The sequence below is a fragment of the Cornus florida genome, unplaced genomic scaffold (assembly GCF_030987335.1).
Source record: "Cornus florida cultivar Cherokee Brave unplaced genomic scaffold, ASM3098733v1 CherokeeBrave_3.0.0_Hap2_Chr07, whole genome shotgun sequence".
Classification (NCBI taxonomy): Eukaryota; Viridiplantae; Streptophyta; class Magnoliopsida; order Cornales; family Cornaceae; genus Cornus; species Cornus florida.
The window spans coordinates 21,958,949-22,031,037 of record NW_026775577.1 but is presented as its reverse complement, the minus strand read 5'-3'; the positions used below and the strand labels follow the sequence as shown (position 1 = coordinate 22,031,037).

General features: G+C 35.8%; 6 protein-coding genes and 5 pseudogenes across 6 annotated transcripts; 1 reads left to right on the top strand and 10 right to left on the bottom strand.

Annotated features, from left to right (window-relative positions):
- Positions 1 to 5,078: 5,078 nt before the first annotated feature.
- Positions 5,079 to 5,556, bottom strand: LOC132267567 (SKP1-like protein 1A; annotated as a pseudogene).
- Positions 5,557 to 10,656: 5,100 nt separating this feature from the next.
- On the bottom strand, positions 10,657 to 13,144 carry LOC132266783 (SKP1-like protein 1A). Its single transcript, XM_059767761.1, has 2 exons — positions 13,049 to 13,144; positions 10,657 to 11,308 (listed from the first exon to the last, which is right to left on the bottom strand). Exons 1-2 carry the CDS (start codon positions 13,142 to 13,144, stop codon positions 10,937 to 10,939), a joined length of 468 nt encoding a protein of 155 aa, XP_059623744.1. The 3' UTR covers positions 10,657 to 10,936.
- Positions 13,145 to 27,131: 13,987 nt separating this feature from the next.
- LOC132267566 (SKP1-like protein 1A) lies at positions 27,132 to 27,675 on the bottom strand (annotated as a pseudogene).
- A 5,596-nt stretch (positions 27,676 to 33,271) lies between these two features.
- Positions 33,272 to 34,394, bottom strand: LOC132266782 (SKP1-like protein 1A; annotated as a pseudogene).
- Positions 34,395 to 34,408: 14 nt separating this feature from the next.
- Positions 34,409 to 36,229, bottom strand: LOC132266781 (transcription repressor OFP8-like; annotated as a pseudogene).
- Positions 36,230 to 36,591: 362 nt separating this feature from the next.
- On the bottom strand, positions 36,592 to 37,484 carry LOC132267565 (SKP1-like protein 1A). Its single transcript, XM_059768710.1, has one exon. The coding sequence runs from the start codon at positions 37,482 to 37,484 to the stop codon at positions 37,017 to 37,019; it is 468 nt and encodes a 155-aa protein (XP_059624693.1). The 3' UTR covers positions 36,592 to 37,016.
- A 5,294-nt stretch (positions 37,485 to 42,778) lies between these two features.
- On the bottom strand, positions 42,779 to 43,584 carry LOC132267564 (SKP1-like protein 1A). Its single transcript, XM_059768709.1, has one exon. It carries the CDS (start codon positions 43,554 to 43,556, stop codon positions 43,098 to 43,100), a length of 459 nt encoding a protein of 152 aa, XP_059624692.1. The 5' UTR covers positions 43,557 to 43,584; the 3' UTR covers positions 42,779 to 43,097.
- Positions 43,585 to 44,491: 907 nt separating this feature from the next.
- On the bottom strand, positions 44,492 to 46,246 carry LOC132316412 (transcription repressor OFP8-like). The gene is made up of 2 exons (XM_059814891.1): positions 46,149 to 46,246; positions 44,492 to 44,888 (listed from the first exon to the last, which is right to left on the bottom strand). The coding sequence occupies exons 1-2, from the start codon at positions 46,244 to 46,246 to the stop codon at positions 44,492 to 44,494; spliced, it is 495 nt and encodes a 164-aa protein (XP_059670874.1).
- A 436-nt stretch (positions 46,247 to 46,682) lies between these two features.
- On the bottom strand, positions 46,683 to 47,561 carry LOC132267563 (SKP1-like protein 1A). The gene has a single exon (XM_059768708.1). The coding sequence runs from the start codon at positions 47,559 to 47,561 to the stop codon at positions 47,094 to 47,096; it is 468 nt and encodes a 155-aa protein (XP_059624691.1). The 3' UTR covers positions 46,683 to 47,093.
- A 10,984-nt stretch (positions 47,562 to 58,545) lies between these two features.
- Positions 58,546 to 59,254, bottom strand: LOC132267562 (SKP1-like protein 1B). The gene has a single exon (XM_059768707.1). The coding sequence runs from the start codon at positions 59,252 to 59,254 to the stop codon at positions 58,787 to 58,789; it is 468 nt and encodes a 155-aa protein (XP_059624690.1). The 3' UTR covers positions 58,546 to 58,786.
- A 5,008-nt stretch (positions 59,255 to 64,262) lies between these two features.
- On the top strand, positions 64,263 to 67,741 carry LOC132266780 (pentatricopeptide repeat-containing protein At5g66631-like; annotated as a pseudogene).
- Positions 67,742 to 72,089: the final 4,348 nt, after the last annotated feature.

The window sequence follows — 72,089 nt, the reverse complement described above, 5'->3', positions numbered from 1 at the left end:
AAGTTAGCAGAAGCTCTCGGAGTGCAACAATTGAAGGTGTTTATTGATTCTCAGTTGATTGCAGGACAAGTTTCTGAAGAATACGAAGCCAAAGATGACAAGATGAAATTGTACTTGCAAAAGGTGAGGGGCCTAATTGGTCACTTCAAGAAGTTTATAATAACACAAATACCCAGAATTGAAAACGAGAATGCAGATGCATTAGCTTGGCTAGCTACCGTGGTAGAGCTTGAGAGTACTAAGGCTATGCCACTTGAGTATTTGGAAGAGCCTAGTATATCCAAAGAGCACAATGAAATAAACCAGTTAGCACCGGGGTTAAAGTGGGCAGATTCAATAGTCAGGTACCTCAAGGATAGGTAGTTACCACAAAACCCGGTGGAAGCTCGGAAGGTATGGGTTCGAGCACCCAGGTACACGCTTGTCAATGGAGTTCTCTACAAAAGGGGTTTTTCTCTGCCTTTTTTACGTTGTGTCTCGGCAGAGGAAACTCACTACATCATGAAAGAGATACATGAAGGTGCTTGCGAAAATCATGCAGGGGGCAGATCTTTGGCTTATAAAGCAGTTCGTCAAGGCTAGTACTGGCCCACCATGTAGAAAGATGCATTGGAATTTGTAAGGAAGTGTGATAAATGTCAACGGTTTACCAATGTCCTCAGACAACCACCCGAGGAACTAGTGCCGATGTCAAGTCCATGGCCCTTTGCTCAATGGGGAATGGATCCATTGGCTACAGGGAAAGGCCAAACCAAATATGCTGTTGTGGCAATCGACTATTTCACCAAGTGGGTAGAAGCTCAACCATTAGCCACTATCACGGCAAATAATGTCAAAGATTTCACTTGGAAGTCTATAGTGTGCAGGTTTGGAGTTCCCCATGTCATTGTGTCAGACAACTGTTGTGCTATCTTCAAAGATTTTTGTTCCCAATTAGGAATAAGAAATCATTACTCATCGCTCGGGCATCCGCAAGCCAATGTGCAATCCAAAGTGGACAACAGGACAATACTCAGTTTAATTAAGAAGCGACTTGAGAAAACAAAAGGGGGGTGGCCGGAGGAGCTACCTGCTGTATTATGGGCTTACAGAACTACAACAAAAACCCCAACAGGTGAAACTTGTTTTCTTTTAGCCTTTGGGAGCGAAGCAGTAATTCCAGTGGAAACTAGTGTAATAAGTTTCAGAACCAAACACTATGATCCACCCAGATCGTGAAGGTCGGCATCTAAGGTTTGCTCAAATGAAGCTGATTCCAGATCATTGATATCATCTGCTAGAACAAAGTCATCCTTCCTGCGGGCAACAAAGGTAGTATCACGAAGGACCGATTGGCGTCCGGATGAAGTAACCTAAGGTATCCCTGTAGATTGGCCAGAAGAGCCCCAGAGAGGTCCTCCTTGGGGAAGCGATGGGGTGAGCGAGGGTTCAACGGATCTGCTGAAAGGGTTCTCACTAATAAGTATGTCCTGAAATAATGGTTGTGTAGGAACGTTAAAGGTTGTCAAAAAAGGATTTGGGTCAGGTAATGCCTCCTATAGCGAAGATGTCTCAGCAGGTGGATGAGTTACTTGGTTTGAACCGCTCCTTTTTCTCCTCCTGGCCGGTGGAGATGTGTTGTCATTATTACGAAGCTGTTCAATCACATCATGATCAAATGCCAATTGAGCAGCTGCCAGGGAGCTAACACAATCAATATAGACAATAAAAAGACTGCACAATTTGGCTAAAGAGATGAACTCACAATACCTTTAACTATGGTGAGGGGTAATGCAACAACCCTGATGCTAAGTTCAAATGAGGCAATGGTCTGTGGATTCACTATCTCAGCCCACACTTTCAACGGGTACGCACAGGCTTTTGCGACATTAGCATGCTCTTCATCGGTTAGGTCAGATATATTGTCAAAGCTGTTGAAGTAAGCAGTGTTAAATAAGTCAAAGAAGTCATCTAAGGAAAATAAATAAAATAAACTTTTAGTTACCAGTAAGATTCGGCTCATTCCATGATCGAGGCATAGAAAGGCTCTTGTCTTCGGGGCTGGCACCCACATCAAACTCCCAACCATCTCCTGACACAAAGAAGAAAGCCAATCTCCATTTTCGGGGGTAACCAGGAAGCTTTCCTAGCAAGGCGTCAGATGGGTGGGCAAAATTGAGCCAATCACCAGTTTTCATCTTGGGTTGAAAGTAGTGAAGGAACTTCTTCAATGTTAAAGGAGTATTACCACACAACTGCCACAAAATCATGCATCCCACAACTATTTTCCAAGCATTTGGAGAAAGCTGTGAGGGAACTAGATTAAAGAACCTGAGCAGCTCCCTAACAAATTTAGGTAAGGGAAACCGTAAGCCAGCATCGAAAGCCGTCTCAAAGAAACATGTATAACCTTCCGGAGGATCGTCACATACTCTTTCATGAGGAGAAGCACATCAGACCTCCACAGACTCCGGGAATGAAAACTTTAGCTTCAATTGGCCAAGGTGGTTGGCATTTAAGTACGAAGCTGCGTGTTGCGGTTTGATGGGAAACACCTTGTCGGCTGAATTATTACGCTCAATGACCTCCCCATGGGGCTGGGTTGAAGAAGCCATGGGAAAAAGAAAGGAGTGCAAGTGGTAAGAAGAACAAGAAGCAAGAGGAGAGGAAGTAGGCAAAAAAAGGTAATTGAGTATGTCAGGCACTCTCTTCTGCAACTTAAATAAGCAGAGAAGAGTTTAATCTGCTATAACGGTTATGAAAGTAGCCGTTAAAAAATGGACACTTACAATTTGAAATTGAAAATGCTAGGCCCCTTCCTCTGGTTGTCCACCAAATAGAGTCCCTTACAGGGGTCCTGCATTACTTGGTAACAACAAACAAGTGGCAACACTGCAAGGCCTACACTAAAGGCCATAATGCAAGGCCTATGCCGACCTCTACATTGTAAAGGAAAAGGGAATCCTTTGTAACTTTATGACAAGGGGATTCCTTGCACCTTTTTGACAAGGGGGTCCCTTGTACCTTTTTGACAAGGGAATCCCTTGCACCTTTATGACAAAAGGGTCCCTTACACCTTTTTGACAAAGGGTTCCTTGCATCTTTTTGACAAGGGAATCCCTTGCACCTTTATGACAAAAGGGTCCTTGCACCTTTTTGACAAAGGGTCCCTTGTACCTTTTTGACAAGGGGATCCTTGCAACTTTATGACAAAAGGGTCCCTTGCACTTTTTTGACAAGGGGATCCCTTGCACCTTTATGACTAGGGAATCCCTTGCACTTTTATGACAAAAAGATCCCTTGCACCTTTTTGACAAGGGGATCCCTTGCACCTTTATAACAAATGGGCCATTGCAATCTTTGACGAAAAGGTCCCCTGTATTTGCCATGGAGGCCCTAATAATGTAAATATATATATATATATATATATATATATATATATATATATTTATTTATTTATTTATTTATTTATTTATTAATCTCCTAGGGAATCAATACCTTACATTCTCTTAGTTTGCGATCCAAACATGAGAATGGGGGGCAACTGATGATACGATTTCTACAATCCAACACGAATACACAAGTTCTAACAGACACGGAAGCCAAGAAGTTAGATAAGCTACAATTATGAAGTGATATAGATAAGGATGAGTTCTTCAGATCTGTATTGCACTATGATAAGGAGATTAATTCCCTTATCAAATACTATGACTTATCCTATAAAAAAGGGTAGTCAGCCAATTCAAAAGGTACGCAAAAAATATCCTGAATAGAGTTCATTTATCTTCTTCGTCTTGTACTAATTTAACCGTCGGAGACTCTTGTGCTAGTACCACACCGGTGCCTTTCGACGACTCTTTCTCTTCTCTGCAGGTTACGACATCGTTTTGGGTCGTGATGGAATCTTGCTTCATCAATATATGTATATATGGTTTCGGTATTTAAAAAAATTAATTCCACCAATATATAAACTACCGACAATCAACTTAATTTGTAAGTTTTAATTAGCTAAGCATATGCACCCTAAATCTACTCATACATACCCACCTCAAGAAATTCAACTAATTAACACTTTATGTTTACATTAATTTAACATGTGCGTAATTGGTTACATAAATCACCTTTTTTATTTTTATTTTTTTAAATTAACTCAATAAACTAGGCTACTTTCTTACGAAATCTAGAAAAGTCAAATATATGTAATCCTATTATCTCGTAAGGTAAAGAAAGAGTTAGTCAAATGTACAAGGCTTCTCATGTATTCTTATTTTATTTTATTACTTTAAATTATATAAGTCATCTTTCTTATAGTATTTAATTATTTAATAAATTAATCTCATATTAATTTAGGCCATTCTCTCTCTCACACACACACAGTGATTCCCACATTATTTATCAAACAAAAAGAAAAATAAATTTGAAAGTTTCTTATCCAGGTTAGAAGAAAAATAAATACAGTAATTTTTTTATAAAAAGAAACCCTAGTCCATGGATAGTTGGATTCATCTGAAGCCCAGACGGTATGCTTGGGCCAAACCTACACGTATAAACCAGGCTTGCTTGACGTCTCAATTCTCAATTCTTTGAAGCCCAGCCCAAATCTATGTGTCTTTTCCTACTTCAATCATACGTAGTAGTACTCTGTCTAACCCAAAATTTCAACCGAAAAAATCGACCGACTTCTGCGATCTTTAGCGCAATTGAAGAATATCCGAAACCAAACCATGAATCCACCTGTCTGTCTGCATCTGCTTTGATGATCTGACAACTACATAAGCTTATTATTTGCTTTGCAAGTTATAGTCCCATATTGCACACCAGGTATTTGATGTTTTGTTCTATCCTTCATCTTTATCATCTTCTTTCTCTCCTTATTGAAGGACTAATACCAATTTTGAGTTTTAAGTTTATCATTTTTTTTTTGTTTGTTTGTTTGTTTGTTTTTGTATGTTGGTATTTAATAGATTTTAAGTTTTCACAAAGCGAAAAAATCCATGTATTTCACCAATGGAAAAAAGAAAAGAAAAAGGGTGCATAATAGCGCGCGCGCACATATATATAGCAATCCTGGTATGGGTTATCCATAGGGACTTCATGTTTCACTCAAACGCCCATGCATTAGACCTGCGGACCTCCTCTTCTTCTTCCGGAGTATAGTCATTCTTAATGTGAAAAGTCTTGCGAATCTCTTTCGGAGTCTTCCCTTTTATCATATTCGCCACTGTTTGACACATCAGATCTAACAAGCTCTTGATGTCCAAATAATTTGCTCCCAAGATGAGGTCGAAGAGGGTGGCCTGGTCGGCTTCTACCTCTTTGACAAAGTCAGCGTCAAAGGTTTTGAGAGCATCGTTAGAAGTCTTGTCTTCGGACTTAGGGGTCTCGATGTGCTTCTTGCAGTACTCGACGATCTTGGGCAAGATCTTGCTACTTACGTTCGGCAGAGGAATGATGGAATCGACACAATCATCTTCAATCATGTGCTTGATGGTCTGTGACTGCAACGCCACCGCCTCTTCCACCTCGAAGATCTGAGGTTCTCAACACCATAGTCTTTGAAGTCGACATGGTTGTGCCTGTCAAGCCAAAAACCAAATCCCTGAGAGAAAGAGTTTGTGAGATATAAGGAGCAAAAACTAAGAACGTATGACAACAATTTTGAATCCACTAGAAAATTGCAGACCAATAGAACTAATGAATAATCTCAGTACTGCATGTATTTATAATAAGGTGCCCTAACACCGTAAGGACAAAAGAATAAGGAAACCTAATACCATTAGGAAACTAACAGGATAAGGAAACTGGAAAATATAACAAATCCTATCAACAAAAGGAAACTAAAGTGAAATCTCTAAACACTTGGTAAATTGTAAAAAAGTATGTGTAATAAAAATAGCATATATGACTCGTGTTTGATATCTCACATTCCAACTTTCTAAAATTTTATTATCCCTAAAAATTAAAATGGCAAGTGTCTCAAAAAATTAACAATCATCCAAATGCCATTGGATATGCTGCATGGATTATTGTTTGAGTAGTTGTAGGTGAGAGGATATATGTTGAGAGAAACTTGATTAACAGGAATTTTCTATTAAATATAATGTAAAATGCCCAATAAAGGTTACTAGATACATTTTTTCTCTTCTTCCTCCTCCTTTTATTAATATTATTTTTTTACGAAAGGTTTTCGTTTTATTGGGGGCAGGGAGGAGGAGGTGGCATGGTGGTGGTGGTGCGAGTGTGAAAAGAAAAAGTAGTTTTACTTCACTTGCAGTGAAAGTAATACTTATAGAGGGGAAGAAAATCATGGTGAATGATTGATATAACCCTTTCTTTCTTTGTTGTTCAGATTCAGATCCTGATTCAGATCCTGCTAGCAAGCTTGGATCAAGGACTTGAATTCCACCCCTCATTTGCCTCACCCAATCCGCTAAATGTAGTCCATCCGGTATGGTTGGATCGATTGGTTGTTTCCCTGTCAAAACTTCCAATACAATCACACCATAGCTATAAACATTGCTCCTCTCTGTGATCTTCATCATGTAGCCATATTTTGAAAAGGAGAACTAGAATCAGAACTAGATTGCTAAATTGGGGTTGATTTACTTATGTGAGAAACTACTTGAGAAGCATGAAAATTAGGCCACCAGCCAAATCAAAATCTTTCTAAATCACTTGTAACATAGTTGTAAACAGAGTCAAGACCATGTGTTTTAACGTAAAGATTTTCAAAACATGCTAAAAAGTCAATATTATAATAAGTTCACATTCAAATATGACGAATATAAGAAGCATATGACTATTGAACTATTGTGTTGGAGGAAAATATATTTACCAGGAGCAATATATCCACAGGAACCTGCAACTGTGTAGGATCTGGCAAAATAATCATCATTGACGAGCTTGGCTAGCCCAAAATCAGCATTGTAAGGCTCGAATTCGAGACCAATGAAGGATGTTATTGGCCTTGATGTCTCTATGAACAATGGGAGGGACACAGTCATGGTGCAAATAAGCAAGGCCGTGTTTTATCTTTCTATTTTACAGCATTCTGTAGTCCCACATTCTGCTGTACAGAATCAGGACTAACATACAGATAGAAGACTACTCCATGACCTTCTAATCTATATTAACTTTCACTATGCACTATATTGTTTTAGTATATTATGAGAAATTTGGGATTAACTTTCACATGTATTTTGCCGGTACTTTAGTGTGTATTTGATTGAGGTCGCTGTGACAGGAATTGAACAAAGGTCAGATACTCTGCTTCTTTTTCATTGTTGCTTGATAGGAAATTAAGATTTATGCGTTTGTTCATTGTTTGTGAATTTACTAGATTACCCTTCACCAAAGAACACCACAATATGGCAACACCTATGTACTAGCTAAAATTTTTAATTCCCCATTAAAAAATTAGAGAAATAATAATAATTTTTAATAAATGAAAAAGAAGTTATCCGTAATATCTCTAATGCTTAAAAAAAACATTATGAGTTCTAACTTTCTAAAATTTAATTACTCCTAAAAGGTAAAATGGTAATTAGGTGTCTCAACAAAGTGTTTCCCTGAAAATTGCAGCCACTTATGTGTTGCCCTAATATGTCATATGGGCTTCTTAAAACAATTATTTTATTGTTATTATTATTTTCTCTCTTTCCGTGGCTAATTGGTTACATAAATCACCGTGGTTAATTGGTTACATAAATTTATTCTTACATAAATTTAACATAAGCGTAATTGGTTACATAAATCACCTTTTTAATTAAAAAAAAATATTAACTCAACTAGGCTCCTTTTTCATTACAAAATTTGAAAAAATCAGATATACATTATCTTATTTTCTCATAAAGAGGCAAATAGTTAGTCTAATGTAGAAGGCTGCCCATCTATTTTTATTTTATTTTATTGCTTTGTATTATAAGTCATATGTCTTATAGTATTTAATTATTTAATAAATTAATTCCATATTAGTTTAGGCCATTCTCTCTCTCACACACACACAGTGGTTCCCACATTATTTATCAAACAACTGTCACTCCTCTAATCTTCTAAATTTTCTAATTTGGTCAATTAGATTTAGCACAACTTTATTAAGAAAGAACCTAGATATGAACATACTTCTTAAATACTTTCACTACGTGATACTGCTGCAAAGGCAAATCAAATTGTATTGTAAATATGGCACCACTTTATCAAATAGTGAATCAACATTAATTAAATCTAGTTTTCAAGAAACATATTTCAAGTTTAAATTTAAAAAAAATTTAAATTGTAAAAAACATGAAGTATTAAATTTTAAAAAATGCATTATTAAATTAAATACCCAATTTGATAATATGGGTTATACTGTTATAGACTAGTGGTATTTTCTTATCAAAGGTAAAGTGAATTTGAAAGTTTCTTACCAAGGTCGGAAGGAAAATAAATAACTTTCCATGGATAGTTAGGCTCATCTGAAGGCCAGACGGTATGCTTGGGCCAAACCTACATATATAGCCAGGCTTGCTTGGAGTCTCAATTCTCAATTATCTGAAGCCCCAACCCAAATATATGTGTCTTTTTCTCCTTCGATAAATTATTAAATGGTCCTACAACATTAATACTTGGTGGATTAGTTAAATACAGTGTCGAATAGATCAGGACCATCTAATAATTTCCCCTTCAATCATACGTGGTAAAATAGACCGACTTCTGCGATCTTCAGCGCAATTGAAAAATATCCGAAACCAAACCATGAATCCAACTGTCTGTCTGCTTATTCTCCGATGATCGGACAAGTACATAAGCTTATTATTTGCCTTGCGAGTCCCATAATGCACACACACCAGGTATTTGATATTTTGTTTTTGTATTCAACTTTATAATGTTCTATCCTTTAGCTTTATCATCCTTTTTAATTAATAGATTTGAGTTGTTTTAACATGGCAATAAAGAAGATTCATATTTGTTGGAAAGGAAGTTGAAAGTTTTCACAAAGCAAAAAAATAAAGAGATAATCACACTGACCTTCCTTTAAATTTTGTCAACATACATTGACATCTCCTTTTATTTATCAAAATAACACTAACCTTCATTGTTAGACCTTTTAGGTAGATGGTGTTAAGGGTTCTATTGAAATTACTCTTCTAGCCTTATTATATCTATATTGTATTTATTACGAACACAATGAAAAGACAAAAAGCTCCTCTCTCTCACATTTCTTTCTCTTCTCCGGAAACCCATTTCCAATTCCTTAATTTCCAAACACCCCCATTTATTTCTCTCTCTAATTTTCTTCCATACCCATTTTCCATGGAAGAAGAACTCCAAGAATCCGAGGTGATTTTCCCGGAAAATGCAGAAACCACTAATGATGTACGCAACTTCTCAGTTCGCTATTCGAATACACGTGAACTGAGTAAGAACAAGCCGAAGAGAAAGAAGAAAAGAAGAAGAAGAAAATGAATTCAGTTCCCGTGAATATCCCCCAGACTTTTCGTGGAAATTCGTGGTTTCGGTGCTTGGAATCTGACTTCTTCCACGACCAGCTAATTCCACCTCACCTGATCCTCGGCCGGAGAATCGGCGGAAAAATGGCGTTCTCGGTTTACACCGGAGATGGGAGGACTCTGAAAGGAAGGGGCTTGAGCGAAACGTGACACCAATAATTTGTTTGGTAATGGACACACAAACCAGCAGAGGAAAATAAAATGTAACCGAAAACAAAATTGGAATTTGAAATTAATGTTTTTTTTTTTTTTTTTTTTTGATGAACATATTTAGCTGTATATAATTATATGTATAGTTGTATTTTATTTTTTTTAATTTATTCATTTGTATTTTTTTTTTTAATTTATAGTTTTGTTAATTGTTATTGTGGTGCAGCTTAATACAGGTTGGTGTTTTGGGTACCATGTGTTATTGCTTACACTCTGTTTCTTCATATTCTGTTTGGATTCGAAACATAACCAGCATGAACAGCTGGGTGCTAACTCATGTAATCACAAGCAACCATCTCACATTATTAATTTGAATTTTGACTTCTGCAAAACTGTACTAGAAATTTAGCACATATACAGAATGAGAGAGATCAGAACAATTAGCCATCAACTATTATTACCAATGCAAAAAATCTAGCACCAAGCTTACATGCCAGTAATCTAGACTTCAACATTGACTTGGCCAACCTTGGTGCCGGAGTTTATAGAGGTTTTCCGTCATCGAAAAATGTTCTTTGAGTTGTTCTCGCTGATTTTGGTGATGCGCTTTGAGGTTCTACTCCCGCCGACATCAATGGAGACTTCTAGCTCGCTATCGACAGTTCGCCGTCGTCGCGGGTGCGATTCAACAGGAACTGCAAGTCTGCAAGCTTAACCACCGGTAAGACGTCTTCCTTGCTGACTATCAGAGTTTTTGCGCGTCGTTCCTTGCCAAGCTAGCACTCACAGCCGTTCAGAGCACCGCAGTCCTCCAAACTTGCCGCCGATGTTCCACGTTTTTCTTCACCGCCGCTGGTTCTTGTTGCTCGCTTACGAGGAAGAGAGTGCAGAGAGAAAAATAGTGGAGAGAGAATCTGAGAGGAGAGAGGAGAAATTCATATGGGCTATTTTTGGTATTTCAATTGCTTTATTTACTTGGTTTTAGGGGTAGAATGGGAATTTGAAATTTAAAAATTGCTGGCATCATCCTTTTATGTTAGTAAACAGTGTTTTCATTAAGGGGGGAGTTCCATGTTAGCAGTATACATATTTCAAGGGAGGTCAGTGTTATTTGGCAAATATGAGGGGAGGTCACTGTATATTTACAAACCTTCAAGGGAGGTCAATGTAATTATCCCAAAAACAAAATCATGAATTTAAATAGCATATATATATATATATATATATATAGCAATCCTATCATGGGTATTAACAACCCAAAAAAAAATAAAAATAAAAATAAAAAATAAAAATTCATCCCATAACTGCTTCATGTTTCACTCAAACGCCCATAGATTCTCCTTGCGGACATCCTCTTCTTCCTTAGGAGTGTAGTCATTTTTGATGTTAAAAATATTACGAACTTCCTCTGGAGTCATTCCTTTGATTATATCCGCCACTGCTTGACATGTCAGATCTAACAAGTTCTTAATGTTCAAGTAGTTTGCACCCAAGATGAGATCGAAGAGAGTGGCCTGGTCGACGTCTTTGACGAAGTTTGCCTTAAAGGTTTCGAAAGCATCGGAAGTCTTGTCTTCGGACTTGGCAGTCTCGACGTGCTTCTTGCAATACTCGATGATCATGGGTAAGATCTTGCTGGCTATGTTTGGTAGAGGAATAACGGAATCGGCACAATCATCTTCAATCATGTTGTGATAATTCTAATTTTCAGCATTTTAGAATTTTCTGAAAATTCGTTAATGCAAGGGCATTTTCGTCTTTTCACTTTACCATCCTGGTTTGTGGTTGGGTCCAGTTACATTTCCTACATTTTAATTTATGTGGTGATGTAGCATTTGTATGGTGTAATTGTGTATTTGTGGTGTAATTAGAGACAAAAAAATAAAGAGAAAAGGAAAATAATTTCAAGTGGGGCCCACCACTAACTTATTTGGCCAAGAAATCTTCTTTTCTTTCTCTTTCCCGTGCTCTCTTTCCCTCTCGGTTCCTTCTCTTTTTCTTTCATTTTAGAGACAAAAACTTTGAGGTTTGATTACTCAATCATCTTTCATCGGATTTAGGAACCGTTTGAGGCGAAACGAAGCTTGTAGCGAGCTCTACGCATCCATACTATCAATTTCCAGATTTGAGTCTTCCTTGGAGCTCGAATTTGGAGGACCTATTCTAGGGATTTCGGCTTGGATTGTGAGGTAGGGACATCTTAAGCCATGGAATCTTGCTCTATAATGAATCATGCTCATCTATGTGTGTTATAGCATGTTTAATTGTTGTTGATTTTGATTAAAATGATTTAATTGACAACATGCTAGTTATGTAAATGTGTATAACATGGTTGAATGAAAAGTATGTCTATATGATGGTTGTTTACATTTTTTTTGAGGTTACTAACATGCTATAATGATGCCATGAAAACTTGCTTATTTATTATTGTGCTAAGTTCCCATTTGTCATTATATTAAGATCATGACATGAGCTTACATCTCATTGGGTTGCATGAAAAAGGGAAGTGGTTGTCTTGAAATGAAAATGGGGATTTGGGAATGAATGTTTTGGAAAAAAAAATTGGTTTTGACAAACCCGGTCGCTGCGGGGTTACCAACGGGCTGGAGGTTAATGTGGCCTAGGGAGGACTAGGGAGAGTAACCTAGCGTGGTTGAGCTATTCTGGCCCCTCGACGGCGCCACGGGGTCACCAAGGGCCTAGAGATGGTAGCCAATCCTCCTCTCGTCGTGGCGGGGTTACCAAAGGGGGTTACATTAACTTTGAACGTGATGGTTTTGAGAATGAAAACGGGGAGTGACTTTAGCATGCATTGCATCTCACTCCATTTGCATTTGTGTGTGATTGAATTTGACTTGTACTTGTAATTATTTTTCCCCTTCAATGCATGTCCCCAATCTCCCATTGGCCTATGCTTTATTTGGATTCACTAGGACACAAGAATTGTGTCTTAAGTGTCACCTGCTGAGCTATATGCTCACCCCTATATCTATATATATTTTTTTCAAGTCTTGGAAAGGAACTGGTGGATGACAACCCACCTCAAGCTTGAACGGCGTTAGAAGTCCACTTTTGTATCTTTGTATATTCCCCATTATTTTGTAAAACACTAGAAGTGCAAAGATGTATAATTATTTTGTGGAACTTTGTCATGTAATATAACTAAAGTATTGATGATGTTTTGGATGGGGATTTGATAGTATGCAACTTGTTGATGAATGGATGGATAATCATAGTTTGAAGCATTGTCTAGATTAGTTGGTTGTATCATTATCTTTTGTTGCCGTGAATTCGGAATTTGAGCCATGACAGGTTAAAAATGCAATTAAACATGTTGTGATAGGCCTATTTTTAGGGGAGGTCATGCCGATTTTTTTTTTTTTTTTTTTTTTTTTAAAAAAAAGTATTAGTTTTGAGTCGTTACACATGTGCTTGATGGTCTGCGACTCCAACGCCACAGCCTCTTCCACCTCGAAGGTCTCGCCATCTGAAGTTCTCAACACTACCGTCTTTGAAGCTAACATGGTTGTGCCTCTCAAAGCCAAAAACCAAATCCCTAACCCTAGAAAGTCTACGTTCACAGAGCAATATGAAATATGAACGACCTCCACCTGTATTTATAATAAAGAACCCTAACACCATAAGGACATAATAAGGAAACCTAATACCATTAGGATACTAAGAGAATAAGAAACCTAATCCTGTAACAAAACCTATCAACATAAAAGGAAACTATGTTGATAAGAGGTGAGAATAATGCTGAGGAGGTCTAGTTCTGTAAGGCGGTCAGCATCCAAAAAGAAGCCAAAGAGACGCAAAAGACCTTCTAGAATTATTGTTACAATGCTTTGACCTTCTACCTTAGAACGTTGAGAAAATACAACTAAGTTACAATGCTTTGTACAAATACATATTCATCCATTCAAGTCGATAATGTTTATTAACTATTTAGTCAGAGCTCAATAAATTTTTATTTTTTATTTTTTATTTTTCCAGCTCAATAAATTAATCGTAAACTGAGATATCAAGCAAAGATCTCAATTAAGTCCATATATGGTTTTCGCCTACTAGATGGTTCTCTAAATATATATGCCTTTGAATTTGTGAAGGAGGCTAATAGATGTTTGGGTCCAATGTGTGTCAATATGGTTCTCTGGTTATGACTTTGAATTTCTATTTATGGTTGCATGTGGTATAGGGCCAACTGATGCCAATGACAATGACGACACCGCCCAACTTCAGTGTCTGAACAAGGAAGGTCACTAATGGATGAAACAGTAGGTGATCCGTCTTTTTTTAATGATTCGTGTGTTAGTGACCAAATGCATCCTTCAATTTTAGTGTGTGATAGAGTAGTTTCATTCTGTTCTTTGCCCTATAATTAATCATCATGTCTTCCCTAGGATACTGTATATAATTATATAATCCAATCATTTTAACTAGTTGTGGACAAGACTCGGCGATTTCACTCGTTGGTTGATCCCTAGCATTTTCCCTTATGGCATCCTCCAGTGTCAACTCAGGTCCTTGCAGACTCAAGATAGTGTAAAGCCATTGATGATAAGCACAGGTTTTACGAGCTTAGTTCATGTCTTGGTTTATTGGATTTTGGTTCTTAGAGTTGGCTTTGGCAACAAAGGTGTTGCCCTGTCCAATGCCATCTCTTATTGCATCAATGTATTGATTTTGGCGATTTATATCAAGTTTTCGCCTTCATGTCAGAAGTCTTGGGCCGGATTTTCTAAGGAGGGTATGAAAAATATTGTCGGCTTTCTATCATTAGCTATTCCTTCAAATCTTATGGTCTGGTGAGTTTGAATCTTCCTACATATCCAACATTACAATTTCTAATGTTTTTACCAAAATGAGTAATTAATTATAAAGTACATCTTTTCCAAACTCCCCAACCCTGCAAAGTCTAATGTGATCCTGTGATATGATTCAGATTGGAAATGTGGTCATACGAATTTTTTGTTCTTATGTCTGGTTTTCTTCCAATCCAAAGCTAGAGACATGATGTCAATCAGGTTTGCGTCTTTATCTATACACTCAAAATTTTTGATAAAATATTCTCTGCTACATATTTCTGTGGAAGTGTTGCAACTCTTCGCTGCAGTTTGTCCGGGTGGAAGCACAACCTTGCTTTTTCTGGTAAGCCACCTTTACATGTGAGCTCTCTATGAGATTTGTTAGGGATAGATTTGTTGGGAAACGTGCAAGTTTTAAAAACTTTTCGAGGGATTTTGATTCATAGATCTTGATTCATCACATAGAGACAAGTTTTACGCAAAAATAAAAATATGATGTATCATTCAATTAACAGATTGAATACTTACATCAAAGGTCTGAGTAAACCTTTAAAACTTTCCTCTAAAGTGAATATTCTCACTTATTGTAGATCCCTTAGCAAGATGCCTTCTTCTTGGATCTCCATCTTCTTGGTAATTGTTTTGCCTTTAGGAATCACTCATAAGCCTCCATGAATGACCTTGAAAAATTAGGCTTGTGGGAGCCTCCATTAGATGAGAACATAAACCCTAATTTTCTAGAGAGAGAAAATAAATTCCTTTTTTCCTTTTCATTAAAAATCACACCCTAAAATATACATAGACCATGTATATTTATAGGCAACATAAAAATAAAGAAAAGGAAACAACAAATCCTTCTCCATGTCTAATTCATATGTCTCAAATCTAATATGATTCCAATATCAAGTTGGGCTATGAGTGAGAATCCATTGGGCCTATTATTTTATTCGTTACAATGAATTAATAATTGGCCCGGTCCATGGACCCAATTCAATTAATTCATAAATTAATTTCTACTCCACTAAAAGAAATTAATTGAACTCCAATTAAATAATAAATAACCACTAAGTCAATATTGCACTTTGACCCCTCTATGCATAATTAGTTATCGGATAAATAATGCCATCAATCCAACTACTTAATTAATATATTTATTTTGGTACCTTTGATTATTTCTGGCTTGATCACAATAAAACATTTGTTTGACAAAAAATAATAATTTAAATAAATAAATATATAATAAATCATTTTGTCTAAAAACACACGAAGGCCTTCGAATTTACTTTGTGATCAACCATAATCAATACAAAATAAATACAAGTAGCAATGATGCAAATATTGAAAATATAACCCTCTAACTATTAATTATATAACTACCCAAAGTGTCGGTCTAAGGATCCCGAAGAATCCGCCGAACAAATCAAAGTAATTATTAATTAATAAAAGAGTCTATACTTTTCTCATGCTTAAGAGTCAAATGCCATGACGGTGATAGGGAGTAATTGCATACGACGGCTCTCGCAATATATCTCAACCTAACGCGAATCCAGTTCAAGTCTTAATTAATTATGAGTCCATCCATAATTACCGACTATGAACAATTTATAATTACTATTTATATATCATGCATTGATTGCCATCACATACATATATATAAATATTTCTTGTAATTACATGGACACTATCAATTTCATAGTGAATCGAAACATAATACATTGAATTCACCAATTATATAAATCATAAATATTTCAGATATGTCAGGAACATACAGATAGGAATTTGTTATGCCAGGGCATATAAATCCCAACAGCTTCCACTTGCCCTCATAGCCAATTCAAATTGTACCTAACTCCAATGTTATCCAGATGATGATCAAAATTATTGATCAATGACACCTTTGATAATGGATCAACAAAGTTGTGTTCCAATGCAATGTTCTAACTACAAGTGCATTTTCTTGCCGGACAATATCATGTAGAACATGATACTTCCTCTCAGTGTATCTTGTTCCTCTATGGAACCTTGGGTCATTGGTTTGGACTACTTCTGCACTATTGTCACAACATAGCTCAATAGGCAGGCTAGTATACTCCACAACCTCTAAATCAGTGAGATCAAACTAATAGGCTTCCTTTGCCGCCTTTAAGGCTGCAATATATTCCACCTACAGGTTTGAGTCAGCAGTTGAAATCTGCTTAACAATCTACCAACTGATCTCCCTTCCATTAAGTAAACATACACTAAGTCATGAACCTCATAGTATCTACTTCTGATTGAAAATCAGAACTAGCATACCTGACTAGGACCATATCATCACATCCATAAATGAATATGATATCATTGGTTCTCCTTAGGTACTTAATGATATTTTTCACAATAAACCAGTTGTCAAGTCCAGTATTGGACTGGTCTCTACTGACTATCCCTACTATGTAGCGGATGTCCTGTTTGGTATAGACCATGGCATATATGAGACTCTCATATGCTGAAACATATTGTTCCAGTCTCATTTGCTCAATCTCCTTTGATAGTCTTGAAAAACTACTTACTAGAGAGAGCTATCCATATCAATAAAGCAAGAACTCATTCTTTGAGTTATGCATACCAAACCTGGTCAAAACTTTATCAATGTAGGATTATTAAGATAAGCTTATTTTCCTTTTAACCTGATCTTGCAAAAGCTTGATCCTAGGAATCTAGTTTACATCCTGAAAATCCTTCATTTAAAAGTAATTGAACAACTACCTCTTTATTGATGACAAACTTCCACATCATTCTAAATGAGTAGGATGTCATCAATATATATAGAATTAGAAAAATAATGACATTCCCTTGTACACTCATGATTTATTCACTAAGAAATCTTCTGGTATCTTTTTGTAGATTAACTTGTCTTCCATAGGAATCACCCTACTAGAAAGTTCTACAAGATCCCAGAATTTATTAGAATACATAGATTCCAACTCTGATTTCATAGTAACTCGCCAAAACGATCTGTATCCATATCGGTTCACGCTTCCGTGTAGCTTATTGGGTCCAACTCATGTTTAACAGGGATGTCCATAACGGTCTCACCTAAAAACATAATTCTGTTGGATTGGATAATTATCCTCCCACTACATCAATGTACCGATGAAGGAATCTGTGTACTAGATGATGCTGACGCATCAATAGGGAATTCATATATTATTCTCAATCTCTATAATAAGTGTGTTCACATGTGGTACATCTGGTACTCATACCAAATTCTCTAACATTATGCTACTAGGTATGTGATTCATAATATGATTCTCCTATAGATAAACAGTGAGTGAAAACAATCAACTTTTATCTTTGAGATCATAAAATAATCCATCCTAGTGACATTTAGAATAGCTATCAAATCTAGCATGCCTATGATCTGCTTCCAACTTACTTGTCCATATCAAGCGCACATGTGCAAGACTACCCCATATGTGCATATGATTCAAACTAATATTTAGTAAAAAAACATAGCTCAACGGTATCCTTGAGACAGACTAAGATGGAATGCAGTTCATAATGCGCATCGATGTCATTAACGCTAAACTCTTAAATGAAAGAGATAATGTAGCATAGCTGATCATAGATCTAACCATGTTAAGTGGAATTCTGTTATTCCTATTTGACACCTAAATACATTTAGCGTCAATTGCGGAAAACTGGTACATGATACCCTCATTGACCATATAGTCTTTGCACTATCCCAAGAAATACTCATATCCTCGATCAGATCGAAGTGTCTTGATAAGTTTACCTAATATGTGTTCCACATCAGTCTTAACCTTCTCAGAAAATACCAAGAGTTTAAGACTTGTGTTGCATCAGATAAACTTATCCAAAACGTGGGTAATCTTGCTTGGATGTTCATAAGACCACACGTGTCAGTGTGTACCGACTCCAATTGTCCTTTATGTCTATTTCATCTGGCTGATTAAGCCATAAGAGTTATCTATCCTTCAAAATAGGGTTCACAAGTTTGGTTTAGGCTCCCCTGCCTCACTAGGTAATTAACCTTCTTTGACCAATCTTTGAATCTTATTTTGATTGATAACAACCCAAAAATAGACATTAAAAATACAATGAGTCAGGAATAACAATTTTTCTCTTAACATTCAATCTAGAAGATGCAACATTAGTTTCTACATCCTGCAAATCTTAAGAGTTTGTGATTATAGTATATTAACCATCTTTCAATGCACCAGAAGTAATCGCATATCTATTCAATTTTATAAAACCAGTTTTACAAAATAACAACACAGTTTTTATAAACCAAAAGTGAAATAAGAATGAGATTGCGTTTCACTTCTGTGCATAAAGATAGTTCTCTAATACTAATATCCTCATACTCTCTAATTTCAGATGTAATACTCCCACTGACTTAACTACAACCTTGGCATCAGGTCAAAAGATAAATATATATCTATATCATCAAGGCTTCTGGATTCCTGAAATCCTTACAATAAATTGCAAACATGTTTAGTGGCTCCAGAATCTATTCATCAGGAATTAATAGACGCAACCACATAACATGGCTCAATGATTAAATATATATTTTCCTATGCCACGTCATTGCTTAAACAGTTCGTCCTTTAGTGTTTTAGTTAGCGACAAAAGAAACAGTTTTCTTCGCCCTCAACATACACTGCCTTATTCCCTTTAACCTTTTTGAATACCCATGTTTTGTGCTAGTCTAGTCCTATTATCATCCTTCTTCTTTGCTTTGCCCGTCCACTTGGGCCTAGAAGAAGATGGTATAGACTAGGTTAGATTGATAGGAACGCCCATACTCTTGATTATCCCTTCATCTGTTACCAATTCTATAAGAATATCAGCGAGTGTGAACTCAAACTGATTCCTTATTTAGTTCACTCTAACAGAGTCGAACGAGTTTGGTAACAAGGCAATAATCATGTCAACTTGAAACTTACCACCCAAGTCAGCCTTATTGATCTCCAGCTAATTTTTAAATAATAAACAATCATTTTTCAAAATTCGATTTCATACTGGAGTTCCTTAGGCTATCTTGATGCTATTCAAGTCTGACATAGTACTTTGGCATACTCTCTATCTAATCTCACCAAAACATCTTATTAAATTTTAACATGATGCTTGAAGAAAATAAAATAATGTAAATGTTAGCTTTGGAGCGTATTCGAGGTAAATTCTAGAATATTGCACCAAGTCATCTCATTTGCCTTATTTCACTTATTCAAAGCATTAATGTTCTCTTGGGTATCTTAAAGTAAAAGGATTAGTTTTAGAAGTAGTAAATACATTTGTACCCTTACATTGTGAATAAAATATCTAAGTTCCTTTCTCAGTCAATATTAATGAGATCCAGTTACATTGAATATGTAAGCAAGCAGATAAACTGGATTAGACATAATTAATCTGAATATAAATGCATTCATACAATATGCAAGGTGAATTATTAATAATATCATGCATATTTAAAATTAAAATGAGCTTGTTAACCACATAATACAATAAATCTCAATCGAACAAGAGATCATTATCATTATTGGTGAACAATCCCTTTTAATTAATGCGGGTCCCTCAACTCTGTAGCATAATAAATCAACCAATCAATATGTCAATAACTTATCCTGTTGGAGGAGTTCATTATTACTATTATTGAGATTCATTTGCTATTAGGCGAGCACTTCCATTAAAATAATAATATGTGGGTCCCTTAATCACTGCATGAAAAATCGAATAACCAATACGCCAATAATTTATTCAGTTGGCGAAGTTCATTATTGCTATTGGCAGGCAAATCCCATCATTTCCATATCTCTTAAGACAATGCCTTGTCTATCTATATGAAATGATTTCCGATTATGTTTAGCCTTTCTAAAATCACCTAGTATAGACCACTCCGTTGGGGAGCTAACACTATTGATTTTAGATTAAGTGTATAACGTTATTAATGCTCTAATAAAAAATAAAACATTAAATATCTTGTCATCATAATCTAGACTCTTTAAATCATGCGTATGGCCTTATTTTTAAAGATCTAATTACAATGAACATTTAATATTATTATTTTCATGAGATAACCATTCTTGTAATATTAAGACTCTTCAAATCATGCGTGGGGCCTTATTTTTGAAGACCTAATTACAATGGTGTTAATAACGAAGGCCATGGGACAATGTATAAAAATCCCTGCTCCCACTCAATTTTTAATCATCCATAATTAGGGTTTTCATTTTATTCATTTACATGATATAATGCATGCAAAACGTCTTGATTTTAATCCAATTAAATTTAGAAAATATTTAGACTTTAAACGATTCACTAATATTTAATTTGAAACACACTTTAAAAATAATTTACAAAAAATAATTTTGCGTTTCCCAATAAGTGCCCTCAAATTAATTAGTAATCAGATCCAATTAATTTTCATAACTTAATTAATATAAATCAAGCCATTTAAATAAATATCATGGATCCAATGCATGAATAATAATTAATTAACAATTATATATTCCATACATTTGATACATCGCATAAATAAATAAATGACAGATAAAGCAAATAAAATGGCCAATGGAATCAGCTTTTAACATTTAATTACTCTAAGTATTGCACGAGGGCCTTCTATCAACTTGTAAACACCCGCAGGAGGTTGATACATGATAGGAGAAGCAAAACGTCACTTGGAACCATTAAAAAACTTGTTCCCAGCTGTCCCACACACCCTCCACGCGCTCCCACGCGCCCTAAAATCCCCTCATGCGCCTGCACGCGCTAGAAGACATTGGCAGCACGTGGCACGCGCTGCCACGCGCTATGTGGTGCTGGAACTAGCAGACGCGTGGTCCACACGCGCCTGGTTCAATGAACATATGTCTGGCGCGTGTACTTCACGCGCCAGATTGCTGAAACACATTTTTGGCTGGCGCGTGAACCTCACGCGCCAGCTTGTTGGCAATACAGTTGCGCCTTGTTGTGCACGCGTGCTTCCCTTGGGTGCGCACTGATGCTGCGGAGCGCTGGATAATTTCCTTTTTTTTTTTAATATTAATATGACGGTTTGTAATCCGGTTGCACCATATTATGGTGGACCGCGAAGTACCTGATCAATCACCCTTATCACCAGCCAATACCTCGCCGCCAGCAACTTTCAAGTCGCCGGAAAATCGCCGAAAAATTTCCAGAAATTAATTAAAAAATTCCAGAAATTAACTTAGGCCTTAAAAAATTCCAGAAAAATTCTGAAAAATTTCTAAAAAATCTCAGAAAATTCCTGAAGCCTAATTTAACCCTCTTGGACCTTCTTGAAGCTTCATAGCACCCTTTGATGAATATTACATGGCTTTAAAAATATTTACAATTTGAAATACAATGGAAAAATTAAATTACATCATTGAATTTTCAAACGGCTAAATCAAAGCCTTAATTACAGTCATCTAAAGATAAAATTACATTCAATTAACCTATACGCTTCATCCATGGCCCAAACACACATTATTATCCATTCTCAATTATACATACATCATCATGTATCAACATATTAAATCATACATCAATAAATAAATATATATGCATATCAAAATTGGATCCATGAATGATGAATTTTAATAAAAACATGATCTCTAGTAATGAATCAAACCATGTTCTGATACCACTGTTGGGAAACGTGCAAGTTTTAAAAACTTTTCGAGCGATTTTGATTCATAGATCTTGATTCATCACATAGAGACAAGTTTTACGCAAAAATAAAAATATGATGTGTCATTCAATTAACAGATTGAATACTTACATCAAAGGTCTGAGTAAACCTTTAAAACTTTCCTCTAAAGTGAATGTTCTCACTTATTATAGATCCCTTAACAAGATGCCTTCTTCTTGGATCTCCATCTTCTTGGTAATTGTTTTGCCTTTAGGAATCACTCATAAGCCTCCATGAATGATCTTGGAAAACTAGGCTTGTGGGAGCCTCCATTAGATGAGAACATAAACCCTAATTTTCTAGAGAGAGAAAATAAATTCCTTTTTTCCTTTTCATTAAAAATCACACCCTAAAATATACATAGACCATGTATATTTATAGGCAACATAAAAATAAAGAAAAGGAAACAACAAATCCTTCTCCATCTCTAATTCATATGTCTCAAATCTAATATGATTCCAAGATCAAGTTGGGCTATGAGTGAGAATCCATTGGGTCTATTATTTTATTGGCTACAATGAATTAATAATTGGCCCGATCCAGGGACCCAATTCAATTAATTCATAAATTAATTTCTACTCCACTAAAAGAAATTAATTTAACTCCAATTAAATAATAAATAACCACTAAGTCAATATTGCACTTTGACCCCTCTATGCATAATTAGTTATCGGATAAATAATGCCATCAATCCGACTACTTAATTAATATATTTATTTTGGTACCTTTGATTATTTCTGGCTTGATCATAATAAAACATTTGTTTGACAAAAAATAATAATTTAAATAAATAAATATATAATAAATCATTTTGTCTAAAAACACACGAAGGCCTTCGAATTTACTTTGTGATCAACCATAATCAATACAAAATAAATATAAGTAGCAATGATGTAAATATTGAAAATATAATCCTCTAACTATTAATTATATAACTACCCAAAGTGTCGGTCTAAGGATCCCGAAGAATCCGCCAAACAAATCAAAGTAATTATTAATTAATAAAAGAGTCTATACTTTTCTCATGCTTAAGAGTCAAATGTCATGACGGTGATAGGGAGTAATTGCATACGACGGCTCTCGCAATATATCTCAACCTAACGCGGATCCAGTTCAAGTCTTAATTAATTATGAGTCCATCCATAATTACCGACTATGAACAATTTATAATTACTATTTATATATCATGCATTGATTGCCATCATATACATATATATAAATATTTCTTGTAATTATATGGACACTCTCAATTTCATAGTGAATCGAAACATAATACATTGAATTCACCAATTATATAAATCATAAATATTTCAGATATGTCAGGAACATACAGATAGGAATTTGCTATGCCAAGGCATATAAATCCCAACAAGATTGTACATAGTACTTCCTCTGTCCCAAAGGCAATGTTTAATTTGGGACAGAGGTAGTATTTATTTGAATGCAAATATGCTACTGCTTTTTGGATGCTAAAATAGTGTAAGATGAAATTATTTATATTGGCAAATTTTAATGCGTTATATGCAGAGCTGGCAAATGATATCATGCACTTTTTTTCTTTTGTTTGAATAGGTCGTCTTGGATTTAGGCTCTCAAAATGACACAGCATGACATTGCATCGAAGCTGTTCGATGTATTGCTTTAGACCAAATTTGAGTTTTAGGGATTATTGATTTTATTTTAGTTGGTTATAATACTTTGAATATTGATTGTACGATGGTTTTGACAGAATGCATTTACAACGACGAGTGCAAGGATCAGACGTCTACAGTTTTGGAGGGAAGCAAAAGACCTCAATATTTCCCTCATGAAACATGCAGTGTGATTACCCTGGTTATGGTAGTCTAGTTGTTTATTTCTCCTGAATGTAAAATTACTTTGAATACTTATGAGTGACGCTTTTGTTAGTTATGAGATTTTATTGTATTATATAATTTTGAAGTTGAATTGAATAAATATAGTTGTGTTGAGTATTTAAAAAAAAAAAAAAAAAAAAAAAAGGATTCACTGGCGGTTTATTTTTGCTGGTAAAAGTTAAAATACTGGCTCCAGCGGCAATAGCTTACCACCGGCATTCTACCAGCGGTTTCAAAAAACATGCCGAAAATCTTCCGGCGGAGGCTTTCCCGGCAGTTTTTTGATTCCTTTACCGGCAATTTTCTTGTCTTTCCTGGCAGAAAAAAAGTGCTGGTGAAGCTACTAAATCTTGAAGTTTAAGCGTACATTCGTTTAATTATCCTACCAAAATCAAATTCAACATTTACTTTCAGTTATCTAAAATAGTTTTAGGTTATGTTAGGTTGCATAGATTTGGAACTTTAGAATTAAAATCGGTGGAAAGTGGAGAAAACCAACTCACAAAATTAAACTTAGATTTAATTTATGAATACACAGTTGTAATTAACTGTCTTAACACTTAATGGATTCTATAATTTCTTTTCTTTTTTAATTGCACATATCAGCAAAAGTCTCAAAATAATTGTACAGTGCAATCATTATTTTGATTCTATATTAACCAGTGTCTTCGGTAGAGTGTACCGAAAAAAAAAAAAAAAAAAAAAAACAACTTATGAAATGTGAAAAATTGTAATATCATATTCAATTATTTATGTTTTTGGTGACACCAAAAGAAAGATTGAAATAATGAATAACGGGAGAGGGCAGAGGAGTAGGAGGAAGGTGGGAATGGGGCCACCCAACACTATAATAGTAATTTTTTAAAATTTTTAAAATTATTTATATATTTTTTAAAAAAAAATTAATTATTTTTTATTTTTAATTATTTTTTTTTAAAAAAATTAATTATTTTTTATTTTTAAAATTATTTTTTAATTATTTATTTTTTTTAGAAGAAGTTTCTAGAAAGAGAAACTTAGAGAGAGGGGATTGATAAGAGACAAATTTAGAGATACGATTGTGAGAGAGAGAAATGAGTTGAGTGCAATATATAATAGATGTGTGCTGTGTGTTTATCATGTGATGGGTGAAATATGGGTTGAATATGGTTTCAAACCATCTCAAATTAATTGGTTAAAAATTATCCAACCTATCTTGACCCTCAAATTAAATATGGTTCACTCATAACCATTAAAAGACGGACGAATATGGGCTAGTTGATGGTTCCTGACCTATTTTGCCACCCTTAACTATATTCCTAGAAAATTGGAGTAAAAAAGGCCCTTAAAATTTTCACCCATGGTTGCAACGAAAATTGAAAGTACTGGTACCGGAATCAAGAAAATATATTGATTTTCCTCTTTAAAAAAAAAAAAAAAAAAAAAAACAGCTCAACGTTATATGAATTAAATCTACAAATAAGTAAAATTAGAGAGTTAAAACAATTCTGAATTTTCTTATTATCATTAAGATGTGATGAGATTCCTCCTAAAGATTATAAGAACGAAGTGTCGTCGAGTTGGTGCCATCTCTCCTAATTTTAATGGTTGACATTCACACGTAAGATAATTCACATATCTCTTATTCTATGGTCCTCAAAACTAGGGATGTCAATTTTTACCGCCCCATCGGGGCCCCGCTCCGTCCCGCCCCGTTAATAACGAATATGGGAACACTTGTTATACCGTTGGAGGGGGACATAGATACAAATTTTGTACCCGTCGAGGGTCACGGGGCGGGTAAGGGTTCAATGTACATATCTTAGGGGCCCCGCCCCGCCCCGCCCCGCATATAACTATATTTAATATATATATATATATATATATATATATATATATATATATTAATAAGTTATTTTAGCGACTTACCCAATTACCCATCTCTTACAATTCTAATTTGGGATGTAAACTACCCAATTACCCATCTCTTACAATCCTAATTTGGGATGTAAACTTGGTATTAAATTTGCTTTTGTTTTGGTTATGGTAGAAGTTGGAGCTTAGAACTTCTTGTAATTTGGTTGTATTAAACTTTTATTTTTGTTTATTATGTTTTCTGAATTATGTGCATGTTATTTTTTTATTTTTGTTGGGATACATAATTTTATTTATGTTGTGCCATTCATAGGCTTTGCACATTTAAATAGCAGGAGTTTAAGTTCCAAAAAGTGGGAGAAAAAAATTTATTAGCGGAGCGGGCACGGGGGCACAGTATTTCCTAACGGGGCGGGGCTGGATATGAAAATCCAACCCGTCGCGGGTCTCGGGGCGGGCATGGACTTGACAAAAATTAAAAGGGGCGGGGCGGGATTTAGGGAAACCCGCTCCAAACCCGCCCCGTTGCCATCCCTACTCAAAACACTTATTTTTTCTTTCTTTTTCTATTTTTGTAATTTTGGCAGCAACATCACCAACACTGCAATGTCTACAATGATATACTATATGGTCATTGTATATCTGTATTAATTGTGTCGATTGCGTTATCATCATTGTTTATAAAAAAGTGATATAATTGACAATTTGATGCGGGGATGAGTGATTGTTAAGTACCTAAAAAATAAGTTTTATATTAATTAAACATCAAAACATGATTGGTAAAAAATTGTTACTAAGCTTGAAAAAATATAATGATTAGTTTAAAAAGAAAAAAACTCTAGTCCGTAGTTATAGTTGGGTTCATCTGAAGCCGAGACGGTATGCTTGGGCCAAACCTACACTTATATAGCCAGGCTCAATTCTCAACTATTTGAAGCCCAACCCAAATCTATGCGTCTTTTCCTACTTCAATCATACGTTGTACTATGTCTTACCCAAAATTTCAACCGAATCCAACTGCCTGTCTGCTTCTTCTTCGATGATCTGACAACTACATAGTCGCTTATTATTTGCTTTGCGAGTTATAGTCCCATATTGCACACCAGGTATTTGATACTTTGTTTACTCAGACTAAAACATTATAATGTTGTATCCTTCAGCTTTATCATCTTTCTTTCTCTCCTTATTGAAAGACTTGGTGTGTATTCAACTTTATAAATGTAACTAGCAATTTTAGCATCGCAATAAGTTGAAAGTTTTCACAAACCTATTATGGATATTGACAACGAGGAAGAAAAAAAAAAAAAAGGAAAAAAAGAAAGAAAAGAGCATGGGTAATCCAAAGTTGCTTCATGTTTCACTCAAATGCACATGCATACTCCATGCGAACCCTTTTTTCTTCTTCCGGAGTATAGTCATTCTTAATATTAAAAGTCTTGCGAATCTCCTCCGTAGTCATGTCTTTCATCATATCCACCCCAATTTGGCAAGCCAGATCTAACAAGCTGTTGAGGTCCAAATACATTGCACCCAACATGAATTCGAAGAGGATGGCCGGGTCAACGGCTTTGATAAAGTCGGCGTCAAAGGTTTTGAGAGCATCGTCAGAAGTCTTGTCTTCAGACATGGGGGTCTCGATGTGCTTCTTGCAGTACTAGATGATCATAGGCAAGATCTTGCTAGTTACGTAAGGCAGAGGAATGATGGAATCAGCACAATCGTCTTCAATCATGTGCTTGATGGTCTGCGACTCCCAATGCCACCGCCTCTTCCACCTCGAAGGTCTCACCATCTGAGATTCTCAGCACCAGAGTCTTTGAAGTCGACATGGTTCTCAAAGCCAAAAACCAAATCCCTAACCTGAGAGAGAGATTTTGTGAGATATAAGGAGTAAAAGCTAAGAACGTATGACAACAATGAGAAAATTGCAGAGCAAAAGGAATAATGAATCACCTCAGCGCTAACGTATTTATAATAAGGTGCCCTAACACCATAATGACATAATAAGGAAACAACCTAATACAATTAGGAAACTAACATAACAAGAAAACTTAAAAATATAACAAATCCTATCAACTTAAGGAAAGAAAACTAAAGAGAAATCTCTAAAAACTTAGTTAATTGTAAAAAAGTATGTGTAATGTAGTATCTCTGACACAAAAATAGCATATATGACTCGTGTTTGATATCTCACATTTTAACATTCTAAAATTTTATTATCCCTAACAATTAAAATGGAAAGTGTCTCAAAAAACAATATTTTACCCTTAAAATTGGAAGTACTAATGTGTTGCCCTGAATATGTTAATATAACTTATATCGAGTGTTCTTGAAGCTAATTTTTATTCTTTTATTTTTCGTGGCTATTGAAAAATTTCAAGCAGACAAGAGGATTAATGCACTCCAGGTATTTGATATTTTGTTTACTCAGGCTAAGTGTGTATTGATCTTTAAGTTCTATCAATATAGACTCACACAATTTTGGAAAAATTCCTTCAGCTTTATGATCACTGTTTCTCTCCTTATTGAATGATTACTACCAGTATTGTTTTCTCTGTAATGTTGCTTATTGGGTGAATTATGCTCTTGTTTTACAATGTTTTCGAGTGAGTCCATAGGTTTGAATTATTGAACACTTAATACACGCACATACACAAACATATGTGTAAATGGTCCCTCATGGATTGTTGTGCATTTCCTCAATGCCGATTTTCTAGTAGATGGTTTTCCAATTAATCGTCGGTCATTAGAAAATATAAATTTTTGTGCGTCACATAAATGTATATTATGTTAATTGAATCCAAATTAAAATTTGAATTTCAAGTCCTGCCAACATTCTTACACACTACATATTATTGCACATTACATGTCTATTCTCAAGTGACCCTGCTTGTGTTGTCTGCATTATGGCCAGGTGAATCTAAACCGATCTTGTAACTCGCGGCTGAGAGTTTGGATGAAGATGGGCCACCTAGAGGGAAAGTATGGCAATGTCTATACAGAAAATCAAGATTCATATTTGTTGGAAAGGAAGTTGAAAGTTTTCACAAAAAAAAAAAATGTATTTCACCAATATAAATAAAAAACAAGGATGCATCATAGCATATATATATATATATATAGCAATCCTATTATGGGTATTGAAAGCACCGAAAAAATATCATGGGTAATCCATAGCTGCGTCAATCATATTATACGACGATTTATGATGGGGCGCTTCCTAATTCTAGAACATACACAATTATGATTGAGCACCTTGTGAATTCTAGAAAATTGGATTCAGCGTTGGAGATTTTCGGTACACTGCCCTTGACTAGGATCAAGCGCACTCTAAGACAGTTTTCACTTTTGAGCGGTCTGACGCGATTAAGACTTTACTTAATGAAATGCGGATTGATGGAATATTACTTGGTTGAGCTAAACATGCAGGAGGCAGGGTTTGTTGAGGAGACTGATGAAGGTATCAAAGAAATGTTACCTGATGAAAGGATTAAGAATGTAGGCTTTTCTATGGATGACGATGATGAGGATGAGGATGAAGGTACTCACCATGCTGTTGATGATGTTAATGTGGATGCAGTTAAGTTAAAACCGTGGTTGGATCCAACAGACCTGCGGTACAAGGTTCTTACTTTCCAAAGAGAGGTCAGGAGTTCGAACCTCAGTGAAGGTAGTGTGTGTGAGTCCCAACTAAAAAAAAAAAAATCGTGGCTGGACCCTGCTGCTGTGGATGCAGTTCTGAGGCCTTGGATGTACTTGACGAGATGATTTTATTAGCATGAAATATTAAAGAATAAAATTAAGTTCATTTTGTCACGAAGATGTACTATGAATATGCATTTAAATTTGAAATACTTACCGACTTCACCCCTGTCCTACTCTATACTTTTGTTTCAAGTCCATTGTTTACATCCTGAAATTGTGTTTTTCTGTCTTATACGAAGACTCCTTAATGTTTTGGGATTTTGTTGAAGGTGTAAATGGCTTGAATTCTTTTGATTTTTGGTATTTAGTAGTTTTTAGTGATTATTTAAGTAATTTTTAGAAAGAGTTGAATTATGGACTTTTTTTTTTTTTTTTTTTTTTGAAAGGTGATTTATTTAATACTTTCGTGATGAAAAGTATACATTTTTTCCCGGTAAGGTATATAATTTGAATAATTGAAAAAGGATCCAAGATGTTTATGCTAGTTTTAGAGGAAAAAACAGCCTAGAACAAATTAACCAGAAAGTACCGAAGCTAACAAGCTGCAATGGTAACAATATTGAAAACATCAAGCAACTAAAAACCAAAAAAAAAATGCATTCTCGATGTAAATGTAAATAGAATTCAAAATTGAGAGGATTCAAGTTGGATTTTACAATACGTGCGTTTGTCAACCACCGATTTTATCTATTAGTAATCTCTCCCAAACCCCAGCCTCCCCTCTCGTCTCTTACGTTCCTCTTATTGTAGAGGCCTTCTGTTTTTCAGAGATTTGGAGTCCTTCTCCATGGTTGTGTGGTCTTCTTCATTTGGGATGCGTCGCCGACCCTCTTTAGTCAGGGTTGTCCAGCCCAGAGTATCAAATACCTTTTAAAGCTTTAGGTTGTTGTCAAGGATGATGCCTTGACTTAGCTTGGTGTTGGGCTTGGCTAGGGTTAGCTTAAAAAAAAAAAAAAGCAACTAAAAACCAAAAAAGTGTCCAGTGTTGATTGATTAAGTGGATTCAAAGTTATTTATTATTCATTCGTGAATGTTTATAACTTTACTTGGTCAACTAAGATGGCATGGAGCAGATTTTTCTGAACATATATAGGCTTCCTCAACTACAATGTCACGTAGTAGAATTTTTGGAACATTCATAATGTGCTTGTTTAATATGGAACATAATTTTATTTGTATATCGGACTATCACCTTGGGACCTCTTATTCTCATATGACAATACTGAATTTTCTTATCATCAGGAAAACATGATTAGTAAGGAAGTGTTAAAACTTTAAAAAATATAATGTTTAGTTTAAAAATCTTATTCGAAAGTTTTTCAAAATAAAAAAAATATAAATTTATTTTTTTACTATTTATTTTTAAATTGGGGACGAGGATGGGGTCTACTTTGAAAAACCCGGCGGATTTTAGAGCAGTTTTGAGGGAAGGTTGTCTTGCACTGCCCCGAATATACTATAAATTTATTAAATTACCCTTACATATTATAATATATTACTAAAATAAGATAATACACACCCGAGGAAACCATAACCTTCATTTTGTTTCATGTATTAAGTCTTGTGAAATAAATAGACCCACGAGTAGGGATAGCAAAAATCTCCACCTCAAGCGGAGCCTCACCCAGTTTGGGGCGGTTTTGGGGAACCGATTATATAAATGGGAACGGAGATGGGGATGCTTTGAAGAACCTCACGTGTTTTTGGGCGGTTATGAGGGTGAAAAAATTAAACGGGGATGAGGATGGAGAATGAGATCCCTGCCGAAACCGCACCATTATCAATTTTATCCATCCTCTGTCTATCTCCAATTACCTTAATTTACTGTTTGTCTATGGCCACCAGCACCACCGACCGTTTGTGGCGCCACCACCACAGTTTTCCCTCCCCCACAAAGATTCTTCCTCCCTCATTACCACGGTACCTCCACCATCCACGACTGTCACCACCCCTTCAATCTTTGACCTCCAACTCTGGACGAATGAAGAGGTGGAAAATCAGTCAACGTTCGTCCTCAAGCCGAAACATTTCCAGTTGGAGCACATTGTTAGTGTCCATGGGAGAGGCTGTGATGGCGTCCATTGATAGGGAAGAAGAAAATTTGTTATATATATATATATTAGCTGAAATATAAACAATATTATTTTTAATTAGTAATTGAGTTGTCATCCTTTTGTTGAAGGAGAATTTTTTTGTCCAGCGAAATTATTGATTAAGATAGGATGACTTGTCAAATTTTTATTAGATATAGAGATTACAATGGCCACATCAACAACTAAAGTTGAATATCACATGAAACCACGTGGTTTAATTAATGGACAAAACAACAATTTTATTTCTTACTTAACGGTTGTTTTACGCTATGGACTTATTTGCAACAGTCTTAGTTTAGAGGGTATTTTTTTAGTTGAGGGATTTTTTTACAATTTGGTCATAGTTAAGGGAGTTTAATGCACTTTAGCGGTCAATCTTCTAATTTTTCTAATTTGATCTATTAGTTTTACACAACTTTATTAAGAAAGAACTTAAAAAATTAACTTCCTTTTTAAATTCTTTCACCGTATGGTAAATATGACACCATTTTGTCAAATAGTAAATCAACTATAAAGAGTTCAAGTTTAAATTCTAAAATTTTAATTAGATTGAGTTAAACCAAAATATTCATTTATACATTACAAAAAATTTGATAATATGGGTTATAGACTGGTAGTATTTTCTTATCAAAAGTATCACCCAGTGGCGTTACTCACTTTTAATACTGACCTTAGAATTTAATCCTACGGTAATTAATTAATTAGTGTTTCCTTAAGGCAATTGCTTCTGTTTTTTATTACCATAATATATTATTAAGAGGAAATGACAAAACTAGACAAGTTTTTAATGGAAACAAATTAAAACCAAATTGGTTAAGATTTTCTTTTATACGAATTCCTTCCCGAATTCTCAAAGCATACCAATTGAAAAATTAACGTACAATCGTCCCCTTCTCAACCTTGCAATTAATTTATATCTGTGAAACAACTACTTACCGAATAATCTAATTACAAAGGAATGTTGTACTCTCTAAATATGTTTATTTGTATGTGTGTGCAAAAAAATGAATTCAAAGATAAGCAAAATCATCAAATCATGTAACTCAATATATAAAATATGGAAGAGAAAGAGAATGGACCACCTCCACCACCTACCTTGGCATTGTTGCCACCTCCACCGCCGCCCCCGGCACTGCCGCCACCTCCACCGCTCCACCACCTACCTTGGCATTGTTGCCACCTCCACCGCCGCCCCCGGCACTGCCGCCACCTCCACCGCCGCCGGCAATGGTGGAGGTGGGTACAGTGGCGGGGTAGGTGGTGGCCAGCGATGGTGGCAGTGACGGAGTAGGAGGTGGCAGCGGTGGAGGTGATGGATGTAGAATGCGCCGTAACAATTCAAGGTTAATGGATTGGAAATTCATTATTTTTATTTTTTTCAGATGTGGTTGCCTTCTATGTTTTAACCTCCTAGCTTCAAAGGAATATTAATTAGGATTAAAAGTGAGTAGTAGCCACTGTGTATGTATATATATATCTATATTTAACCCAGATGGTATGCTTGGGCCAAACCTACACGTATATAGCCCAATTCTTTGAATCATAATCCAAATCTATGTGTCTTTTGCTAATTAAATCGACTGTCTTCTGCGATCTTTATGATTCTTCATCGATGATCTGAGAACTACATATTCACACCAGGTATTTGATATTTTGTTCGACTAAGTGTGTATTCAACTTTATGATGATCCATCCTATGATTATCAAAAAAAAAAATTAATGTTCCTACAGTATTTAATAGATTTTTAGTTTTCACAAAGCAAAAAAGAATACCTGCATTTCAAATAAGCATATATAATCCTATTAAGGGTATCGACAACAGAAAAAAAAATAAAAATAAAAAATAAAATCACACAAGAAAAGAAAAGAAAAAAAAAAATAAAAATAAAAATAAAAATTTCATGGATAATCCATAGCTGCTTCATGTTTCACTCAAACGCCCATGCATTCTCCCTGCGGACCTCTTCTTCTTCTTCTTGAGTATAGTCATTCTTAATATTAAAAGTCTTGCGAATCTCTTCCGGATTCTTCCCTTTGAACATATTCGCCACTGTTTGACATGTCAGATATAACAAGCTCTTGATGTTCAAATAGTTTGCAGCCAAGATGAGATCGAAGAGGGTGGCTTGGTCTATGTCTTTGACAAAGTCAGCGTCAAAAGTTTTGAGAGCATCCTCTTCGGACTTGGGGGTCTCGATGTGCTTCTTGCAGTACTCGATGATCAGGGGCAAGATCTTACTAGATACGTTCGGTAGAGGAATGATGGAATCGGCACAATCATCTTCAATCAAGTGCTTGATGGTCTGCGCCTCCAACGCCACTGCCTCTTCCACCTCGAAGGTCTCGCGGATAATCTAGCAGTATGTCGTACCCACAATCATTGGTCACTACAGAAGCAAGTTTTTATCGAGCAAATTTTTTTCACTTCCCCCACTGAAAATTCCACCCAGTCCTAGTTTTCAATCTTAAAGACAAAAAAGTCCTAAAAAATTTTTTTAAGACAAAGAAGTCCTACATATTTCCAATCAAGTTCTAAACTAAACCCCCTTTCTCCCCTAAGCAAGAGAAACTGTCTTCTTTAGAACCCAAAAATAAATAAATAAAGAACCAACCAAACAATAGCAGAGCGGGAAATTAAACATCAACAACTAATTAATTTGATTATAAGAACCAATTAGTGAGAATAATTAACCATTAATACAGTCAATATATAATAGTTTAAAACCTAAACTACTCTCAACTGTTTTTTTTTTTCACCAAGACAAGACACCTTTCAATAAGACGAGTTTGAGAACAGGGCATCCCAAATCTCAGTTAACACTTCAACGATGACCCTGTGGTGATGACAAGAGTTTAGAGAGAGAAAGCACTGTAACAGATTCTCAAGATCCTTGGCTCCGAAAATCTCCCTTTCCACTATCATTTCCACCATTGAAGTCCTGAAATCATTGTACGGATCGCTAGAACACTTCACCCCCGCAAAGCTGTCTTCAACTTTTCCTTGTAGTACCGGCATTAGACCCATTTCAGAGTCCTTCCTCTGATTACTGCTTCGCCGACTCATCTCAATTTGGCGGTCACACCGAGGTCTGTTTCGGTAAAAAGACCGACCAGATGAATCAGAGGAAAGAGATTTTGAGGAGAAAAGTGTGGTCTCGTCGTTGTCGTCGCTGCTAAACCACCCATTATAATACTGAGCTCTGTCAAACTTTTGGCTCCTCAAATGGGTCTTCTTGTTCTTCTTCTTTTTCTTTTTCTTTTTTCATGATTTTTTCTCTTCTGGATTCACTCTGAAACATTGAAAGTTGTGGATTTTGTTTAGAGGCGTAATGGGTGATTCAGGTGGACATTTTTGGCCGTCCATGTCGGGCCGAAACGAGGAGAGTGTTTCGGGCAGATTTTTTCTCGTGTATGGTGATTGTTTTGGCATTTCTTTCTAATTGTTCAAACAACTTTAATTTGTGTTTTCTGTCATTTGTCTATTACTTCTCTGGAGTTGGGTGCTTCACCGTGTCACTGGAGTTGTAAATTGTAATGGAGCTCACCATTGGGTTTTGCAAAGGGGTTGAGAGTGAGGGGGAATATGGGAAAGGGTAAAATAGGGGATTCTATTTAGTTTAGGACTGGATTGAAAATTGGATTCAGCATTGGAGAGTTTTGGTACACTGCCCTTGATGAGGATTGATGGATGTAGCATTGGCTATGTGTGGGGTTCAGGGTTTAGCATTCAGCATTGGCTACTCTAAGACAGTTTTTGCTTTTTGGTGGAAGCATTAACTGCTACCGCGAGGTTTGATGTGGTTAACACTTTACTCAATGAAATGAGGATTGATGGAATTCAACTGTCGAGGATCTGACAAGTACATATGCTTATACTTCCTTTGGCGAAATTAGATTTATTATTCTCTTTGGGAGTGATAGATCCATAATGCACACCAGGTATTTGATATTATATTTTGTTTTCTGAGGTCAAGTGTGAACTTTATTAGGCAATGGGATCAGAATAGTTGTGAAGGGATAAAGCATAAGCTACACTTTCAGCACTAACATTAAATCTCTCACGGAGTTTAGGAACCCTATCATGCCAAGTAACTCAGCCGAAATTTTGTGCCATTCGCAATTTGATTGCTTGTGGGACAGGCACATCACAGCGGTACTTGCAATTTCAAACCAGGAACCAAATCAAACTCGCCATAACCATTTTCACACGTAAGCGAAGGTATGTGTAATTTGCAAGTGTGAAGTGTCATAAGGGCTCTGAAAAAGATAAGAGTTGTTCGCTTGATAGTACTGACCTGAACAAGAACAATTACCTCTTTGTCAGGAGGGAAGAGAGTGAGACTCTGGACATCGTTGATGTGGGCAAGCTCCAATGGGTCCGAACTTGTGAGATTTGAAATTGTGGTCACTGAATTGTAAGGAGATTGAGACCCGCAGATCAGAAAAGCAGGGCAGGACTTCTTTTTACCATTGCAGGAATAAAGAAAAGCTGTAGAAGTGCCGGTTTCTTCGGTGTTGTTGCAGTCCATAACTGAGTTTGCTGAATACATTTGTTGGGCATTGAGGTAAGAGTTTGAAGAAACTGAGTAGAAACTAATCCATGACAGAATTTTTAGGCAGATGAGAGGCTTGAAGATTATGAAGAAACTTAGATGCTTGCGAGAGTTGGATACATTGGGCTAAATTTATGTGAGTTTGAGATGATGTCATGATGGCATCATCATATTTAATGACGTTATCCTCCTCTCACATAAAACAATCTATACATCCGACTTTCATACTGCTCATCATTATATTTTTACGTATATGAAATGCAACGTTTTGGTGCCTGAAATCATATACCATGATGATCATCACATGCTGTTTGATTCTACCTTTTTCAGTAAATTAATATGTTTGGTAAAATGGTCATTCTTCTCTTGTTATATATGGAACAAGAGCAGCCTATAACGGGAAGGAAAATGTTTTTTTTAGTGACATCCACTTTCAAACCACTTTCAGTCCTCAGATGTTTACATATCACCACACTAACAAGAAATTGCTTTCCAGTTTTGTGTTCAATGTTAAATTATTGATGTTGGACAGTTTTGTCCTTTTTTTTTTTTTTTTTTTTTTTTTTTTTTTGGGTTGGATTTAATACTTTTTTGTAATTAGGTCTCTTATTCTCTCTATATATACTATATATTAGGCATGGCAATAATGAAGATTCATATTTTTTGGAAAGGAAGTTGAAGCTTTTCACAAAGCAAAAAAGAAAACCATGTATTTCACCAATGTAAAAAAAGAAAAAAAGAAGAAAAAAAAGGGTGCATAGCATATGTTATACTAATATAGCAATCCTCTAATGGGTATTGACATTGCATAATATCTCCTTTATGTTTTCACTTAGAGGCCCATGCATTCTCCCTACGAACCTCCTCTTTTTCCTCAGAAGTGAAGTCATTCTTAATGTTAAAAGTCTGGCGGATCTCCTCTGGAGTTTTCCCTTTGATCATGTCTGCTACTGCTTGGCATGTCAGATCTAATAAGCTTTTGATGTTCAAATAGTTTGCAGCCAAGATGAGACCGAAGAGAGTGGCTTGGTCGACTTTGACGAAGTTGGTGTCAAAAGTTTTGAGAGCATCTTCGGAAGTTTTGTCTTCGGACTTGGGGGTCTCGACGTGTTTCTTGCAGTCCTCAATGATCATGGATAAGATGTTACTGCTTACGTTCGCCAAAGGAATGATGGAATCGGCACAATCATCTTCAATCATGTGCTTGATAGTCTGCGACTCCAACGCCACGGCCTCTTCCACCTCGAATGTTTCGTCATCTGAACTTCTCAACACAATCTTCTTTGAAGTCAACATAGTTATAAATCCCTAACCCTAGAGAGAGAGTCTAACCCTAGAGAGTGAGTTTGTGAGATATAAGGAGGGGAAAGGTTAGATCGTTCACCAATATGAATATGAATTAGCTCCCTCCACTACATGCATATACAAAGGAACCTAGCACCATACGGACATAATAAGTCTAATACAATTTGGAAACTAACAGAATTATTAAAAAGAAACCTAATACTATAGCACAGCCGAAAAAACGCAAGCCCTAAAAAATTAAAAGGGTAAAGTGCAAAAAAAACCCCTCTACTATTAATATAGTGCAAAAAGGTCTCTGTGTGGTATAAAACCCCCCTATACTATCAATTTGGTGCAAATAGGTCCCTGTAGTATAAAATGACGATAATACCCTCACTTTAGTTGAATAAATTAATAACTATAAATATAGGCCATGTAAAATAACCCTTTGTCTAATTTGTGTAAAATTGTGTTTGTTTTGCACAAGAATAAAATAAACCTCAATTTGTATAAAATTGGAATAAGCTAAACCAAAGAAACCTAAAACTAAATATAATAAAAACTGAAACCAAACAGTCCCTACTATATAAGACACACACTGTAGCACTATTTGTCCCAAAAAAAAAAAAAAAAAAAATCTCAAACTGTGCATGCCATCTCCTCCCTACTATGGTTCGTGAGAGTAGGATTTCCCTTTCTTCTCTGGGGGCAGATTCCTTATTCGATTTGTTCTTTTGTAACTATTAATGCAAAAATCCTTGCGACTTGGAACGACGGCGTTTACCTATAAAATAAAAGGATGTCATCTCAAATGGCACCGATGGGGTGCCAGCTATAATACCCCTAATTTTAAAAAGAATAGTTTCGACATTTTAATTATTGTTTTATTGTATTTTTATGTGACTATTTGGCTTATTTGTTAATTGTTTAATTGTTTTAATTAGTTATTTGATTTAATTGTTTAATTATGTGTTTAAATTGCATTTATTTGGTTTAATTGTTTTTAATTGATTTCTTGTTTTCAGTAATTGAATTGTTTTATTTTATTATCTTTTGTATTTTTCTTTAATTGGATTAATTTAGTAATTATTAACTTTAATGTAAAATAAGTTAAATGAGTTTAAATTACGTTAATTAACTAGGGTTCTCTAGGAAGTCAGTATGTGTAGTCGACATGGATTAACTTAGGTTGCTTTATGGGCCGACTAAGATCGACATTAGGGCTCTGTCTCTAATCATACAGGGAATAGGGTTGTATTTAAGTCTCTATATATATAGAACAGTATGTCGACTTAGGGTTTTAGGATACAAAACCTCTATTCACATAACAAGGTTACAAGGAGAAACAGAAAGAGGTTTTGAGAAAACAGAGCACGTTCGGTGAGGGTTTCGACTGAGGCTTCAAGGTCGGACCTAGGTGTAATAACCCTAATTTCAAAAGGGATAAAAATGGAATTTAAATTTTATTTTTGTGCATTTTAAATTGATTTTGTATCTATATGCTTATGTGTCCAATTGTTTGTTTATTTTAATTCATTGTGTTATTTTTTTTAATTGTTTGTTTATTTTAATTAAGGGTGTAATTCTTTATTTGTTTGTTTATTTTAATTAATTGTTTTATTTATTTTATGTGTTTTAAGTGTTTCGTTGCTTGCTTATTTGATTTAATTAATGGGTGTTATTAAATTAATTATTTATTAAGTATTTAATTTTTGAACAGGGTAATTATGTAATTCTCATTAACTGGGGTTTTAGATACGTTTTAGTTAGGGTTTTTGGAGCCGTCTCATAAGCATCTGATATGTATCTAAACTGGGTTACTTTGTGGGCCGACGAAGTTAGGGCTCTGTGGATTAGGGTTTTAATCTTGCAATTATAAATACCTCAGTATATGTTAAACCTAGGGTTACATATTGTCGTAGCTTTTACACGGAAAAGTCTGCCAAATAGAGAGAGTTACAAAGGGAGTTTTGGTGAGAACCGAGCAGTTTGTGAGAATTTCGACTGGGGTTCCAAGGTTTAACCAATGAGAAGGAAGGAGCAGAGGTTCTAAGAGGTTAGACAAGTTTCAGTAGATGTCGGAAAAGAACTAAGACCAACGACAACAAGGGTTTGTTTGCAAACCTATTCAGGCAAGTTCTATCTTCCTCTTTCCCTTTGAGCCGTGTTCTGTGCACCTAGATATGCTCTAGGGTTTTAAGGAAATTAACAACTAAATCATTCATGTATGTTATACATCAAATTAATCATATGTATGCTTTGAATTATTTCTGTGATGATTTCTGCAATATCTGTTACAGTGCATGCAAGTTGGTTCAGTTTTATGTCCTTTAAGCATGAGGGTTCTTGTCGTAGTTTTTGTCTCTGTTTTTTTATTACAACTACTGTAAACTAAGTATGGAAAGACTACGGGAGTTATGTAAATCTCATAGGAAGGTTGCTATTTCTGTTTTAGATCTCTGTTGCATTTTGCTTCGTTGTAATCCATGCATGAGGTTTCAGTTTTTGCACAAGTTTACTTCTGTTAATTGATTTAAATTGCTATAATCAAACCTTGGGGATGCTATCAGGAGGGTGTTAGATCCTTTAGATCAGTTTAAGAAACAAGCAGAGGGGTAGGAATTGATCGGAGAAGGAGCAGATTGACGGAAACGGAGCAGGGATGAACTGGAGGCTCTCAAGAGGGAGAGAGCCGGCTCTAGAAAGTCAAGAGCCGACTCCCCTTCAGCAAGAGCCGGCTCCTAGGGAATTGGAGCCGGCTCCAATAGGGGAAGAGCCGGCTCTTCCATTCCAAGAGCCGGCTCCAATTTGTTTTACGTCCAGAAAGTGTTTTCTAGGGCTCTGTTTGGTGTTTTGAGCACTGTTTGAGCTTCTGAGTGATGCTAATGAACTGTAGGGACTTAACAGAGGATCTAAGTAGTTAATTTTAAGTGTTATTAAACTTATTGTTGTATGGTTTAAGTCTCTAAGACAAAGGATGAAGCAGTGTAAAAATATACAACGGTGTATGCTACTAACAGAAGAAAGGAACTAAATGGCTTAATTAAATTTTAGAAATTTAATGAGACTTCATGGAGGGATTAAATAGTTAATTTTTGGGTGTTATTAAGACCCTAAATTGATTTAAGGTTAATTCTAAATTAACGGATCAAACTGTATAACACTTATGTACATTATATACGGTTAGTGGATGGATGAAGTTTTAAATACTTAAGCTTATTTTTAGGCATTCTAGTGGGATTTAATATATTTATAAAATGATTTTAAATATATTATAGGGTCATTGATGTGTTAGATGTGATCTATGCAGGCTCTGGATGTTAGTTGTTGATTTATTAAATCATCTCCTGCAACTATATGGTTAATTGTTTGGATTTAAATTGCTGAAACATTTAAAAATCTTCTGTAATTAATTGGATATTGGTTTTGGATTTTAAATTGCTGTACTATCATTCATAGTCTGTAATTTACATGGTTTTGGTTTTAAGTTGTTGAACTACTAAATACTATTCTGCAACGATGTGGATGGTTGGTTTTGGACTATAAATTACGTGCTTATTATTTATGCCTTGTAATTTACTTGGAATCATATATTGGATTATAATTGCTGAATTCTTATATTAAATTTGGTCAATTATTTGGAATTATGTATTGGATTTTAATTGCTGAATTCTCACATTAAAATTCTGTCAATTATCTGGGTTTGGCTTTGGATTGTAAATTACTTGCTTATCATTTGAATGTTGTAATTTACATGGATATGGAGGATTGTACGCACCGGTATGGGACGGTGGCATACTAGGTATGGTTTAGCTCAAAATGCTAATTCCTACCTTATGAATTTTAATTGGTGAACAGTTTTACCTGTCGTATCAATTATATGGATTTTGTGGATTGTATGCACCGGTATGGGACGGTGGCATACTAGGGACAGACTGATTCAAAATACTCAGTCCTACCTATTTTGGAAAGAAGGGTACGAATTATAAAAACATAATTCTCCTTATATTTAAGTCTGTGCAGTTGAATAAACTGAACGACTTACTGGATCTCTTATAAGTCTGTGCAGCTGAATAAGCTGAACGATTTATTGGAGTTCCTATGGATGGATTTGAATGTACTTTAAATATATGGTTATGGTATCACGAGATGGGCTTGAGTCTCAAACTCGTTGGTTAGGACGTGTATATGCAGTGGATGCGTAGCTAGCTATAGTAGGTTGAGGTGTACCCTGTTAGGTCTAGGTACTCATGCCCACCTTTGGGTGCGTTTTTGCATGTTGCCTTCTATTCAGGTTGAGACCCCTATTGTAGTTCAGTGAATGTCCCATAGTGTGGATATATATATGTATGGACTAGATAGATATTGTGAGGTATCTACGGTGTATCTGCGTATCGGGTCACTGTATGGATTGCAGCTAGATTAAAACTTGCTCGTGGGCCTGACCCACTCTTCTATTATTTTTTTTCAGGTGTTCGTCAGTCCAAGCTGTAGAGCTTGATCGTGCTGAGCCGATACAGTTATTCACTGCACCAATGGCATAGGATTTTATTTCATGTTAAGACTTGAGTTTTATTTCTAGTTCTTTTGAATACAGTTGGGATTTGAATAGGGGTCCACTAGATGGATTCCCGAGTTGTATATGGAGGATCAGTTGTAGCATAAAGGTTATTTATTAATGAAATTTTATTTCTGAGGTTTTCAAATTATTTATCTCTTTTGATATAATTATTCTGTGTTCGATTATTGCTAATTGTTTTGATATCATCGGGCGTGGGCCTGGCCAACCTGCATTCGGAAATTCGGAAAGAGAACGGACTACCTCCACCACCTACCTTGGCATTGTTGCCACCTCCACCGCCGCCCCCGACACTGCCGCCACCTCCACCGCTGCCGGCAATGGTGGAGGTGGGTACAGTGGCGGGGTAGGTGGTGGCCAGCGATGGTGGAGATGGTGGCAGTGACGGAGTAGGAGGTGGCAGCGGTGGAGGTGATGGATGTAGAATGCGCCATAACAATTCAAGGTTAATGGATTGGAAATTCATTATTTTTATTTTTTTCAGATGTGGTTGCCTTCCATGTTTTAACCTTCTAGCTTCAAAGGAATATTAATTAGGATTAAAAGTGAGTAGTAGCCACTGTGTATGTATATATATATATCTATATTTAACCCAGATGGTATGCTTGGGCCAAACCTACACGTATATAGCCCAATTCTTTGAATCATAATCCAAATCTATGTGTCTTTTGCTAATTAAATCGACTGTCTTCTGCGATCTTTATGATTCTTCATCGATGATCTGAGAACTACATATTATTTTCTTTGCGAGTTATAGTCCCATAATTCACACCAGGTATTTGATATTTTGTTTGACTAAGTGTTTATTCAACTTTATTATGATCCATCCTATGATTATCAAAAAAATAAATTTAATGTTCCTACAGTATTTAATAGATTTTTAGTTTTCACAAAGCAAAAGAGAATACCAGCATTTCAAATAAGCATATATGATCCTACTAAGGGTATCGACAACAGAAAAAAAAAATAAAAATAAAAAATAAAATCACACAAGAAAAGAAAGAAAAAAAAAAAAAATCATGGATAATCCATAGTTGCTTCATGTTTCACTCAAACGCCCATGCATTCTCCCTGCGGACCTCTTCTTCTTCTTCCTGAGTATAGTCATTCTTAATATTAAAAGTCTTGCGAATCTCTTCCGGAGTCTTCCCTTTGAACATATTCGCCACTGTTTGACATGTCAGATCTAACAAACTTTTGATGTTCAAATAGTTTGCAGCCAAGATGAGATCGAAGAGGGTGGCTTGGTCTATGTCTTTGACAAAGTCAGCTTCAAAAGTTTTGAGAGCATCCTCTTCGGACTTGGGGGTCTCGATGTGCTTCTTGCAGTACTCGATGATCATGGGCAAGATCTTACTAGATACGTTCGGTAGAGGAATGATGGAATCGGCACAATCATCTTCAATCAAGTGCTTGATGGTCTGCGCCTCCATCGCCACTGCCTCTTCCACCTCGAAGGTCTCGCCATCTAAGGTTCTCAACACCACCTTCTTTGAAGTCGACATGGTTGCGCCTCTCAAAGCCAAAAACCAAATCCCTAACCCTAGAAAGTTTGTGAGATATTCAAAGCCAAAGCTTACGTTGAATCTACAGAGCAATATAAAATATGAATACCTAAACCTCTATTTATAATAAAGAAGCCTAACACCTTAAGGATTGAAGAATAAGGAATCTAAACACCATTAGGAAACTAACAAGTAAACCTAATCCTATAACAAAACATATCAACATAAGGAAACTAAAAAAACCTTAGGAAAACTTTATAAAGAAGTCCAAAATTCAATTCTCTAAACATTACAAATTAATAATAATAATAATAAAGAATAAGAAACCTAATTACTAAAAATTATTAAATATGAGAAAGAAAGAAAAAAAACACTATTTTACATCCATTATTCTTTTGTCTTACAGCGTTTTTTAGTGAGTCCATAACTTTGAATTCTTGAGCACTTAAATACACACATATGCAAAGGGTCCTATTCTTGAGAAATTATTCTTGTGCATTTCCTCAACGCGGATAATCTAGCAGTATGTCGTACCCATAATCATTGGTCACTACAGAAGCAAGTTTTTATCGAGCAAATTTTTTTCACTTCCCCCACTGAAAATTCCGCCCTAGTCCTAGTTTTCAATCTTAAAGACAAAAAATCCTAAAAAAATTTTTTTAAGACAAAGAAGTCCTACATATTTCCAATCAAGTTCTAAACTAAACCCCCTTTCTCCCCTAAGCAAGAGAAACTGTCTTCTTTAGAACCCAAAAATAAGTAAATAAAGAAGCAACCAAACAATAGCAGAGCAGCAAATTAAACATCAACAACTAATTAATTTGATTATAAGATCCAATTAGTGAGAATAATTAACCATTAATACAGTCAATATATAATAGTTTAAAACCTAAACTATTCTCAACTGTTTTTTTTTCACCAAGACAAGACACCTTTCAATAAGACGAGTTTGAGAACAGGGCACCCCAAATCTCAGTTAACACTTCAACGATGACCCTGTGGTGATGACAAGAGTTTAGAGAGAGAAAGCACTGTAACAGATTCTCAAGATCCTTGGCTCCGAAAATCTCCCTTTCCACTATCATTTCCACCATTGAAGTCCTAAAATCATTGTAGGGATCGCTAGAACACTTCACCGCCGCAAAGCTGTCTTCAACTTTTCCTTGTAGTACCGGCATTAGACCCATTTCAGAGTCCTTCCTCTGATTACTTCTTCGCCGACTCGTCTCAATTTGGCGGTCACACCGAGGTCTGTTTTGGTAAAAAGACCGACCAGATGAATCAGAGGAAAGAGATTTTGAGGAGAAAAGTGTGGTCTCGTCGTTGTCGTCGCTGCTAAACCACCCATTATAATACTGAGCTCTGTCAAACTTTTGGCTCCTCAAATGGGTCTTCTTGTTCTTCTTCTTTTTCTTTTTCTTTTATCATGATTTTTTCTCTTCTGGATTCACTCTGAAACATTGAAAGTTGTGGATTTTGTTTAGAGGCGTAATGGGTGATTCAGGTGGACATTTTTGGCCGTCCATGTCGGCCGAAACGAGGATAGTGTTTCGGCCAGATTTTTTCTCGTGTATGGTGATTGTTTTGGCATTTCTTTCTAATTGTTCAAACAACTTTAATTTGTGTTTTCTGTCATTTGTCTATTACTTCTCTGGAGTTGGGTGCTTCACCGTGTCACTGGAGTTGTAAATTGTAATGGAGCTCACCATTGGGTTTTGCAAAGGGGTTGAGAGTGAGGGGGACTATGGGAAAGGGTAAAATAGGGGATTCTATTTAGTTTAGGACTGGTTTGAAAATTGGATTCAGCATTGGAGAGTTTTGGTACACTGCCCTTGATGAGGATTGATGGATGTAGCATTGGCTATGTGTGGGGTTCAGGGTTTAGCATTCAGCATTGGCTACTCTAAGACAGTTTTTGCTTTTTGGTGGAAGCATTAACTGCTACCGCGAGGTTTGATGTGGTTAACACTTTACTCAATGAAATGAGGATTGATGGAATTCAACTGTCGAGGATCTGACAAGTACATATGCTTATACTTCCTTTGGCGAAATTAGATTTATTATTCTCTTTGGGAGTGATAGATCCATAATGCACACCAGGTATTTGATATTATATTTTGTTTTCTGAGGTCAAGTGTGAACTTTATTAGGCAATGGGATCAGAATAGTTGTGAAGGGATAAAGCATAAGCTACACTTTCAGCACTAACATTAAATCTCTCACGGAGTTTAGGAACCCTATCATGCCAAGTAACTCAGCCGAAATTTTGTGCCATTCGCAATTTGATTGCTTGTGGGACAGGCACATCACAGCGGTACTTGCAATTTCAAACCAGGAACCAAATCAAACTCGCCATAACCATTTTCACGCGTAAGCGAAGGTATGTGTAATTTGCAAGTGTGAAGTGTCATAAGGGCTCTGAAAAAGATAAGAGTTGTTCGCTTGATAGTACTGAACTGAACAAGAACAATTACCTCTTTGTCAGGAGGGAAGAGAGTGAGACTCTGGACATCGTTGAAGTGGGCAAGCTCCAATGGGTCCTAACTTGTGAGATTTGAAATGGTGGTCACTGAATTGTAAGGAGATTGAGACCTGCAGATCAGAAAAGCAGGGCAGGACTTCTTTTTACCATTGCAGGAATAAAGAAAAGCTGTAGAAGTGCCGGTTTCTTCGGTGTTGTTGCAGTCCATAACTGAGTTTGCTGAATACATTTGTTGGGCATTGAGGTAAGAGTTTGAAGAAACTGAGTAGAAACTAATCCATGACAGAATTTTTAGGCAGATGAGAAGCTTGAAGATTATGAAGAAACTTAGAAGCTTGCGAGAGTTGGATACATTGGGCTAAATTTATTTTAGTATGAGATGATGTCATGATGGCATCATCATATTTAATGACGTTATCCTCCTCTCACATAAAACAGTCTATACATCCGACTTTCATACTGCTCATCATTATATTTTTACGTATATGAAATGCAACGTTTTGGTGCCTGAAATCATATACCATGATGATCATCACATGCTGTTTGATTCTACCTTTTTCAGTAAATTAATATGTTTGGTAAAATGGTCATTCTTCTCTTGTTATATATGGAACAAGAGCAGCCTATAACGGGAAGGAAAATGTTTTTTTTAGTGCCATCCACTTTCAAACCACTTTCAGTCCTCAGATGTTTACATATCACCACACTAACAAGAAATTGCTTTCCAGTTTTGTGTTCAATGTTAAATTATTGATGTTGGACAGTTTTGTCCATTTTTTTTTTTTTTTTTTTTTTTTGGGTTGGATTTAATAGTTTTTAGTAATTAGGTCTCTTATTCTCTCTATATATACTATATATTAGGCATGGCAATAATGAAGATTCATATTTTTTGGAAAGGAAGTTGAAGCTTTTCACAAAGCAAAAAAGAAAACCATGTATTTCACCAATGTAAAAAAAGAAAAAAAGAAAAAAAAAAAAGGGTGCATAGCATATGTTATACTAATATAGCAATCCTCTAATGGGTATTGACATTGCATAATATCTCCTTTATGTGTTCACTCAGAGGCCCATGCATTCTCCCTACGAACCTCCTCTTCTTCCTCAGAAGTGAAGTCATTCTTAATGTTAAAAGTCTGGCAGATCTCCTCTGGAGTCTTCCCTTTGATCATGTCTGCTACTGCTTGGCATGTCAGATCTAATAAGCTTTTGATGTTCAAATAGTTGGCAGCCAAGATGAGACCGAAGAGAGTGGCTTGGTCGACTTTGACGAAGTTGGTGTCAAAAGTTTTGAGAGCATCTTCGGAAGTTTTGTCTTCGGACTTGGGGGTCACGACGTGTTTCTTGCAGTACTCAATGATCATGGATAAGATGTTACTGCTTACGTTCGCCAAAGGAATGATGGAATCGGCACAATCATCTTCAATCATGTGCTTGATAGTCTGCGACTCCAACGCCACGGCCTCTTCCACCTCGAATGTTTCGTCAGTTGAACTTCTCAACACGATCTTCTTTGAAGTCAACATAGTTATAAATCCCTAACCCTAGAGAGAGAGTCTAACCCTAGAGAGTGAGTTTGTGAGATTTAAGGAGGGGAAAGGTTAGATCGTTCACCAATATGAATATCAATTAGCTCCCTCCACTACATGCATATACAAATAACCTAGCACCATACGGACAGAATAAGTCTAATACAATTTGGAAACTAACAGAATTATTAAAAAGAAACCTAATACTATAGCACAACCGAAAAAACGCAAGCCCTAATAAATTAAAAGGGTAAAGTGCAAAAAAAAACCCCTCTACTATTAATATAGTGCAAAAAGGTCTCTGTGTGGTATAAAACCCCCTTATACTATCAATTTGGTGCAAATAGGTCCATGTGGTATAAAATGACGATAATACCCTCACTTTAGTTGAATAAATTAATAACTATAAATATAGGCCATGTAAAATAACCCTTTTGTCTAATTTGTGTAAAATTGTGTTTGTTTAGGACAAGAATAAAATAAACCTCAATTTGTATAAAATTGGAATAAGCTAAACCAAAGAAACCTAAAACTAAATATAATACAAACCGAAACCAAACAGTCCCTACTATATAAGACACACACTGTAGCACTATTTGTCCCAAAAAAAAAAAAATCTCAAACTGCGCATGCCGTCTCCTCCCCTATGGTTAGTGAGAGTAGGATTTCCCTTTCTTCTCTGGGTGCAGATTCCTTCTTCGATTTGTTCTTTTGTAACTGTTAATGCAAAAATCCTCGCGACTCGGAACGACGGCGTTTACCTACAAAATAAAAGAATGTCATCTCAAATGGCACCGATGGGGTGCCAGCTATAATACCCCTAATTTTAAAAAGAATAGTTTCGACATTTTAATTATTGTTTTATTGTATTTTTATGTGACTATTTGGCTTATTTGTTAATTGTTTAATTGTTTTAATTAGTTATTTGATTTAATTGTTTAATTATGTGTTTAAATTGCATTTATTTGGATTAATTGTTTTTAATTGATTTCTTGTTTTCAGTAATTGAATTGTTTTATTTTATTATCTTTTGTATTTTTCTTTAATTGGATTAATTTAGTAATTATTAACTTTAATGTAAAATAAGTTAAATGAGTTTAAATTACGTTAATTAACTAGGGTTCTCTAGGAAGTCAGTATGTGTAGCCGACATGGATTAACTTAGGTTGCTTTATGAGCTGACTAAGATCGACATTTGGGCTCTGTCTCTAATCATACAGGGAATAGGGTTTTATTTAAGTCTCTATATATATAGAACAGTATGTCGACTTAGGGTTTTAGGATACAAAACCTCTATTCACATAACAAGGTTACAAGGAGAAACAGAAAGAGGTTTTGAGAAAACAGAGCACGTTCGGTGAAGGTTTCAACTGAGGCTTCAAGGTCGGACCTAGGAGAAGGGAAGAGCAGAAGTACTAGGAGGCTAGATAGTATTTCAGTGTTGCCGAAAACGTGGACACGATACCGAGATTTCATAACTGAAATTACAGGCAAGTTATTTTCTTCCTCTTTCCCGTGGCTTGTGTTCTGTGCACCTAAATAGGCTCTAGGGTTTAAGGGATCATAAAACTGAATTGTGTATGTTTAATACGTATTAAATTTATCATCTGTATGTATTAAACTTATTCTGGAAGTGTTGCTGTTAGTTGGTTTCATCTTTTAATCGTTAAGCATGTTGTAATAGTAGTTGTTTTAATTGTTCTTTTAATGCAAAATGTGGTAAACAAAGGACTGGATTGTTAACTGGATGTAATTTAAGACCTTTAGGGTCAGTTTTAATAAGGAACAGAGGAGGTGGAAGCAACCGGAGACGAAGCAGAAGGCCGTAGAAATTGCAGAAGGGCAGACGGTTCTCAGAGAGGGAGAGAGCCAGCTCCATGGAAGAGGGAGTCGGCTCCCCCCAAGAGTAGAGCTGGCTCTAGGGGATGTAGAGCCAGCTTAAACCCTTTAGAGCCGGCGCCAAGAAGTTTTGGAGCCTGCTTTTTTGTTTTTGGAGCCTGCTCTACAAGTTTAAGAACAAGCTCTCCCACAGGGAATGTTTTCTAAACTTTCTGGGCGTTGTTTAGATGGTTTTAATGCTTCCTGAACTGTGATGTGAGTGTACTAGGGTTCTTAAGTTAGATTTTAAGAGTTATTAAAACCTCTTATTGCATGGTTTATGCCCATACGCTAAAGGATGGAACAATATAAAAGTATACAATTTAGCATACAGTTAACGGATGGAAGGAACTGGACTGCTTAATGTAATTTTAACAATTTATCGGATGATAGCATGAATATAAATCTTGTTTTAAATACATGATAGGGTCATCTATTTATTGGTTTTGATCTATGCATGCTTTGGTTTCTAATTGTTGAAATATTAAATCTTTTTCTGCAATTACACGGATTGTCGCTTAGATTTTAATTGTTGTATTATTAGACATTCTTTTGCAATTATTGGGATAATGGTTTTGGACTGTAAATTACTAAACTATTATTTATGTGTTGTAATTTACTTGGATATAGAGGATTGTATGCACTGGTATGGGACGGTAGCATACTAGAGATGGTTTAGCTCAAAACGTTAAGACCTAACCTACCGGATTAAAGGAATGGATTGTAAAATATTGAATCCTATTTGTGTTTAAGTCAGATCAACTGGCTAAGTTGAATGACTTCCTGGATTAGTTGGTTGTAGTTAAGTCATATCAACTGAATAAGTTGAGTGGCTAACCGAACTGTGTTTTGTATGTCACCTCAATGAATAATTGAAAGACATACTCCGGTTTTGGGATGGACTTTAGATATATGGTTATGGTACCACGAGATGAGCTTGAGTCTCAGACTCGTTGGTTAGGGTGAATATATGCAGTGGATGCGTGTAATACCCCTAGTTTTAAAAGAGATATAATCGGAATTTTATTATTTATTTTATTGTTTTCAGTATTTATTTTATTATTTTTAAGTGCTTATGTGGCTATGTGTGGAATTTGAATGACGTGTTGTTTGAATTGATTTGTGGATTTAATTTAATTACATGCTTAATTTTTATTTATTTTTTTTTTATTTGGTATTTTTAATTAGATTAAATGTGTATTTTTATTTCTGGTTTGAAATGATGGGCTTGGACAGTAGCGATGTACCAACCGGTTGGGTCTCATGGACTACTCAAATAGGAGAGTAGCGGGTACTGTTAATATCCATGGATGATTATACATATATTTTTTTTGGTATATGTGTATATAAGGTAAATCAAATTAATAGGATTTTAGGGTTGTATATAACCATGAAATCTGTAGCCGACTTATATATTATTTATTTTATATTTTATTTTATTTTCTTTTGTTTTTAGTTTCCTCCTAGAATTAAAATTAGGTTTTCCAATACACCTATAAATATATTGTGTTACGGCTGGTTAGGGTTGGAAAAACAAAACACAGACCCTATTCACGTTCTGGGATATTATGAGGAAACAGAGAGAGGTTTTTGAGAGAAACAGAACAAGTTGTGAGGTTTTCCGGCTAGGGCTTCAAGGCCCGACCTAGGAGAAGGGAAGAGCAGAAGTAAGGGGAGGCTAGACAGTAACTCAGTATTGCCGGAACAATGGACACGATGCCGGAATTTCATAACTGAAATCACAGGCAAGTTCTTTCATTTCTCTCTCCCGTTGCCTGTGTTCTGTGCATCCTTAGACTGTCTCTAGGGTTTTAATTGATCATTAATTAAATTATACATGCTTGTTATATGCTAAATCAGATGTCTGTTTGTGTGGAATTATTCTGTTAAAGTTCTTGTGCCTCTGGTTTTCAGTTTGGAGTGGAAGCATGCTTGATCAGTTAAGGTTTTAAACACTGTAATTGAATTGGACTATTATGAAAAAGTCATGGGGATGATATTGGGTGTAAATATGATTCTTAAACTCAGTATTAAAGATGAACCGAAGGTTGGGAATAGCCGGAGACGAAGCTAATAATCAAAACGAAGCAACAGAGCAAGAAAAGTGAGTGGAGAGGGCTCTCAGAGAGGGAGAGCCGGCTCTGGGAGCAAAGAGCCGGCTCCCACTCAATTAGAGCCGGCTCCAAGGGTTGTGGGAGCCGGCTCTAGGCAGGTTAGAGCCTGCTCCAATTATTTGGAGAAGGCTCTATGGTCCTTTAGGAGTTCTGAAGCAGTTTGGGGCTTGTTTGGTTCAATTGTGGGTTTCAGAACTGTGTTTAGGCTACTGAGATGTTTTTAAACATTAAACCATGGAATGTTAATGCCCTAGGATGTATAAACTTATTTTTATGCTAAGGTTTTAAACTATAGGAAAAAAATCTAGGGCAAGTCGCAACAGCTTACGGACTTGACGGACCGGAAGGATTTAATGGTGCAAACGGTGTCTAGAAATTAAAAAGGGATAGAAAATGGATTCTAATCATTGTACCATGCTACATTAGAGCCAAACTTGATAAATTAATGTCTCTGAACTCATGGATTTAACTGTAGGAATGTACACAGCAGTGCAGGTTGTTAACGGAGGGAAGAGGTTAATTTGCTTAATTTAGTTTTAGCAATTTAATGGAGGATGTATATATTTATAAATTTGGTTGTGGGTGCATGCTAGGATCATTTAATTAACAAGTGTGATCTATGCATATCCTAGATGTTAGTTGTTGAAATATATAGTATTTTCCCTGCAATACATGGATTTGAGTTAGGAATTTTAATTGCCGTAACATTAAACACTACTCTGTAATTATTTGGATTATGGTTTTTAAACTGGATCATGTTTTGGATGTTAATTGTTGAAATCTGATATATCATTCTACAATTAACTGGAGTACGGTTTCAAACCTTAATTGCTGAAATATTATATAAATTATTCCGCAATTAATCTGGATTATAGTTTTGGATATTAAAATTGATGTACTATTATTCATAGTCTGTAATTTACATAGTTTTGGATTTAAATTGCTAAAATACTCTTCTGCAATTCTTTGGAATGGTTATGGATTGTAAATTGCTAAAATAATATTTAATTGTTGTAATTTACACGGATATGGAGGATTGTATGCACCGGTATGGGACGGTAACATACTAGGTATGGTTTAGCTCAAAACGCTAATTCCTACCTTATGGATTTTAATTGGTGAACAGTTTTACCTATTCAACCAATTATATGGATTTTGTGGATTGTATGCACCGGTATGGGACGGTGACATACTAGGGACAGACTGATTCAAAATACTCAGTTCTACCTATTTTGGAATAAGGTACGGGTTGTTAAATAAAATCCTCCTTATATATATGAGTCGGTGCGGTTGAATACGCCGAACGACTTACTGGATTTCTTATGGATGACTGTGAACTGATTTTATATATATTGTTATGGTACCGTGACATGAGCTTAAGTCTCATAGTCGACGGTTAGGGAGCGTATATGCAGTAGGATGCGTAGCTAGCTATGTTGGTTGAGGTATACCCTGTTAGGCTTAGGTAGTCATGCTCACTCAGGTGCGTATTGCATGCTACCTTCTATTCAGGTTGAGACCCTCAGCATAGTTAGTGAGAGTCCTGTAGTGTGGATATATATTTATCTATTACGGACTATATAGATATGTTTGAGACGTCTAGGATGTATCTGTGTATCGGGTCTCTGTTTGGATTGTAGTTAGGATAGAACTTGTTCGTGGGCCTGACCCACTATTATTTTTCAAGTAACGGACGGTTCCGGGTCATAGAACTCGTTCGTGCTGAACAGAGACGACTACTCATTCTACCGACGATGTAAGAGGTTCCTCATGGTTTAGCAGTGGACTTCTTTTTAGTTGTTCGCTTTCCAGTATTGGCTTTTGATTAGGGGTCCACCAGATGGATTCCCGAGTTGTATTATAATTGGAGAAGTTGGATGTAACAGACTAATTCTTATTTATCAGATTTATTCTGAAGTTTTCAATAAAGGATTTTCATTTAGTTTCTTTCCAGCGAATTTCATTTACTCATGTTTATCTTAATTATATTCTGTGTTCGATTATTGCTAATTGATTTGATATCCTCGGGTAGTCGGGCGTGGGCCTGGCCAACCCGAATCCGGAAATTTGGGGGTATCACAATGCGTAACTGGTTATGGTAGGTTGAGGTGTACCCTATTAGGTCTAGGTACTCATGCCTACCTTTGGGTGCGTTTTCGCATGTTGCCTTCTATTCAGGTTGAGACCCCTATTGTAGTACATTGAATGTCCTTTAGTATGGATATATATATACTTATGGACTAGATAACTATTGTGAGGTATCTAGGGTATATCTGCGTATTTGGTCACTGTATGGATTGCAATTACATTAGAACTTGTTCGCAGGCCTAACCCACTCTTTTATTCTTTTCAGGTATAGGACAGTTCCAGCCTTAGAGCTTGATCGTGCTTGTCAAAGACAGTCTCTCATTCATCTGCTAACGTAGGACTTATCTCGATGTTCTAGTTTAGCTTTATTTTCAGTTATTCAGTTCAGTTAGCATTTTTATTTAGGGGTCCACTAGATGGATTCCCAAGTTGTACTCTTGGAGGTTTTGGAGAATTGGATTAATATTATTCAGTATTATTTGGAGGATTTTATATTTAATAACTCTTTCTGTTTTGGTAGTTAAATTCTTAAATCTTTTTATTCTGTGTTCAGTTTAAAATACTTTAATTGCTTGATATTTCCCTCAGGTTTGGGCTTGGGCTTGATCAACCCATGTCTTGGATCCGAGGGGTATCACACTAGCCGAGGACCATCCGACGATCAAGTTAGTCCTTGCGATCATATCACATAATAATTGTGTATATTATGTTTAGGGATTTTTTCTCGTACCTTCTTTAACGGCTTGGTGCCCTATTTATGGCTGTCGATTGGAATCAAATTGATCCCACAGGAGATCCACTTGTGTAAGATCAGAGGAGATCGTTTGTTGCCAGATTTGTCGGGGATATGATTTACTCATTTAACTTCCTCAAATTGTGACAAGGTTATCTTCACCCTATTGAACCACGTCGTCATTCATTATCCTGGATAAGAAATGTCATCATTCTTATCTGAGGAAAATCTTTATCTCTAATAACGAAATATGTCGAAGAGGTCTGGCAGTTGGTCAAAGTAAGTTATTTTTCCCTATTAGTTGCCCCTCATTCCCAACCTTGCTCGTCTAGCTTTGGGAATGTAAATTTTTATTTATTTATTTATTTTTATTTTTTGCCCTATGGAACAGTGCCTGCGGGTACTATTTACATGAACAGTAACTTTTTTTTTTTCCCTGGGTACTCTTCCCTTGGGCAATGGTCCTTTGAGTACTGTTGCCTTGGGTACTATTTTTGATACCCTTAGGTACTATTTTTGGTACCCTTAGGCAATCTTCCTTTGGGTACTATTTTTAGTACCCTTGGGTACTCTGCCCCTGGGTACTATTTTTGGTACCCTTAGGTAATCTTCCCTTGGGTACTATTTTTGGTACCCTTAGGTACTCTGCCCCTGGGTACTATTTTTAGTATCCTTGGGTAATCTTCCTTTAGGTACTATTTTTAATACTCTTGGGTACTCTTCCCTTAGGCAATATTCCCTTGGGTACTTTTCCATTGGGTAATCTTAATTCCCTTGGTAAGGGAATAAATTGTACGAGCTTTACTCATGTCGTCCCTCCTTTAATAAGGGAATTAAATTTTACGAGCTTTACTCAGCTTGTCCCTTTAGTAAGGGATTTTTATTTACTATCCCTTATAGTAAGGGGATATTGATTACGGGATTCATTCAGCCCAGGTTTTTGTAGTATAAGACATTTATTTACTATTCCTTATAGTACGGGGATATTGATTACGTGATTTATTCAGCCCGGGTCTTTTTAATACAGGACACTCATTTACTATCCCTTATAGTACGGGGATATTAATTACGGGATTCATTCAGCCCGGGTCCTTTTAATACATGACACTCATTTACTATCCCTTATAGTACGGGGATATTGATTATGAGATTCATTCAGTCTGGGTCCTTGTAGTACAGGACACTCATTATCATCCCTTGTAACCCTTATGGGGGAAAGATGTGTAGTCTGAAGGAGGGTGACCCCTTTAATACGAGAGGTAGTCGTCTTATCTTTCTAATAAATGAAGGAAGCTTTAATATATACGACACCGCAATGATAAAACCTACTTCCCTTAATATGTAGATCGACAATTAATATCGTGTGATCCACTATTCTGCCCCAGATGATGGGATCTTGGTTGATGACCCATTTTATAGACGTTTATACAACGGACTGGGTGCCTGGGGCTGCAATAATTTACAGTTGTCTAAAAATATTAGATTGTGTTAGAAATGATTACTGAAAATTAACATGCCATAGATTATCAATCCAAAATTCTGCATAATCTGAAGTCGATAGATAATTCTTGCAAAGGAAGAGAGGTGATGACTGTCGTCTAGTAGGCGGAGGCTTTACTAGTAGGTAGAAACCCCGTGATCTTCTTGATGGGTGGAGACCAACTCTTTAATGTAGGCGCAGAAGGACCAGGCCTTAGTCTTCAACGATCAGGCCTTAGTAGTTGGCTGCGGCCAGAGATAGAGTTTGGTCTTGGATGACCAAACCTCAATAGTGAGGGGTCCAAGCATCGCTAGATGGAAAACACCACATTGGACTGCCTGGGTCGACGTGCCAAATTATGATTATTGTCATCGTATACTGGGTAGCATCACGCAACCCACTGTTTAGCCCCTAATATGATGGATAGGTAATCATGATGTAGAGACCCATCCTTATATAAGAACACGGAAACCCGTTGTCAACTGATGACTTTGGGATGGTTTTCATGATCGGAAACTGTCGTCTTGCCGTCTGAGCCAAGTCGCGTCAGGATTATTATTTCTTCAGAGAACTAATCGTTCCCACAAATGGCGCCAGCTGTTAATGCAAAAATCCTCGCGACTCGGAACGACGACGTTTGCCTGCAAAATAAAAGGACGTTATCTCGAATGGCACCGGTGGGGTGCCAGCCGAGGACCCTCCGATAATCAAGTTAGTCCTTATGCTCGTATCACCTAATAATTATGTATATTATGTTTAGGGGTTTTTTCTCGTACCTTCTTTAATGGCTTGGTGCCCTATTTATGGCTGTCGATTGGAATCAAATTGATCCCGTGGGAGATCCGCTTGCGCGAGATCAGAGGAGATCGTTTGTTGCCAGATTTGTCAGGGATATGATTTACTCCTTTGACTTCTTCAAATTGTGCCAAGGTTATCCTTACCCTGTTAAACAACGTCGTCATTCATTATCCTAGATAAGAAATGTCATCATTCTTATCCGAGAAAAATCTTTATCTCTAATAACGAAATATGTCGAAGAGGTCTGGCGACTGGTCAAGGTAGATTATTTTTCCCTATCAGTAACAAACCCATTACAATATTTCCGTCTCTTACTTCGCTAATCTCAAACAATATGCGTATGTGTTTTGTGTGTATATATAATTTTATATGTATATATATAATCAGTATGTATATACATCCGTGTATATATATTATATTCATACCATTCATCGACTCATCAGTTTTTATTATATTTTTTTATTTTTATTTCTGTGAAATCCAATGAAGACATATGAGAAAAATTGTCTTGATTCAAACTATTTTCAATATTCATAATGTTTGAGGACTATCTTGTTTTCTTTCTTGGATCTTTGTCAATTAATTTAGGTTTCATTACAAAGTACTCTCCGATTTGACAAAAGGGTTTTGCTAAGGAATTGATTTCAACAAGCATAAATGAGAATCTTAAGAGGATTCAAAGAGGCAGCCTGTGTGTGGTCGCCGTTAAGGACATAGTACATGGCAATGATGCTGGAGGAAATGAAAGCTTGACTTCATTCTCGAAACCTTCGAGTGCCTTTCTTGGAAACAAATAATGTGTAGGTATGGAGAGAGAGAGGAGCGACGAAATGGATGGGGGGTTATATGCACATATGGGTGAGGGCAAAATGAGAATCAAAAGGGTAAAATAAAATTTTCATTTTTAGTTTTTGTCAAAAAGTGATCAGATGGGCTTATTTGCACCTTTTTTGAATTTTATGAACTAACATGCACATTTTAAAAAAATAAGGACTAGTCTACACAAACCCTATATATCAAGAGTTTTTTTGCACCTAACTCAAATTAAAATAGTAATTAAAAATTTGAAGTACTTGTGTGTTTCTTTTTCTGAAAGTGAAAAATCGTTTAGTGAAGGATAATGTTTTAAATTTGGTTATTATTATTATTATTTTACTTTATGGTCACTTTGAAGCAATTTTTGTTTAAAATTGCCTACTAAAATCTATTTTCCTCTATAGAATGAGAGAAGACATGGGAAAGATAAATTGCTAAAATTAAAACTCTTTGTACTGGATTTTTTTCATCTTCAGGGCTTGAAGAACAAAAAAATGTGTTAAAAAATAAATATAATATGTAATAAACCTAAATAAATAATTATAATGTGTTTAAAAAAAATCGTTTTTTTTACTAAACAATAAAAGTAGCATAATCCACCCCGTGGTATTTTGTCTGCAGAAGTAGGGACGGGAATGGTATAAATATTTTTTTGACTTAAATAACAAAATAAAATTGATAAATATACCACGAATAACAATATGACAAGCAGCACTTTTTTAGAATGATTGTGTGACTTAGGGTAGGACTCAAATATTGTCCATATATGTGGAGGCGCAAACGATCTTTCCTAATTGTTTGTCATAATTGATTAGTATAAATAGTCTGGTTATGCTACTGCAGGAGACCTTGATGCAATTCTTCGTGTCTGGGATGAGTGGAGAGCCTTGCAGAGGCGTCCACGTACCAAGTCTTGTAACATTGTCATCGGACGCTGTAAACCGTTGTTGGACCCTGCTGCTTTGGCAAGTGCCTTGAATGATTATCTTCTTCCTAAGAAGCAACTGAGGAATATGCGACACCAAACCCATGAATCCAATTGTCTAATCCAATTGATGTTGGTAAGTTTTGTCCACTTCTTTTTTCTTTTTTTCGGTTGGATTTAATAGTTTTCAATAATTAGTTTTCAATAATTAGGTTTATTATCCTCTACATATATACTATATATTAGCATGCCAATAAAGAAGATTCATATTATTTGGAAAGGAAGTTGAAACTTTTCGCACAAAAAAAATTAAAGAGTAAAAAATAAAATTTCACCTATGTAAAAAAAAAAAAAAGTGCATAGCATATGTTATACTAATATAGCATATATTCACTCAAACGCCCAGTCATTCTCCTTACGAACCTCCTCTTCTTCCTCCGGAGTGAAGTCATTCTTGATGTTAAAAATCTGGCGGACCTCCTCTATACTCTTCCCTTTAATCATGTCTGCTGCTGCTTGGCATGTCAGATCCAATAAGCTTTTGATGTTCAAATAGTTTGCACCCAAGATGAGATCGAAGAGAATGGCTTGGTCGACTTTGACAAAGTTGGTGTCAAAAGTTTTGAGAGCATCTTCGGAAGTGTTGTCTTCGGACTTGGGGGTCTCCACGTGTTTCTTGGAATATTCGATGATCATGGACAAGATGTTGCTGCTTACGTTCGGCAGAGGAATGATTGAATCGGCACAATCATCTTCAATCATGAGCTTGATAGTCTGCGACTCCAATGCCACGACCTCTTCCACCTCGAATGTCTTTCCATCTGAACTCCTCAACACGATCTTCTTTGAAGTCGACATAGTTGTAAATCCCTAACAGAGAGAATTTGGACGAATATCAATTAGCCCCCTCCACTACATGTATTTATATACACAAAGGAACCTAGCACCATACGGACGGAATAAGTCTAATACAATTCGGAAGCCAACAGGATTATTAAACCTGTAAGGAAACGGAAACCTAATAGTGTAACAAAACCAAAAAAAACGAAAGGAAATTTCAACAATTTGAGATATCTCCAATTTCAATTTTCTAAAATTTTACTAACCTAAAAATTAAAATGGTAACTCTATTATGTATAATTAAAAATTGGAAGTAATTATGTGTTTCTTTTTCTGAAATTGGAAGTACGTATTTCTTTTTCTGAAAGTAAAAAATCGTTTAATACCCTAAATATGTTACATAACTTAAATCTTTTCAAGCAGACAAAAGGATTAATTAATTAGATTTCAGTAACTAATCCTAAAAAAATTGGTCTAAACTTTAGAGTTTAGAGTGATTATAAAATAAATAAAAGATAAATAAACTAAGTATACAACTTAATTACATGGAATTTATTTTTTGAATTGAAAGGTGGGTTGGCGTAGCCCCAAAGGGATAAGTGGGGGCAACTGCCCCCATTGAACTTTTAATTTTTTTAAATTTTATATGGAAATAAATTTATATTTGTATAATTGCCTCCTCTAAACTTTGACAGTGCACATATATATATATATATATATATATATATATATATATATATATATAACCAAAAGCCCATTTACAGTTTTAAACCAAAAAATAAATAAATAAAAAAGGAATATAATCATGACACAATTGTAAATATATATAATATACCTATCAATTTATCACTTTCCCAGAAAATATGATATTTTCCACTTTCCCAAAATGTTATATTTTTTCCCACTTTCCAAAAAAATTGTAAATATATATAATATATTTATCAATTTATCACTTTTCCAGAAAATATTATATTTTCCACTTTCCCAAAATGTTATATTCTTTACCACTTTCTCAAAAAAAAAATATTTCATTAAGATATTTTATCACACTTTTGACCTTACCACAAACAAATAAATTGTTTCCATCACATTTTCAGTATTCAACATTTTTGGCAATTCAAACAAAGCAAGCAGAGCAACCATTTACCAGTAGACACAGACTCAGTCAGTCGTACTGCAGTGCAGCAAACAGATTCTGATTTTTTTTTTTTTTTTATCATCTAAATTTACGATTATTTTTTATATTCTAATTTTAATTAGAAAAATTATTAGTTATTACTATCAAAATTATTTGAGGGCTTGTTGTTCTTTCAAAATTTAGTTTGTGCAATTGTGTTACTAATTATTATTCTCTAAATAAAACTAAGAATTTTTTTTTTTATTTGCAACCCAAATCAATGAAATCATGGATTCACTTTATCAAATTTTCTGATTGATTGGATTATCTGATTATAACTTATAAGGTCAGATTTGGTTATCATGGATTTTTTTTTCTTTTAACATATGTGATATATTAGAACAATTAGGTAACTGTATTATTTTCTTTTTCATATACTATTCTTGATTAATTGAATATAATATATATATATATATATATATATATATATTTAATATATTTAATTGAATGAACTCAATTTTAAAACAACAATGAATAATCTGAAAAAAAAATCGTTGTGAATGTATTGAATAGAAATATTATGAATCAATGTTTTAATTTTTACATATATTGTTTTGGTTCAAATTATATATATTATTGCTATTAAAAATTGCCCCATCAAAGAAAATTTCTGGTTACGCCATGGAGAATGGTGGTTGATTACTAGTTGGTTGGATGTAAGCTGAGCAAGAAGGGAAAGGGGTAATTTAGAATATAAATTTTAATGGTGACTTTTGTGTAATTAAGTTTTAAATTTGGTTATTATTCTTCTTTAATTTTTTTCTTACTTTATGGTCATTTGGAGTAATTTTGTTTAAAATTGGCCAATAAAATCTAGTTTCCCCAATAGAATGAGAGAAGAGGTGGGAAAGATAAATTACTAAAATTAAAACTCTTTGTACTAAATTGTTATCATCTTCTGGCCTTGAAGAACAAAAAATGTGTTAAAAAAATAAATAAACAATATGTAATAAACCTAAATAAATAATTATTATCATGTGTTTAAAAATAAATAGATAAATAATGTGGTGAAACTCTTTAATAAACCTAAATAAATTATTATTATTATAATGAGAAAAATTAAAAATATAATAAAATTAGGTAAATTTATATTTAGAAAAAAGTTAGAAAGAGAATAGAATAGAAATAGTAAATTTATATTATTAAAAATATATTATAATAAGCAAAAGATAAATAAATAATGTTCTAAAACTCTTTGTGCTTTTAATAATAGATATAGATATAGATATAGATATTGATATTGATATGTACCATTTATGTATGCTAAGCAACTCCATACATAATTATTCTCGCTTATTGTTTGAGTAGCGTAACCTCATACACACTAGCTGGTGTGTCATTTGCATGACGTATCTTCTCTACACATTGGTGGAAAGGGACATTTGTCTTCATTCACTACATAATACTCAAGTTTAAAGAAATTCAACCAATTAAAACTTTCTACCATTTCTAAAATATTCTCGTAATCATCATTGACATGTTTACTTTTAAATGATTGTGTTAGTTTTAAAATATTGAGGTTTAACTTGAAAAATATATATATATATATTTAAAAAGGTTTAATTTGAAAATATATATTTTTAATTACTTTGAACAATCTTAAGTTAAATCAAAATATTCGGTTATACTATATAAAAATGATTTTAGAGAGCTTATTAAATGAACTATTAATTCTTAATAGAGACAAAGTGAGTACTGGAATTTCTTGTCAAGGTTTAAAATAATAATAATAATTAATTAATTAATTAATTATTAGATGCTAATCATAAATTATGGATCATAATATTGGGTAAAGAACAGCCATATCCCTAAGGTTTGGCAAAAGGACACACAGATGAAAATTATTCATTTTTTAGACAAAGACAACCCTTCAAGCTTGAAAAATGGACAAAGAGACATTGACAATGATGAATTGACTTTATTACCATTTGATATAAAATTGATATTTTAATTGACTTAAATGCCCTTGGATTAAACCCAAACCCAAACTCAAACTTTTATTCCTTTCTCTTTGTATATATATATATGCACATACACTACATAATCGCCGCCGCTGCCAAAACCCGCCTAATCCCAGCCCATCACCAATTGCGGCCGTCGCCACCACCCACACAATCCCAATCATCAATTGCCGCCGCCACCCGCACAATCATCGCCTCTCAAAGCCACCACCAATCCACGACCTCTCCCTTAAACCCAGATTTTGCACAACCCCTTTCTCCTTGTATATTTATATATATACACACAGATTACAAACTTTGAATAGTTGAACTGGACACGTCTAAGCAGCATCTCCCTTGTGTTGGGAGTTTATTTTATTCGTAAATTTGACTCGATTTGATTGGGTTCTTATGTTTGGGTTTATTTTTTAATCTAGCCGATCAATATCCAGCTCGGCCGACGACCATTGCGCTTGCCGAGCCGGTGTTGGTGGTGGTGTTGTAATGTGTATAATATATATGGATCCGGCTCCTCTCAGTTAAAAACCCTCTTAGAGTATCTATGATTATTCCATCCAACGGTTGAAAGAATTGCCATATATCATCATCATCTGTCCTTTCTTCGTTCTCTCTCTTCCTCCTCTTACCGTTCCCAACCACAGCCGCCACTAATTCCACCAAACCACCCCCAACAGTATTCTTCTCAAGGAGACCACTGAGTGCCTCAAACAACTGGACTCATTCCGTCAGGAAAAAGGGCCTTTGGAATCGGAGCTAACATGGTCTGAAACGAAAAAGGGGTCTTGCAGGGCGAGTTGACTTAGTTGTAGGACTGTATAGCACGACTGGAGTTGTAGAGGAACTTGGTTTCTGAATTTGTTTATGTGCATGTCAATCAACGTACAGGTTGAAGTGATTGCGGAGGAAAGAAATGGGTTTGTGAGAGAAAGAGCAGAGATTGAGGGGAGATTGTAGAAACTAGAGAGAGAAATGAGGAAAGTTGTGAGGGAGAAGAGTGAGATTGAGAAGGGGAAGAGAGAGAGAGTCTGAAATTGGGTTGTTGGAAAAGAAACTAAACAAGCTTCTTGTTGAAATTGAAAAATAAAGAGATGTATCCAAACATTTGTGTCAAGAGTGGGATGTGGTGAGGATTGAACTTGATGTTCAAATTGAGGAAACAAATGGGTTGAAAGCAAAACCTGTTGAGACAGTGAAGAGAGAGGAAAATTCAAGAAGAGTTTCAAAAACTGGAGAGAGAGTACAATGGCCTAATGGTGGAAAAAGAAGAGAGAGAAAGAAGGATTGAATCGATGACAAAGGGACATATGCCTGTGTATGTATGTGTGTGTGTGTGTGTGTGTGTATATATATGTTAGTAGATAGGGAGAGAGGCATAGATTGTGTGATAGGAAGAGAGAGATGAGAAAAAATGATAAAAGGCTCTTGTGTCATTTTGCAAGATATTTTGTAATATATCTGAATTTAATATGGAGGGGTAATTTTGTCTTTTCATATGATTTAAGGTTTTGTTTGGATGGAATTTCAGGAAAATTGATGTCATTGTCCAAAATATGAATAACTTTCATTTGTGTGTCTTTTTGCTAAACCCCAGTGAGTGTGGCTATACTTTACCCTAATATATTTTCAAACAATCTTGCCTAATCGTTTGTCATAATGGAACTGTGATTTCCCACCCCACATCGCAAAATTCTAAATTAGCCTAGTCTATGAATAGTTGGGCTGGTCTTAAATTAGCCTAGTCTATGAATAGTTGGGCTGGTCTTAAGCCCAGACAGTTTTCTTGGGCCAAACCTACACGAATATAACAGGCTTGCTTGACCTCTCAAATCTCAATTCTTTGAAGCCCAACCCAAACACATATGTATTTCATTCCCCAGTATAAATCTCATTCATTTAAGTTGTTAAATCATATTGCTCAAAATTTCAACCGAAAAAAACCGACTATCTTCTTCCAGTCTCCGTATGATCTTTAGCGGCAATTGAGGAATATCCGAAACCAAACCCATGAATCCAACTGCCTGTCTTCTTCTTGGTGCTTATACTTGCTCTGGTAATATAGGTTAACGTTTATTATTCACTTTGCGAGTGATACTCCCATAATGCACACCAGGTATTTGATATTTTGTTTACTCAGGCTAAATGTGTATTTATCTTTATGTTCTATCAATATAGACTACCAAAATTAGGAAACATTTCTTTGGCTTTATGATATCTGCTTCTCTATTTGTTGAATGATTACTACCAGTATAGGGTTCTCTGTAATGTCGCTTGTCGGGTGAATTATGCTCTTGTTTTCCAACATTTTCGAGTGAGTCCATTGGTTTGAATTCTTGAACACTTGATACACACACACATGCACATATTTGCAAAGGGTCCTTCATGAATTCATTCTTCTGATTTTGTGAGTATATTTAGATTTTAGACCCACTAAAATATTTATGTGGATTCATAAATATAAATAAATATATATGTATGTGTATGTGTATATTTATTGTTAGTTGTTGGCGCATTATAAGCTCATGAGTCTGGTGAGAGAACTTCTTTGGCTACAGTTTGAGGGTTTGGTTCCATTTTTGTGTTTGCCTTGATTTCCTTTTTTGTTTTTGCGTCTGTTTGGTTAATTAAATGCCTTATTTTTGTTCCTTATTTTGTTTGCAAGTGTATTCAGTTTCTTTTTAATTGTTGTTAAGCTCGCATTTATAGCTAACTTATCGTTGAATTTATGCTTTGTACAAAAAAAAAAATACATCTTTTACTGTGAGCAACAGTTAATTGCACTTCTCTGTGCTCGGTTGAATCCAGTGACCGTATCTCTATGCGAACGTACATAATGAATTTGAAAAATTTTAAATTTTGAATGTTTATGGACAATAATTAATTGTGTTCGCGATGTGTTCGGGTTTTTCTTCATAGTTTGAAACTTTGGAGCTTTTTTTTATTTTTTCCTAGTTGAAACTTTGGAGCTTACCAATAGAAGATTCATGCTTGATTAGAAGGGGGATTTGACTGAAAAAGGGAGAAACAGAGATTATTACCTGCTTAGTTCTGTAACAGAAGTAATAGTATGCGGTACCCATAATCATCGGTCACTAGAGAAGCAGAGGTGTTCACTTTTCTAACCATTATATAAGCCATATGGCCTGCAAAAGGTGCCTATGTACCTCAGAGGATTCTTCCGTACAAGAAACTTATATAACTGCCTAGCCCTGCCAACTCACTTATTCACCTGTAATTCATACGGTATTAAAGTCTCTCTTTACCTTCAGCGAGCAAGACTCTTAAATCAATTTGACTTAGTATACGGTCCAACACTTAAAGGTCACTCATCCCTCTTTTAAATGATCCCACTCTAGACTCCTTTATAGTCACCAATGCACTCCGATCTGCTCCCTCCCATGATTCTGCTCTCTCCCTCATTGATACCCTGAAAACTGTTCCACAATTCTTGCATAATCAAAATACACTTTACACTCTGGCCAAAATCCTAGCCAAGTCTAAACAAACTGCAAAACTCAAAGCCCTAATTAACGGCATCAATTCTGGCAAGTTCAAAAATGATGCACGCATTAGCTTTATGGACCGGATGCACTGGTATGCTACTGCTGGAGACCTTGATGCGGTTCTTCATGTCTGGGATGAGTGTTGAGCCTTGCAGAGGCGTCCATGTACCGAGTCTTATAATATTGTCACGATGGTCTATGCACAAATGGGAAAGAATTCAGAAGCTGTAATTATTTTTTATAGGATGATTGAAGAAGGGGCGCTTCCTAATTCTAGAACATACACAATTATGATTGAGCACCTTGTGAATTCTGGAAAATTGGATTCAGCATTCGAGATTTTTGGTACACTGCCCTTGATGAAGATCAACCGCACTCTAAGACAGTTTTCACTTTTGGTGGAAGCATTAATTGCTACTGAGCGGTTTGATGTGGTTAAGACTTTACTTAATGAAATGGAGATTAATTGAATATTACCCGGTCGAGCTATGCAGTCGGCATTGCAACACATGCAGGAAGCAGGGTTTGTTGAGGAGACAGATGAATTTATCCAAGAAATGTTACGAGTTGAAAGGATTAAAAATGTAGGCTTTTCTGTGGATGACAATGATGAGGATGATGATGAAGGTACTGAGCACGCTGTTGATGACGTTAATGTGGATGCAGTTCAGTTAAAACCGTGGTTGGACCCCGCTACTTTGGCAAGTGCCTTGCATTATTGGAGACCTGAAGAGGTGTCAGCACTGAAGGATGCAAATTTTGTCTGGACAACTCGGTTGGTCTGCAAGGTGATAAGGAATTTTAATTAAGCTGAAACAGTGTGGCAGTTTTTCTGTTGGGTTGCTTATCAGCCAGGTTTCACTCATGATGTTTACACAGTATCAAGAACGATTGCCAAGTTAGCACGCCATCAGCGTGTTGATCTAGTTGATCAACTGATGTCTAAGATTAAAAGGGAGGGGATTAGATTGTCATGCAGTACAATTAGGTTGATTATTGACTTTTATGGTCTTTCCAGCAATGGTGACGCCGCTCTAAAGGTCTTCCGTGATGTCAAATCACTCTGCGGTCCCATATCAAAAAATGGTCTGTTTCTTTTATATTCATCTCTCTTGCGAACACTAGCCAAGTGTAAGATGAATTCTTAGGCCTTGGGCATACTTGACGAGATGATTTAGTGTGGGATTCTACCAGATATCCAAATATTTTCATGATTAATTTACCACTTTGCAAACCAGGTAGATATTAAAATGGTTCAGAGACTCTTTGGGATGGTTGGGCAAACTAGTGTGGAGCCTGATGCTTATATATTATTCTTATTCGTGCATACTGCAAGTGCGATAGAGCTGTTTTAGCATTGAGTGTTTCGAAGATATGGGGAACTCCAATTTGATGGTTGATGTTTCCACAAAACAATTGCTTGTGAAGAGTCTCTGGAAGGCGGGCAGGCTAAGGGAGGCGACTATTGTGGAAGAGGGAACTGAGGCTACAAATGATGTTCTTCCACTTGCATTGCCCGGTCATTTGTACATTGTAAGCTCTTCTGATCTCACCAGAGTTTATAATATTTATTCCAATAGCTTTACCACCACAGAAAGTGAATAAATTTTGGTAGTAGTACCATAATGTTACCATATTTTTGATACCTTATGCTTATGCTTCTTGTAACATGAGTATGTTATGCGGTTTTTTATCTTGGTTTTTTGATCATGTTGAGTGGAACTGAATATAATCATTCAAGTTTGTTAGTTTTAGCAAGCAATCAAATTTAGTTATTTGTTTTTTATTTATCTTTTGGAAGTTTATACTGGTCATTAGTCATACATACCCTAAATCACATGCCAACCTTCAATTATTATACATGCCTGAAAAGTCCAAACCTCCACCATGAAGGTCTTTTTCACTTCACCTCATCCAAATTGAACATGTCTACACTCTATGTTTTAAAATTCTTGTAAATCAGAGCAAGACTCTCTCTCTATCTCTCTCAAGGCAAAGAGTGTGGCTCATCATCTGATCTGGTCCGGCCTGCAGTCGTCTGATTTTTAAAGTGCCACCCCTTTTTTATGGGACTGCTTATCGTTAACATTAGAAAGATGCTGGATCAGGATTTTGGTTAACATTGACACATAAGTTTTAAACAATGGAATTGAATGTTCCCAACAAGCCAACCTGTAGCATATCTCACATTTTCTTTCTAGACAACCCTCCATTAGGTCAAATATTAGGTGATACCATGAAACGAGTGAATAGTTTATCTTCTCACTCCATAGACAATCAATTTCTTAGTTGCTTATTCTTCCAGCTTACTGACTATTTAAAATAGGATTGAATGTTCCCAACAAGCCAACCTGTAACATATCTCACATTTTCTTTCTAGACAACCCTCCATTGGGTCAAACATTAGGGGAAACCATGATGCTGCAACATATGAGTGATTATTGTTGACTTCGTACATAGATTGACTTCTTGCCGTACAAACTTGGTTTCTTGTATTAAAATAATCTGAAGCTTAACAAAGATATTAGGAGAAATAAAAAAGAATTGCGTTCCAGAAATGTCGGTATTACATTTACGAATTCTCTCTTACCATTTCCTGTAGGGGAAATTGGAAAGTAAATCCAAGCATCGGTGGATTCTGATTCTGATTCTTAGTTCTTTGTAGAAATGGATTCTGATTGTGTCTAAATTCATATCATGTTTTATATGTTTCATGTAACAAATTTTTTTTTTTCTTTCTTCCAAAATGTAATGCCATAAACAGATTCACATATTCATTAATTTTGATGATACAAGTTTTATTTTCTGAGTGGCAACGCAATCAATGTCTTGACAAACTGATATACATAGCCTAGTCTTCTATGTTTCTTTATACAAGATACTATACAATAAATGCAAAATATTTCAAACTGATACTTGATGATACCACTAAAAAAAATGGCTAGCCCAGTGCTTACCGTTGCGCCAAGGCTCACCCTCATGGTTAGTTATTTCAGCCTGCCAATTCCCCTGCAGATGGCTAACTGTGGTCAACTTTTGCCTGATCCCATACTCGGCAAAGAATTTTCTTGTGCTTCTGTTGTCCAAGTTCGGACCGTTATCCATCATGATAACCTTTGGCACTCCAAATCGGCAGATTATGTTGTTCCATAGAAAACTCTTTACTTGCTCATGGGTTACATTTGAATAAACCTCTGCCTCTACCCATTTTGTGAAGTAATCTGTGGCTAGCAACACGTATTCCTTTTGCTTCACAGTTTTGGGTAAAGGGTCGACCATATCAATTCTCCATTACGCAAATGGCCGTGGATTCCCCATTGTGTACAAATCCTCAACAGGCTGATGTTTCATTGAGCCATGTTGCTGGCATTTGTCACATCTCCTGGTATATTCTTCAGCATTTCGAGCCAGGTATGGCCAGAAGTAACCTTCAGTTAAGACCTTATGTGCCAGGGATCTGCCGCCGGAGTGGTTGCCACAATTCCCGTCATGAATCTACTTTAATATTACAAGGGCCTCAGTGGGGCTTAAGCACTTCAGGTAAGGACCTGAGAATGATTTCCGGTACAGCTGATTATTGATAATAGAGTATTTGGTTGTGGTGAACTTGAGTTTCCTTGCCAAGGCTTTCTGGTTCGGAAGAGTTTCATGCTTGAGGTAAGCTTCTAGTGGATCCATCCAGCATGGTTCTCGTGGAATGTCCGGGATCACCATTATTTCCCATCGAGGACTTATACTAGGTTCGTCCAGGATGTCTATTGGCACTATCCGGACCAAGTCTTCATCTGAAGAAGATGTCACTGTGGCCAATTGATCTGCTTCAGAATTCTCATCATGACGTACTTGGTGAAACTCGATTTGATCAAATCCACGTGTAGCACTTTCTACAGCCTACTTATATGCTTTCATTCTTTTTTCTTTGGGATGATATTTGCATGTCACCTGATTCATAATAAGTTGGGAGTCATTAAAAACCTTTAGACATCTTACTTAGAGTTAGTTTGCTAATCGGAGCCCGGCGAGCAAGGCCTCATACTCGGCTTCGTAGTTAGTGGCAGGAAAGTCAAACGGATTGACTACTACAACTTGGTGCCTTCAGGGGTTGTGACAACGATTCCAACCCCGACACTAGCTAGGTTTGAGGAACCGTCTACCCAATGCTCCCATTGTGGTTCGGGAGGGTCTGGCTCTTCGGGTTTATCTTCATACTCAAGGAGGAAGTCAGCTAATGCCTGTCCTTTGTGTGACACCTTTGGCTCATAAGATATATCGAAGGAACTGAGTTCGATTGCCCACTTAGTTATTCTTCCGGACAAGTCTGGCTTGGAAAGAATAACTCGCATGGGGTAGTTGGTTAGGACTACGATGCTATGTGACTTAAAATAATGCTGAAGCTTCCTCTTTGCATACACCAATGCTAGTATGATCTTCTCTGTTTTGCTGTACCGTGTCTCAGCATCTGTCATCTTCTTACTTGTGTAGAAGATTAGATACTGATTCTTCCTTTCTTCTCTGATCAGTACGGCACTTGTGGTTATGCCAGAGATTGCTAAATACATGATGAGAGTCTCACCAGGCTTCGGAGCAGACAGAATTGGAGGTTCAGCCATGTAGCACTTCAATTGATTGAGAGCCACTTGCTATTGAGGTCCTCATATATCTTTATTTTTGGATCTTATTGCATCAAAAAATGGTTTGCACTTATCTAATAACCGAGAGATGAAGCGGCTAAGAGCTGCAATTCGACTAGAACCTATACTTCCCTGCGAGTTTTTGGTTCCTGATTTTATATAAGGGCCTGAGCCTGAGCCGGGCATAATTGTTAAAGGCTCAAGGCGCACAAAAGCGCAAATGCCTCCCGGAGCCTGAGGCGCAAGGCGAGGCGCGCGCCCGACTGAACCAAGGCGCACGTTAAAAAAAAAAAAAAAAACAAAACCTACCCAATAAAGTATTATAGATGCAATAGTATATATAAAGATGCAAAAGTCAACTAAATAAATTACTTAATTAAATATTCAACATAAAGATGCCAAAACCTTGATATTCATGTTTGTTAGATGTAAGTCTACGAACCAATATTAAAATAATATGTATATATATTAGTTAATTTCATTACCCCCGTCCATATATATTCTTGTAAGTTTGTAACTCTGCTTTTCCTGTGGTTTTGTATTTGCACAGACCAGAAAAAACCGAATTTGGTAAGTGTAGACTGATGCACCTTCAACCTTGATCTTATATTGGTGACAAGGTTAATTTAATGATGCAATGAAGACCTGCAGTTGTGTGTGTGAGAGACTGTGCAATTGGGATTACAAGGAATGGGTGATGTGATGATCCAAGTGTGTTCAACTAAAGAAATTTCATGCACAAAGCAGAAACACATTGATTGTTCTATATAAAGTATGAAGTAAAAAGATTCGGATTTTTTTTTTTTTTTTGAAAATTTAGGTGAGTAAGCCAACTGCCAACACATCATTATCTCACTAAGTATCATTATTCACTAATTATCGACATATTAGAAAGATGAGGCAAAATAAATTGCGACACAATTAAGTTGAATCAATGAACTAGATTACTAGAATCCATTAAATCAACAAATTAAAAATATCAGTTACACTCATATATCATTGGGAATATATCCTATTAAATCCACAAAATTAGAAATAGGAAAGTTAAATTAGAGAGAGCCGAGAGAAGAAGAATAGAGGAAAAATAAAAAAGAAGAGAAGAGAAGAGACTAGAAAGAGCCAAGAGAGAATAATAGAGAAAAATAAATAAATAAAAACGAAGAGCCTAGACTCGGCTCAAAGAAAAAAAAAAAAAAAAAAAATATGAGCCTAGACTCGGCTCAAAGAAGAAAAAAATAAAAAGAGGAGCCTAGACTCGGCTCAAGGAAGAATAGAGAAAATAAAAATAAAAAAAGAAGAGCCTAGACTCGGCTCAAAACAGAATAAAATAAAAAAATAAAAAGAAGAGCAAGAGAGTGACTAAAGTCACTAGAGCCGAGAGAAGAAGAAAAACTGAAGAAAAGAAGAAGAAGAGAAGAGAAAAAAAAAATGCCGAGAACTGAGAAGAGAAGAAGAAGAAGAAGAAGAGAGGGAAGGAGAACTTACCAGGCTTCGGCGCAGATGCAGATCTGGCAGATCCAGTCTTCGGCGCGACGCAGATCACTCGTACTTCTCTCTTCTCTGTCTCTTCAGTCTTAACTCTCT

Coding starts and splice junctions, on each gene's coding strand:
- LOC132266783 (XM_059767761.1), bottom strand. CDS start 13,144: ATGTTAGCTTCAAAGACGGTAGTGTTGAGAACTTCAGATGGCGAGACC. Junction 11,309..13,048: donor AGTCGCAGACCATCAAGCAC/ATGTGTAACGAC, acceptor AATTATCACAAC/ATGATTGAAGATGATTGTGC.
- LOC132267565 (XM_059768710.1), bottom strand. CDS start 37,484: ATGTTGACTTCAAAGAAGATTGTGTTGAGAAGTTCAGATGACGAAACA.
- LOC132267564 (XM_059768709.1), bottom strand. CDS start 43,556: ATGTCGACTTCAAAGAAGGTGGTGTTGAGAACCTTAGATGGCGAGACC.
- LOC132316412 (XM_059814891.1), bottom strand. CDS start 46,246: ATGGACTGCAACAACACCGAAGAAACCGGCACTTCTACAGCTTTTCTT. Junction 44,889..46,148: donor CCTGCTTTTCTGATCTGCAG/GTCTCAATCTCC, acceptor GTGGTTTAGCAG/CGACGACAACGACGAGACCA.
- LOC132267563 (XM_059768708.1), bottom strand. CDS start 47,561: ATGTTGACTTCAAAGAAGATCGTGTTGAGAAGTTCAACTGACGAAACA.
- LOC132267562 (XM_059768707.1), bottom strand. CDS start 59,254: ATGTCGACTTCAAAGAAGATCGTGTTGAGGAGTTCAGATGGAAAGACA.